The sequence below is a fragment of the Lactuca sativa genome, chromosome 1 (assembly GCF_002870075.4).
Source record: "Lactuca sativa cultivar Salinas chromosome 1, Lsat_Salinas_v11, whole genome shotgun sequence".
NCBI classification, from domain to species: Eukaryota; Viridiplantae; Streptophyta; class Magnoliopsida; order Asterales; family Asteraceae; genus Lactuca; species Lactuca sativa.
Genome location: NC_056623.2, coordinates 38,698,885 through 38,770,973, shown reverse-complemented (window position 1 = coordinate 38,770,973; position 72,089 = coordinate 38,698,885). Strand labels below are relative to the sequence as shown.

Here is a 72,089-nt window from a genome sequence, read left to right as displayed (position 1 = left end):
AATCTATTTTGGCCGATGAATATGATTTTTGTAATGTGGCGTGGGTAGTGTACCGTGAAAGGAGTAGTGGACTAGAGGAGCATACATATAAAATTCTTGGGTTAAATGGGGCCCTTTAGAAGTGGGGCCCTAAGCCCTAGCTTAATTAAAAGCATAGTAAGGCCGACCCTGCCATATTTAGTACCCTAATGGTTCATAAAAATCCAACATTTATGGACATGCACAACCCATTCATTTCCTCCACTCAAACTATGTCAAAAGGGGAGAAAATGACCTACATCTCATACATGGCATTCTAAACACCAACTCTTGGATCCAGAAGACATAACGCACAAGGGACCTTGATGAACCATAAAGTTGCTAACTTTATCCCACCCAATCATCCAAACTTCAAACATGGACCAAAATATGCCAAAAATATTAGATCTATAAGAAATGAACAATATATATTAAGTCTTGAGGGCTTATAAAGGTCTAGAAAATGATCACAAATGTGGAGAGGAGTTGCTTGCTAGATCCTTGCACCAGAGACTTCTTCTTCTTCCTTTAATGAACACCAAAATCACCTAAATGAGTTCAAAAGCTTGAAAAGAGGTTAGAGTTGGGTCTTGTGCTCAAAAGGAGTGATGAAGGCTGAGGGTGGAAGAACCCCTAGCAATCACATCCTTTAAATAGTGCCTTAAGCCCGAAAATTTAGGGTTTTACACCTTGGGGTCACCACGTTGTGGCCAATACACGACTATGTCGTAGTGACTTAACTGATACGCGTTATCAAATATGGTTGTCATGTCGCGATGATCCTCACCACCACATCATGGCCGCCCATAATTCACAAAAATTAGAGCATAAAACTAATACATGACAAATCAGGTGTTATAATTTATATATCCAAAATCTTTGATTTTGCCTCAACTTAGTTATCTTAAAAATATTCAGACCAACCATAATTCATCGAGAAATTCTCATTTTCTTATATCTTCATTGTTAAACCCATATAACTATTTCTAAGACTTAACAATTTAAGCATTATATATTCAAAGATATTAAAATTATTTTGTTTATTACATTATTTTTTTTCCCTAAACAATACACTACATATAAATTGTTAAATCTTAGAAATGGTTATATGGGTTTAACATTGAAGTTAGAAGAAAATAAAAAATTATTGTTGAAAAATATCTTAATTGTCTTATGGGCGGTCTGGAACTCTGAATATTCTTAAAACAATTAAGTTGAGGCAAAATGAAAGATTTTAGATATATAAATGGTGTTTAAAAGTTTTTTAATATTTTCTATGAAATTGTCATAAAAATGACGGTCAATAACATTTTATTTGCTTTTTAAGTCACCAAAACTTATATAATTATATCCAACTGACCAATTTTTTCCGGTTATAATATACCATCGATTACATGGACAACCGGTGATGTGGATTCTATTTGGGTTTGTGACCGGCTATCACCGGTATCAATGGTATAATAGAACAAAAAAAAGTTTATCGGTCAATTAGACGCAATTAAATCTTCAGTGACCTAATGGGTAAATTTTGTTTGGTGTCCGAAATGAAAGTAAGTTTGAAATAAAATCCAAAATGGATTCGAAATATTATTTATAGAGGGTCATATTACCGGATCGGATAGTATACCCATTTATCCATTACAAAAATACAGATCTAAAATGGATCATTCCGAACCAAATGGTCAATTTTAAAATTATCTTGTTACTTTGTTCTTTTTAAAAAACATTATTACTCGATTTCCTTTTTTTACCGTCATAATTTTTACTCAACATAAATCAAAAGAATAAAGAATTGTTTGGTTATCAACGGTTAATCCCCTCCAACTGTTCCTGGAAGCGTTATCTCTCCTCCACCTCAATTTCTGCTCTGTCTTCGTTCCTCTAAAATGGCTATGGCTTCCTCATTTTCGCCTTCCTCTTCGCGCCTTTACTCCCGTAGTCACAATCATCATCTCACTCTCTCTGCTCCTTTCTCTGTACCCCCCTCTCGAATCCTCTTCAATTTGTCTCAAACTCTCTCTTCCCCCAATAAGCTTGCAGTGAATTCAATCAAGTGCAGCAGCAACGAAGCTTCTTCTACACCAACAACTGCTCGAAAGCTTGGGGTATCAGTTTACAAGCCTAAATCATACGAAGTTCTTGTTACCGACGCCGCTAATTCCCTCGCTTGTGCTCTCGACGATGGCAAAACCCGCCTTGAAATCGATTTTCCGTAATTCTCTTAACTTTAGCATCCAATGAATATTTTGTTCCTGTTTGTACCTTTTGGTTCATCAATCGAACTCATTGTTGCTTCAGATTGTAATTTTAGCGAGAACTTAGTGAAAGGGTAAATGTTCCTCATTGCACGATTCTGTTTGTTTAGTGCACGGTTTTTTTAGTCACAAATAAGCCATTCGTACGCTTGACATGTTAGAACAACGTAATTGGGGATAAATTGAGGAAATGTAATTGCAATTTGCCATTTCATCAAGGGTAGAGTTGAATCACTCTCAGTTCATCAGTTGCAACGTCTTCTAAACGATCATATTAATCGAAGTTTTGGATCATTTGTGGAAAGTAGTTGTACATAAACGTTATACATTGTTTGATTGCTCCCTGTTCAATTTTCTTAATTTTGATAAAACTGCTGCTTACATTTGTTATTTGATGGCATTAACAGGCCATTGCCAACCAGCATTTCTTCATATAAGGTATCTTCATAGCCTCTTCATGCTTTCTTGCTGGTTCTGTAAAGCTTTTCCTTTCTTAGTAAAAAGCCTCCCCTAATCCTATATGACATTATGAAGGGATCTTCAGATGAGTTTAGTGATGCCAATGTTCAACTTGCCTTGGCTGTTGTTAGGAAGCTTAAAGAGAGAAGGGAAACACGAGCTTGCGTTGTAAGTCTACACTTACTTTTTAGGGCTAAATGTAAGAAATAACAACGTAGTTTCATTTATTTGCTTATTATATCACCTTACTTTCATTTCCATCTATTACAATACTTTAAACTTTTTCTTAGCAAGACCATTCTACTTTAAAGAATCTACCTAATAATACCATTTTGCTTTCATTCTTTTTATCGAGACATGGTACTTTGAAAAAATAAAAAATAAATAATTGCTTTGTATTTGAATGACATTGCTATAATTGGGGTGATTTCTCGAAGTACAATGCTATAATAGGAAGAAACGAAATTAGAATGCTATAATAAACAGATAAATGAACATACGATATTATTTCTTGCATTTAACCTTATTTCATATCCGGTGAATTTTCTTGATTAAGATATATTTATGTTAAACTTATTGTTTGATGTAGGTGTTTCCTGATAATCCAGAAAAACGAAGAGCCTCCGAGCTGTTCAAATCAGCTATTGACTTGGTAACTCAGCTAGCTAATTTAGAACTAATTTCTGTAATATGTAAATTGTTTCATATTAATATAAAAATTTATGTATGGATCACTTGTTGCATCTATTTGATGAGAAAAACAATTTCTTGTAATCCAATATTTGTGGTTTTCTTACAGATTGATGAGATCACTATTGGTTCCTTGGATGATATTCCCACTGGTCCTGTTGGTTCTTTCTTCAGATCTATAAGGAACACTCTTGATTTTGATTTTGATGATGACAATCAAGGTTACCCTTTTTTTTATAGCTGTAATCATTTTAAGTAACAAGTATATAAACAGAATCACAAGTTTTGACTGGATTCTTGTTTTCATAATTGTCTCCTTTTATGAAGCACAGAAAGGTGGCTGTCTGACAAACCACCAACACTTTTTGTATTCATCAGTTGCAGCACCCGTGAACTTGCTACCATTGAGAAATATCTGGTAGGGTGTACTTTCTCTTATATTCATCATTTATCTCTGTAGTGCTGTTTCTTGTTACCTTACTCTGTATTGTATTTATACTCCAATATTATATAGGAAAAGTTTGGTGGATCAACACCCGCCCTCCTATTTAATCTGGAGCTTGAAACTTTGCGGTAATTCCGTTTATACCCTTTGAATTCAGATGGAATTCATGTTTGTTGTGAAAAACCTTACTTCTTGCTTGACAAATGAAACTATTGAAATCACAGAGCTGACCTTGGCCTTGTTGGTTTTCCACCCAAGGATTTACACTACCGATTTCTTTCTCAGTTTGTTCCAGTCTTTTATATTCGAATAAGAGAGTATTCCAAGGTACCTCTCTCTCTCTCTCTCATGCTTTTGTATTTATTAAATTTTACTTTATTTTTATTATCTTTTTACTTTAAAATGCAAGACAGTGGCAGTACCACCATACATTGTTAATTACGATGGTGCCCTCTTCCGCCAATACCCAGGTAACAATTGTGATATAAGTTAACTTGAATTTCTGTTTTCCTCCCTTTGGGAAAATCTGTAAAAATTTAGGGCTTAACCTTTCCCTCACTTTATCTGTTAAGTCAAGTCGTTCTTTTTTCTTTAAGTCAAAAAGAAGCATCCATATATCGTTAAAGGTCCTTTATGGGTAAAGTGACTGAATGGGTAATAATGTTTTTCACAATATTCACCGGTTTTAGCATGAGAGGAGTTGGGAGGAAAAAATAATGGCAAGTAGTTAAAGGGTTAGTGTCTTAATACATTAAGCCACATTATTTTTAGGCTTAACCCGCTAAGTCATTCAGTCTGGATTGAGTAAAAAGAAATAAACATATATAGCTGTGGAGATTAAGTGCTTAATCTATTAAGCTCATTAAATAAAAAAGTAACAGCCCCATGTCCCCATTAAGTCAATTAATAAAAAAAGAAACAGTGCTTAACCTGTTGATATTAACCTTATGATAATGCAGGACCCTGGCAGGTGATGCTTAAGCAAGCAGATAATTCGTATGCCTGTGTTGCAGAAAGCGAAACGCGCTTCACGCTTAATGAAGTAAATTTCCGTTATTACCCTTTTTCTGTTTTCAGTATAAATAAAATAAAATATGTTTCTGAGTTTTGAGAGATTTGTTTGGCATGTTTACTTTAGACCAAGGAAGAATTACTGAGGGTACTTGGACTCAAGGAGGAACAAGGAAGCCAACTTGAATTCCTTCGTCGTGGTTACAGGGTTTGCTTCTTTTCATACTAATTTCTTTCATTTAATTTCTTTCTTTGCATGAAATTTTAAAAAAAATCTTCAATGTTTTCGGCCAAACTATATAAAAAACACTATATCTATATGGTTTGTTATTTTTTCAGTTTAACCATAAAAAATTTGCATTTTTCAAAAAACTAACTGCCCCTACCCGGTATATAAAAAAAACACTATATCTATACTGTTACATATAATTTGTGGTAATGGACAAGATACATTTGTTTTTGTTTGAGGGTATAGTAATTATTATTAGACATTTTACAAATAGTTCTTGGGTTACAACTTACAAATGCATGATGTGGTTACAGAAAGCAACATGGTGGGAGGAAGACGTGGATTTGGAGTTATCTTCCGCATGGCGTACCTGAGACTCTGAGAGTGAGTTAACCCCCCATACAAACATCAAGAGATGTGGTGGGGATGGGGTACCATAATTTATTCACATATGTATATCATAAGTACACAATTTTCCTGTTTATATTATTTTCTGCTTTCATTTTTGTCACCGTGTCCCAGTATTGGCCACAGTTAAGGAGAAAATAATCTCTTTCACAATCCGTGTAACGTTTAACAACGTTTTTCCCCTGGGGTCGGCTATAATCTATATCACATCAAAAATTCAAAACAGCTACAACATCCGTTCATAATTCACAACTTAATAAATGTAAATTTCCATCTACAAATCACCAAAATCCGGCTCGGAAGGCTTTTGAAGACTAATAAATCCGGTCGACACTCCCCGCTTCCTCTGAACCCGTTTCATAGCATTAGCCGCAAACTTGGACGCATACATCGTCGCACCAAACGACGACGACGAAACCCGCCCTCTAATCAACGCAGTTTCTTCATTAACATCCTCTTCAACCTCCTCCTCATCTTCCTCCTCATAATCATCCATATAATCCTCATCCGATTCTTCCTCCTCCAACCGATGCAATTCCAAAATCTTCCTCCTGGAATACCTCCTCCATGCCGCCTGAATAAAACTCGCCGCCCATGTCCGCCACTGCTGTGAATAAAACCGGAAAGTATGCTGAACTTGCCGACTATGAAGCCGCCTAAACTGACTCGTTATAAACTTCACCTCGTCTGCGATCAACGCAAACGCTTCCACCTCCGTTAACGCCATAACCGTTCGTGTTGACGGCGGTAGGTTACCCGCCGATTTGGGATCCAACGCCCACGTCAACAGCTCTTCTCCGCAAAAATCGCCTTCTTTCAAAAACCCCCGGTTGAAAAAACCGCTTCTCCCGCCGTCTGTCGTGACGCTTTCTAAACGCCCCCGGATTATGAACAACATTTCGTCGACAGGGTCGCCTTCCCTTAAAACAAACGTGCTTTCTGTGTAAAGACTTGGTTTAAGTCTCTCGCATATGGCGTCTAGTAATCTTTCGTCAAAATTTGCAAACAATGGAACCTGCAACAGTTAGGATTTTAAGTTTTCAGTGCATGGAAGTTTGTTTAATTACAGTAACATACCCTTTTGACTAGATTTAAACAGAGGTGTCTTTTGATGTCCCTTCTGAGATCTTTTGGTAGACTTTGGACTAAGCTTTCTTCATCTACTCCTCTTGTTTCCACCCATTTGTACTGATCATATCTTCGCACTCGTTCTTTAAGCTCTTGAGGAAGCAACCTATGATGCATCCATTGTTCAGAGTCACGCCTTTTGATTCTCATCTCCTCTAAACGAACCGAAAGCGATTGAAGATACGTCTGTTCAAAAACCAAAAACCAAAACATAAAAAACCCATTCCACGTGGCACGAGATTATTATTGGGCTAAATATTACCTGCATGTTGCCGATGAGAAGAGCAAAGAGTATGAGCCCAGAAATGGCGATTATGATTGAGAAAATAATTTCTTTAGCATATGTACTGGTTTCAAGCCCCTGACCGAGTGTACTGTTGTATGGAATTGAGCAAATGTTGAGAGATGTTTTGATTAGAATTTTTAGGTGGGTTATAATTTATAAAAGAAATGGACTTGCCTTAAGTTTCGTAATCCCCACCACAAACAGTAGCAGTATTTAGATGGAAAATGTTCAGAGGAATCAACTTGAGATTGCACAGCTTGTAAGTAAATCCCATAATCAAATTCTCCATAGGATTCACTTTCAACGCAATGTTCATCAAGAGTGGCTTTAGCAACTTGCAGCCAAGCTTTGTATCCTTCTGTCTCGTCATGTCCACAGTAAAGATATTCTATCTCACATTTACTCTCATCACGACATGCTTGCGCCCAACATGCACTCTTACGTTCCACAGCTAACAGATACCAGAAAGCTCCAAATATCTGTTCACATCACTTCAAATCAGATAAACATTTTTTCATGCATAATTTATAAATGAAACCGATGGATATATATGAAATTAAGTGAAAAAGAAAGAAAGAGCATTTACATGACCAGCAAGAACAAACCAAACCAAGTAGTAAGCTGCACCAGCCCAAGCTGTTTCAGTAATGACACCCACAGTTTTTTTGAGCTCTGAAAACAACGGTAGAATACGAAGAGATCTAGGAATATATTGCACAATCACAATCCACAGTAAAATCTTTTTTGTACCCAAAACACCCGAACCATGATCATTCTGAAGAAACCTCCACACCACAATCTGAAATAAATAAATAAGATCACTAAAAAAAAAAAGACCACTGATTTTTTTGTATACAAAATGAATACTTCAACCTGTGGTAAAGGTAGCACAGAGAGAATGTCAACAAAGAAATAACGTTGCATATATCTTCTTGCAATCTGTGCAGGATCTATGACAAGTTCACCACGTCCAAACACTCTTGATGATGGAGCTATATAAGCTGTACGAAACTGGAGACCAATGCGTACAAGGTAGAAAATATCAACTATGGTTCTCACAGTTGTAATGGAGTGTGCTAAACTTCTATGTATTTTTAAGCAACTTTCCGTATTATGATAAACGGGAATATAGAAAAATAAAGGATCCACATATACTGCAAGAATGCAAGATAACACCAGAAACTTGTTCCATAACAAAAGTGTTTTGTCTTGAGGATCGATTATTTTGTTCTCAGAGACTTTTAGATCTTCTGAAAACACTGCACGTGAGACTCCGGTTTTTAAAGTTTGGCCAAAATTTATAAGTCCTTCAGACCTTCTTCTCACATACTTAATTGATTTAGATGCAGTGGTACGTGGATGACCAGAAGGGGGTGCTCCTTCTATATTGAATCCACACCTCTTCATTATATTAGATGGATATGACAAACTCGAATCCAGAACATTCAACCTAAATTAAAACATTGAAGAATCAAATTGTTACTTGACAGATTATCTGATTATGTTTCAGTAATTAATTTGTACCTTACGAATCTTTCTTCTTGACCACCTATGTATATTGTGGTGTGACAATTGTCAAACATTTTGGGAAGTGAATGGGGGAGGAAGAAAGGGGAATCATGACAGTGATTGTAACAACAATTCTTTTAAGATCTTTTAACTGCCAATGGTACCACTGTGATATCTCTGGTAGTTTGGTTAAGTGGAGTTGAATTGGATCTGGTACCATGAATGCTAAGGCCACACGATGAACACCAGAATTACAAACACGATTAGCCCCAGATGTGTTACTCTGTTCAGCAACTGATCACCAATCCAGACATGTAGGGGATCATGTATGCATATTACTCACTCTGTATTGTCATCAAATCATCAAATGAAATTTTATGTCATCAGTTACAGAAATAGGATCATCTTGCATCACCCAATCAAAGCAAACATAAACACAAATTATGTAGCTGAGAAGATCATATTAGGAAACAAGGTTTTGGATGCATGTGATCAAACAATATATTGTTGTATGATGCGAATCTGGAGACTCAGCTACAAAATCATCACATTTGTATGATTGAAATTATAAAATGAGATCTCGAGCAACTGATGTTTTTTAGTATGATTTTTGAAAATGAAGGTAGCAATCTAAACATCTGAAATACGCAAAATAAACATCTCCAGATTCATTTCACAGCTCAACGAAGAAAAATCAAACACGAAAAAACAATATCTCACATGCGCACAGACTGAAATAACATTTCGAATATGAGGGTAGCAATTTGGACATTCAGATAAAGCACAACAAAAATCTCCATATTCATAAAATTAAACACGAATGAGCAGTATCTAACACAATGAAAGAAGATTTCAGATCAAATTGAAGAAACCTACTTACCTTAAAATTCTTCAATTTTTTCAATCTATCAGATCCTGTTCCAAGAAGATCAAAATCGAAGAAACAAAACGGAAAACTAGCCTAGTTTCGCACGAGCGAGATACTGATGAGAACCTAATTTGGGAGTGATTTTGGCGCGAAAAAAAAGGGAAATGACCGATAAAATCAGGAGGTGTTTCTGGTACACATTGATCGTTGAAAACGGTTAGCCATTGCTCATATTCCTTGTCGCGGGAAGCACCTTGAAGTTTACATCACTTTACAGAAAGCCACCAAAACCTAGTAATTGTTGCAATTCACCTCAATTTTTTTTATTGATTATTATTGGAAATAAGTGTTCCCTTAATAAGAAGCCTTGAGACCATTCTTTTCAACCTACATCTCCGATGGAGATTTGAATTTAAGAATCTCATATTATATTAAACTAGGTGTAAAATATATATATTACATGGGTTAATTAAAAAAATAAATATAAATGTTTAAATATTTAAGAACTTTGGATTTATAAGAAAATAAGAAAAATAATGAATTATTAAAATTGATTTTTTTTATCTTTTAAATTGAAATAAATAAGCAAAATAAACTAATGAGCTTTAATTTGGTTATTTTGAAATAAGAAGATAAGTCCATTAATGAAATTGATATTCATTTATTACTACTTTATTGTAATTATTACATTGAAATATTATGTGAAATTTATTAAAATAGAAAAAAACCCATAAAATGATATGCGGAAAAAAATTAATTCAAAATAATTATAAAATAACATTTGACAAATTGAATGAGAGTCTGACATATGACAAAAAAACATTCATTTATTAGAGTAGATAAGTTTCGGATTATTCACAAAGTTAACTAAACAAATTGTTACAGATATTGTACTAAACACACATTCATACCAGTGGCGGTTCGGTCCTGAGGGTGTGTAAGTGATGCGGTCGCATAGTGCCTCCGATTTTAAGGGGCCTCTAAATTTAAAGAAAATATATAGTAATGATGTTGGTATTTTCATAAAATACAATTTTATGTGTTTTTATTAAAGAAACTTAGCAGCTAACTATATACACAATGTAACATTTGGTTGCAATCTTAAAGTAATTTTAATTGTGAAAAAAAATCAACGAAAATCAAAAAATCAAATTCTTATCATAAATTCTATATTTATAAAAAATTTAAGAAAAATATCTATATAAAAAATAAACATACGTTTCTATTATAAGTTCAAGAAAATGTTATAGGTTTTATAAAATTCACCAAAAGATCAAACCCTAACAAACTTAATAACGGTACAACTAGATTGTCGGTATTGTTCGTCTCTCTTTAAATTTTCCAAATCCCACCGGCGTTTAGCTTCTTTCTCTCTTAGGCTAAATGCTCATTTTTTGAATGATTTATTTATAAATTCATAATAAAGTTAAAGAATAATAAAGTAGAGAAAGTTTAAAAAAAAAAAAAAAAAAAAAAACAATGTTCTTGTTTTTCCTTTCATATAGTATATTGTCTTGTGCATTATGTTTATCACTCTATCACTTATATTTATAGCTTTAGCTTTTCAATGTTTGGTATAGAGGGATTAGAATAGAGCATTAGTAAATTTTAGATATCTTATGAATGTTAGAAAACAAAAATTTTGTTTGCTGCTCTAATTATTTTAAACATTAACTTTTGATAAATATTTCAAATATATATATATATATATATATATATATATATATATATATATATATTGTTAAGTTATTAATATTGATTTTTTTTTTTTGTTAAAAAAAATTGTTTCTAACTAGAAAATTTGAGTCGGGTTGTTCTAAACGTAAAAAGAAAACAAAAAAAAAAACAATTTATTCATAGTTAAAAAGGATCTATCAATCAATTCATCGTTAAACAAATGTCGAAACACCATCGTAATGAGCAATCATTTACGTAAGAACGTAGAGAAGAAAAAGTTGAATTACATGTGCTAGAAAACATGGATGAAGTTCATAAAGTTATGAAAAAACCTAGAGAAGAAGTTAATAATATTGTGGAAGAACCTAGAAAAATTTTAACTGCAAGTACCAAAAGATATGTCTTGTATAGATGAAGACATAACCGCCTTGAATGGTAATGATGATCACAAAGTAGATACTTCAATGAACATGTATGATCCTAGAAACTAGAACATCTAATGAGTGGATACATGATTTTATAGCCATGAATTTACAAGATGTTTGATAGTAATTTTGAGTTTTGAATTTAGTGATATCAAATTTAATTAATCATATTTTGCAAAAAAAATATTATGGGGCCTCATTTTGATTTTCGCACAAGGTGTCCGGCATGTTAAGGTCGGACCTGTTTTGATATTAAAATGATTTTTTTAAAGGTTTTTATGTCATTTCATATTTAAGGATATTAACAAAAAAAATGACACTTATAGGAATAAGATATATAGTTAAAGTCATAAAAGTTATTACTTATACAAAATTATTATGTCTATGTTGAACCATAACTTTTATTTTTGTTTCCTTTTTGCTATTATATTCTACATATTCTACAAAACTTTTTTTTTATCTATTGACCAACTACCAATAGATTGATACCGTGTCGGTTTAGGACGAAGCATGTTAGGGTTAATGTCATAAACGTCCAACAAACAAAATATTATGAATGTCAAACAAGTTATTGTGAGAGTTATTTTTTTTTAAATCTTTTTTGTACATATTTTGTAACAATATGAATTACAAACTTTTTATATTAATTTATTTTATAATTATAATTATACTTTATTTCTTTTATCTTAAGCTTTGCAGGACTTATAAATAAGGTTTGTGAAAAAACTTTATTATAATTGTAATATTATAAGTTTTTTGATTTGTTGAGCTAACATTAATATGTCATTAAAAGACTTTAGTGAAAAAGATTTTGATATATTCATCTTGAACTAAGATGACCATAAAAAATGGGTGTGTGATTAGGGTCTAATTATCCAGTAGTAACCAGTAACCAGTATCTAGTGTTTCTCGAGAGGATATTAGGCCATCTTATATACCTAGCGACCACATTTTTAGTGACGTCATGGGAGGACGAAAGACGGTGGACACGGGAGACGAGTGGACTGAGATACGTCGTCGGAACAAGCAAGGAAACGATCGGAGTTACATGGCGGACACAACTACATTTTATGTGGTAGGATTTCAAGATGGAATCAGCAAAGTAGATCTGCATAGTGTGTTTGACAGATTTGGCCACGTATCGGATATTTACATTGGTGGGAAGAAGAACCAACGTAAGCAGAACTTTGCGTTCATCTGATACACTGGTGTGAAGGACATAAGAACCATGGAAGCTGATATGCAGGGTGTCAAACTCTATGGCATTACTCTTACGTCTAACTTGGCCAAATATCAAAAGGAGAAGACCCCCTATAGAGTACCTCTAAGGGGTAGACAAGTCGAATCACATTCTGCCTTCCGGGACTCTGGCGGTCCAAAATCCTTTGCACAAGTGGTGTCAGGTAGCGGTTCTCGTAATAGTAACTCTGCCCTCACCCCCTTCCCCCCATCCTGCTTAATCCCAATACAGCCTTCAGTGAATGGATACAAAAGAAACTTCTGATTGGTGAGGCTCATAGCCTTGACCATATTGCCAACCTGCCATCTCCTACTTTTACGTCGGAGGATACTAAATACCTTGGTGGGCTAAGGATGGCCATCAAATTTAGCTCGTCCAAGGATGCACGTGAGTTCTTGGAGGACAAAGCTAGATGGCAAGAATGGTTCAAGTGGATGATATTAGAAGATCAAAAGAATATGGGTTACGAAAGGTTGGCTTGGTTGAAGATTATCGGTGTTCCCTTAAAATACTGGGATGCAGATAATTTTTCTCGGATTGCTGGCAGATTCGGGAAGGTCTTAATTCCATTTGATAATATTTTTGACAGTAGAGATCTATCTATGGGTAAGGTGGGCGTGTTAACATCGCGTATGAAGTGGATTAATGAAGAGATTCAAATCACTGTTGATGGTGTAGTGCATGTGATTGGAGTAGTCGAGTACACTGACGATTGGTCGCCATTCAAATCGTGTCACTTTGATAAGGTAGCAGATGAGTTTGACCATGAAGATAATGAAGAAGAAGACGTAGAAGAGGGTATCTCTGAAACATGGTTGCAGGAAAATGATAAAGATTTAGAGGAGGGTGAATTCCGACTTGGTGGCTCACCTGAATTCCAACTGGAGAAGGTGAGTAGTCACGATGGTGCTGGAAAGTCTCCGGGGAACCTTGTAAATGAAATGGATGTGACCGTTGAATCGCGGGAGAAGATTTCCCTGGGCGAGAATTGTGTGAATGCGGTTAATGAATGTGTGACGATCGGAGTTCCCCATGACCTAAAAAACGGCGGGATAATTGAAGATTCGGAACACAAAGGAGTAGAAGATCCGATGGTTATGGGTGTGGACACCAATTTACACGTTAATGGGCCTATTAATTATTCTGGGTTGTGTGATAGTATCGGCCCACTTCCTATTTCTTCTCCTCCAGTCCAGAGCGGTGATTCTTCATCTCGTTCTTGTCGATGCAGTAGTGGACCAAAAATTAAAAGAAGGAAAAGATCTAGAGGTTGTCGCTCCCCCCCCCCCCCGTGTGGTTCCTTCTTCGGTCAACAACCTGTTATCCCCGAATGGCAATGATTCTCGTTCCCTCAGCAATTCTGCTTCACTGGATCTTAACAGGGACCCTGTCCCCTCTGAAGCGATTAATCATGCTCCTGACGGTCTAGATGAGTCTATTTCTAGCGAAATACGGCAAACGGTGGCCATAGGGACTGAAATTGGCTTTCAAATGGAGGCTGACAACCACATTCTAGCTGAGGTGGTGGGTGGTTTGGGTGTAATTTCTCCAAATCAATGAATTTCCTGTCACTTAATGTAAGAGGGGTGGGCGAGGTTGCGAAAGTGGGTTGGGTAAGAAGATTGAAGATCTCTCACAAAGCCAATTTTGTAGGACTACAGGAAACTCAATTAACTGTCTCCTCTAATATTGATGTCAAAGGGTGTTGGGATTCAAACGATTTTGACTTTGCTTGTGTGGATTCAAGTGGTCGTTCGGGTGGACTGATCTCTATATGGGATACCACATGCTTCCTCGAATTTGAAGTAATCAAGAATCGATACTTTCTAATTGTCATTGGTAAGTGTAAGAATACGAAAGCAAACCTGAATATAATTAATGTTTACGGCCCCCAGTCTCGTTCAGATAAGAAAAAGGTCTGGAATGAACTACTTGGAATTATGAATGAAAGAACAGGCATGTGGGTTGTGTTTGGTGATTTTAATGTTGTGAGAAATCCCAGCGAAAGGTGTAACTCCCAATTCTGCCCTTCTAGTGCTTTTGCTTTTAATAGATTCATACAAGGAGCTAATCTAAAGGACCTCAATATGGGTGGGGAAAAATTTACATTTATGAGTCGAATTGACGCCAAACTAAGCAAGTTGGATAGATTTCTGGTCTGCCCAGTCTATCTATCCTCCTTTCCTCTTAGTGCTGTAACGACTCATCCACGTGAGCTATCCGACCACAGTCCCATTACCTTAATTTCTGTTATGGCAGATTTTGGTCCAATTCCGTTCAAACTTTTTAACTCATGGCTTCTCAGAGAAGGATTTGATCAAGTTGTTATTGATTCATGGAACAATTTTATGGGGTATGGTACCCCTGACGCGTACCTGGCGGCCAAACTCAAGTTCTTGAAGGAGTCAATTAAGAAATGGAGAAGAGACGTTGAACAGGAAGAAAAGAAGGTGTATAGTGATAATATGGTCTTGATTAAAGACTTTGAGAAACTTGCAATGTCCAGGCCCCTCTCTCCTGCTAAAGTGGAAGGCTGGAACACTGGGATCAAAAAGATATCAGAGTGGGAACGCTTTAAGGTCCTTGATTTGAAACAGAAAGCTAGAATAAAATGGACCGTTGATGGTGATGAAAATAGTAAATTTTTTCATGGATACATTAACTGCAAAAATCGAAGGAATCTTCTTCATGGTCTCAAGATTAATGGTCGCTGGACAACAGAGGTTAATGAGATTAAAGGGGAAGTTTTTAGATTTTTCCATGACAAATTTACTGAGGTTCATGTTTCAAGACCCAAACTAATCAATTCGCATTTTAAGTCGATTTCCATGATGGGTGCCATTACAATTGAATCCCCTTTCTGTATTGAGGAGGTTAAGGCTGCGATTTCGGATTGTGGAGGTGAAAAAGCCCCGGGTCCGGATGGTTATACCTTCAAGTTTCTTAAAATTTTTTGGGACATCATTAAATGTGACGTGATGAAGTTTGTTAAACATTTTGAGGAGTTCGGATCGCTTGCTAGGGGATGTAACTCGTCATTCATCACTCTAGCTCCTAAAATCAAAGACCCATTATCATTGAACGAATACAGACCTATAAGCTTAATGGGATGTATGAGTAAGATCATAAGTAAAATTCTTTCCAATAGGATGAAATCTGTTATTGGGAAGGTAATCGGAAATGAACAATCGGCATATGTGGAGGGGTGTTGTATACTTGAAGGTCCGCTTATGATTAATGAGGTTTGCTCATGGGCGAAGAGGGATCAAAAAAAGAAATCCTGCTCTTCAAGGTTGACTTTGATAAAGTCTTCGATTCGGTGAATTGGCAATATTTGGATTCGGTCCTTGAACAGATGGGTTTTGGTAATAAATGGCGGATGTGGATTCGGGGTTGTTTGTCTTCGTCTGGAGCCTCAGTGATCATTAATGGATCCCCGACGAAAGAATTCCCCATATCTAGAGGCGTTCGTCAAGGTGATCCTCTATCCCCGTATCTTTTCATTATAGCTATGGAAGGTTTAAGTGTTGCTCTCAAAACTGATTGCAACAAAGGCCTATTCAGTGGTGTCCAAATTCCCAGAAATGGTCCGAATATCTCCCACCTATTCTACGCTGATGATGCGTTGTTCATAGGCGAATGGTCTCGGACTAACCTAAAGAACCTTGCTCGTATTCTGAGATGTTTTCACATCTCATCGGGTCTTAAAGTTAATTTTCAGAAATCGAAGGTATTCGGTATCGGAACCTCTGTGACAGAAGCTGTGAATTGGGCTAACTTATTGGGTTGTGCTGCGGGTGCTCTTCCGTTCGTTTATCTTGGTGTCCCAGTTGGCGCAAATATGAATTTAATTAAAAATTGGAAGCCAGTTATCAATAAATTCCACTCCAAACTATCCTTATGGAAGGCTAAAACCTTATCGTTCGGTGGTAGATTGACTCTAATTAAGTCAGTTCTTGGGAACTTGCCTACCTATTACCTATCGCTATTCAAAGCTCCAACAGGTGTGTTAGATGAACTAGAGAAGATTCGAAGATCTTTCTTATGGGGTGGGTGTGATGAAAAGAAAAAATTCACTGGGTTAGTTGGGATAAGGTGCTAACAGCTAAACGTAATGGGGGTTTGGGAGTGGGTTCCATAAAAGCCTTAAATATTGGGTTACTTGTTAAATGGTGGTGGCGACTAAAGAATGACAGACATTCCCTGTGGGCCCGGGTGATTTATGGGATCCACAACTTAGCGGATAAGCCTTTTGATTATCTTTCTAGAAACACATCTTGTGGCGTTTGGAATAATATCTGTAGAATTAAAAAGACACTGCTTGAGCTAGGTATTGACGTCCAAGATATATTCAGATTGGTGATTAAATCTGGGAATGAATCCCTATTTTGGTATGATTCGTGGCTCGGGTCAGGTAGTTTAAAGGTAAAATATCCGTCCTTATTTGAATTGGAATCCAGGAAACGATGCACTGTAGCTGACAGAATTGGTGGTTCGAATTATGGATGGAATTAGAAGTCTAGTCCTGCTGACCTGGGATTAGACTCTGTTGTTAGCACCCTTTCTATTGATGTTTCTAGCATTCATTTAAGGACGGGCTCAGACTATTGGAGTTGCAGGCTAAATGCTGATGGCAGGTACTCAGTCTGCTCTCTCAGGAAGATTGTTGATTCTATGTATGGGAACGTTCCTGATACTTTGGATATGGTATGGAGTAACGTGGTTCCGATCAAGGTGTCATGCTTCATATGAAGGGCTGTCCAAGACAGAATTCCTACAGCTCTAGCTTTGGAGAAAAGGGGTATTATGGTAAACTCACTGCTATGCAGTGCCTGTATTGGGTCGCCTGAATCTACCAATCATGTTTTGATGGAGTGTCCGTTTGCTACTGCGATAAGAAATAACATCTTAAGCTGGTGTGGTGTACCAAGTGACCTGTCCTCATTCAATAATGTAGGTGTTTTTCTTCATCTGGCAACCACCTGGTGTAACAACCAATGGAAAAAGGAAAGGTTTGTTGTCATATGCTATTGCTTGCTTTGGAATCTATGGATGTTTAGGAATAAACGATTATTCCATACTGAAGGTACTTCGCCTCTTCACGGTTCCGAAAGTATTAAGCTAATGACCTTTTATTGGCTGAAGCACAGGGGTAAAAACAGAATATGTAGTTGGGATGAATGGTTAGTTTCTCCTTTTAGTGCTTTGTAATCCTTTTATGTATTTGTACTGTTCCTTCTGGTTCCATTTTCTAGCTTCTTGCTAGATTTGGATACCTTTTTTATAATATATTTTCCGTTTCCAAAAAAAGATTAGGTACTAATTTTTTTCCAAAATTTAAGAAAATGACTATGATATTCGTGAAGAGCAAATCGCAAATTCACGATAATACCTTTTTGGCATAAAGCTAACGTAAACTCTCGCGATAATCCAACTATTGACATGAACACTAAATTTTTTAATAATAGGCAAAGTTTTTATAGATATTTTCATAAACAAAAGAAATATTACAATACGCAATGTGAAAATAACTAAACAACCATGAGTAAGATAACATTTGTAACTTTATTTTCTTTTTTCTTCAAACTACCTTTTTTGTTATTCTCTTTAACTCTAACTATATTTCCTTCAATTTTCACTGTTTATATTTCATATATGAGTGTATTTCAAGAAGAAAATCTTTATATTTTTATCATGTTAGTTTTTTTTTTTTTTTTTTTTTTAAATTAAAATATCACATTAACCATAGCTGAAAATTATGAAATTTAATTACAATATACTTTTTAGCTAGAAATTGTAGGCACAAACCTTGAAATAAACCTTCCAAAAACTTCTACCATGGTTCCACACAGTCAATGACAAAAATAATGGAGCTTACATCACAATGATTGTTGGAATCCTAAGTCGAGTAGGATTTGGAGACCAAGCAAAAACAACTTAGTTTTTAGGAAGCTATGTTCAAGTCAGTTTCTAGTATCCTAATTGTGATCTAATTACAAGTCGGTAGATTAGAATATATATATATATATATATATATATATATATATATATATATATATATATATATATATATATATATATATATATATATATACACATACATCTTGTTTAGCCGTGTAAGGTAAGAGATTGTATTCACAAATTGAGTTTTGAGTTATTTTCTCATTTAATCAAAGACATAGTTTGATTAATTGTTTGTGTTATACATTCAATTGGTATCAGAGCTTAGGTTAAGAAGCTGTGAGATCGAGTTGTTTACCTATTGACGAGCTAGGTCAATATGTCAGACGTAGAAGATGGTGCAGGGCCCTCCTCCATTGAGAGTGAAGGAGGTTGGGACAACCACAATCGCATGTCCGATGCTTACTTCCACCAACTATACCGTCTAGGCACTAATGATGAAAATAGTGCTCAGAATTCACAAAGCTTGGACAACGATTGATCCAGGAACAGACGATAATGATGAAAAAATTACCTGGCAATCGGATTGTTGTACCAAGAAATACCAGAATCGTTGATTATGCAACTGGGAGATGTCGAATAAGCTAAAGTCCTCTGGAAATCGATCAAAGCGAGGCACGTTGGTGCCAATCGAGTGAAAGAAGCCCGACTTCAAACCCTAAATTCCGAGCTCGACAGATTGATGATGTCAGAGAAAGAATCAATTGATTCCTTCGCCGGGAAATTATCAGGAATCGCCTTCCAATTGGCGTCACTGGGAGAAACCATCGAAGAATCGAAGATGGTGAAGAAGCTGTTAAAATCCGTACCAAGAAAGTTTCTGCATATCGTGGCGTCACTTGAGCAGGTTCTCGATTTGAAGACAGTAGGGTTCGAGGACATCTTCGGACGGTTGAAAGCTTACGAAGAGAGGGTAAAGGAGGCGGATGATAGTGGTGAAGGATCAAGGATGTTATTTGTAAAATCAACGTCTCGAGGAGGTGGCTCGTCGTTTGGTGCGGGTAGCTCGTCAAGAACGAAGGGAAAGGGAAAGTGGAAAGGATCAAATGGTGGATCAAATGGGTCATATGGGTTAAATCAAGTAAATGGGTCACACAGGTCCAATAAAGCCAAATCAGCCCAAGAACAAAAACCCAATAACAATCGATCCAACCAACCCAATTCTAATTATGATGCTAATCAGAAAAATAAAAATAAAAAAGACCGGTCCAAAATTATTTGTTACCGGTGCGATAAGTCGGGCCACTTCGCGTCTCAATGTCCGGACTGAATTAAAAAATTACCAGAAAGTAATTTTGCCGAATATGACGATACCGATGAGACCGTAGTTGTAACAACGCAAATTTTCAAACCAATTTTTCATTTTTAAAATAAATTATTTCCATACAAAACAAGGCATAAATAATTCAAGTGTTATGTCAAATACAAATTGTCTAAATCCCAAGATCATAAAAACATCCTTCAGTGTGTACCGATCACGCCGGCGCCTTCCCACGGTCCTCGCTAGTACCTGAAACACATACATAACAACTGTAAGCATAAATGCTTAGTGAGTTCCCCAATATACAACTTACGCACATACGTCTTTCCAGGCCCTGACCTTCCGGTCCATGTGTCTCAGGGGACTTCGGTCCCTGCTGGGTAAACCTTCCGGTCCTACCCACGCCGACCTTCCGGTCCATCACACAACATATTGCCTTCCGGCCCATAACATATCGCCTTCCGGCCCATAACATATTGCCTTCCGGCCCATAATATAATCGCCTTCCGGCCCATGACATACATAGCACATATAACAAATAACTTACCACATATAACATACATATCACATATCATATCTGACCTTCCGGTCACACAGTCAAACCCTTCCGGGTACAGTATAGTGAGAAGACTCACCTCGTGAATGCTGAAAGCTAGCAAATCCTGAAATCACTCGTGCACAATCCGTCGAGCTACAACCTCCCTATAGCATCACATATATCTCATTAACACTTATATCTTCTAAGTGTGACTATCCCTAAGAAGTCAGACTTAGGTCAACTCTGGTCAACGGTCAACGGTCAACTCGACCGGACTCGGCGAGTGCCATGGCGACTCGGCGAGTCTAGACGTCCTCCAACTCTCTGAGATTCCCTTTCTACTCGTCGAGTATCCTCCTTGACCCGACGAGTTACTCCTGGAAGAATCGCGGGGCCACCCCGACTCAACTCGCCGAGTCTGAAGAACAACTCGACGAGTCCCAGTTATTCTTCAAGCTACTCGCCGAGTCTGTTCATCGGACTCGGCGAGTCCATGCCATGCAACCGCTCAAACTGCATCCTAAGGTCAGAACTGCTCCGACCATTCATAGGTCTGGCCTTCCTAGACTAATCCATCACGTAAGGTCCTCATTTCGGTGCTCATGATACACCCCAAGACTTATAATTTACATATTGACCTAAGGCATAAGGATTCCAATCCAAAACCTTCACCAATTCCCGAAATGCACAGACATGGGACATTCTGGACCTCCAAAGGTCCCAATACAGGGTTACAATCGATTAGGGGACTAGGGTAACATTCAATCTATTCACAAAAGGGTTCCATAAACCCTAATTCCATAATCACATCAACATAGCAGAGTATACTCGAGTTCTTACCTGGATGATGTATTCTCTGTGTCCCCAATCCTCATAATGTGACTCCCTTGCTGTTCCTTTAGCCAATCCCTTCTCTTCCTTGCACAACAACTCTTCTATAATCAACAATGGCCTATAATCCTTGCTCCAGATGCACACAACCGATTTAGGGTTCTTCTCAGAAGGCTAAAATGAACAATGACGGCCAATAAGTCCCTTTTATACGTCCCAAACCTGAATGGTTAGGGTTTTCGCTAAACAGCGTAGACTCGCCGAGTCCAGTCGCGAACCCGCGACCAAGTCTGCGATCCTACTCGGCGAGTCTAGGCTCCAACTCGCCGAGTCCCCTCTTAAAACACCCCAAAAACATAATTTTAACAATACCTGAGATTCCGGGCTGTTACAATTCTCCCCCACTAGGATTAGACTTCGCCCTCGAAGTCTCACTCTGAAAATAGTTCCGGATGCTGCTCCCGCATCTCACGTTCCGACTCCCAAGTCATTTCCGATCCCTTCCGGTGTTGCCACTGAACCAACACCAGAGGTACCTCCTTGTTCCTCAGAACCTTGATCTTCCGATCCCTGATGGCCACTGGTCTCTCAGCATAATTCAGGCTCGCATCCACCTGAATATCCTCTAATGGAACCACTGCCGACGCATCGGCTATGCACTTCCTCAATTGCGACACATGAAAGGTGTCGTGGATCTGTCCCAACTCCGCTGGCAACTCCAACTGATAGGCTACCCGGCCTATCCTTGCAATCACCCGAAATGGCCCAATATACCGGGGCCCCAACTTGCCTCTCTTCCTGAATCGAATCACTCCTTTCCAAGGAGAGACCTTCAGGAGAACGAAGTCGCCGACTTGAAACTCAAGCTCGGATCGGCGCCTGTCTGCATAACTCTTCTGTCGGCTCTGGGCGGTCAATAATCTCTGTCTAACTTGCTGAATCTGCTCTGTCGTCTGAAGTACGATCTCTATGTTGCCCATCACTCTTTGTCCCACCTCTCCCCAGCAAATGGGGGTCCGACACCTCCTACCATACAACAGCTCAAAAGGTGGCATACCAATGCTCGAATGATGGTTGTTGTTGTTGGAAAACTCTGCCAAGGGTAAATACGCATCCCAGCTACCCCCGAAGTCTAACACACACGCTCGAAGCATGTCCTCCAGCGTCTGAATCGTCCGCTCGCTCTGACCGTCTGTCTGGGGATGGTATGCGGTACTAAAATGCAATTTAGTACCCAGCTCCTCATGGAATTTCTTCCAGAACCTGGAAGTGAAGCGTACATCACGGTCTGAAACAATCGAGATCGGCACCCCATGCCGAGACACCACTTCTCTCACATATATCTCCGCCAACTTCTCCGCTGAAGAACTCTCGCTGATGGCAAGGAAGTGTGCACTCTTCGTCAATCTATCCACAATCACCCAAATTGCATCAACTCCCCTGGCAGTCCTCGGCAATTTGGTGATGAAATCCATAGTGATCTGTTCCCACTTCCACTCAGGAATCTCCAATGGCTGTAACTTGCCATACGGCCTCTGGTGCTCGGCCTTAACCCTGCGGCAGGTCAAGCACCTCTCAACGAACCATGCGACGTCCCTCTTCATACAGGGCCACCAATACTCTTTTCTCAAATCCAAATACATCTTCGTAGCACCGGGATGGATCGAGAATTTCGATCTATGAGCCTCTTCCATCAAAGTAATACGCGTACCGCCCACGAACGGTACCCAGATCCGACCCTGAAACGTCAGAAGCCCTCGTCCGTCCTTAACGAACTCTGAAACTAACCCAACGACCCGCTCTTTCTTCTGCATCTCTGGTCGCACCGCCTCGGCCTGTGCCCCACGAATATCATCCAATACTGGAGCCATCACAGTCAGTCTCAAACATACATCTCGCAATGGAGTACTCTCCGCCCTGCGACTCAATGCATCGGCTACCACATTAGCCTTGCCTGGGTGGTACAGGATCTCATAATCATAATCCTTGACCACATCCAACCACCTCCTCTGACGCATGTTTAGGTTGGGCTGATCCATCAAATACTTCAAGCTCTTATGGTCCGTGTATATCGTACATCGAACCCCATACAGGTAGTGACGCCAAATCTTGAGAGCGAACACTACTGCCCCCAACTCTAAATCATGCGTGGGATATCTCGCCTCGTGAGGCTTCAGCTGCCTCGACGCATAAGCTATCACATGACCCCTCTGCATCAACACTGCACCCAGTCCCGAAATCGATGCGTCGCAATATACTACAAAATCTTCCATCCCGTCCGGGAGAGCTAATACCGGGGCTTCGCACAACCTCTGGCGAAGTGTCTCAAAGGAAGTCTGCTGCTCGGGTCCCCATGAGAATGCAACACCCTTGCGGGTCAATCTGGTGAGCGACACTGCGATCTTGGAGAAATCCTTAATAAATCTCCGATAGTACCCTGCCAACCCGAGGAAACTCCTGATCTCAGAGGGTGACTTCGGCACCTCCCAACTCATCACCGCCTCAACCTTGGCCGGATCGACCAATATCCCCTCCTGATTAACAACATGTCCTAGAAATTGGACCTCCCGCAACCAGAAGTCACATTTGGAGAACTTTGCATAAAGCTTCTCCGACCTCAATACCTCAAGGACCTCCCTCAAATGCTCCTCGTGCTGCTCTCTAGATCTCGAATACACTAGAATGTCGTCGATAAATACAATCACTGACCGATCCAACATCGGCCTGCAAACCCTGTTCATGAGATCCATGAACACAGCCGGGGCATTGGTGAGCCCGAAAGGCATCACCACAAACTCATAATGCCCATATCGCGTCCTAAACGCTATCTTCTGGACGTCCTCATCCCGCACTCTCACCTGATGGTACCCTGACCTCAGATCGATCTTGGAAAACCAAGATGCTCCCTACAACTGATCGAATAAGTCATCGATCCTCGGTAACGGATAACGGTTCTTGACCGTCAACTTGTTCAACTCCCGGTAATCAATGCACATCCGGTGTGAACCATCCTTCTTCTTGACGAACAGAATAGGTGCTCCCCACGGCGAACTGCTCGGCCGAATGAATCCCTTCCCCAGCAACTCCTGGAGCTGCGAGGACAACTTTTGCATCTCTGGAGGTGCAAGACGATAAGGCACCTTAGCAATAGGCGTGGCCCCCGGAACCAGGTCGATACCAAACTCTACTTGTCTCACAGGAGGTACTCCCGGCAGCTCCTCGGGGAAAACATCTGGAAACTTACGCACCACTGGGACCTCCTCCACTGACCTCGGTCTCTCGGAAACCTCCCGTGTATCCATCACATACGCCACAAAACCCTTACAGCCCTGCTGTAGACACTGCCTCGCCCTAGCGGCCGAACAAAAAGCTGATCCCGAACGGGTACCCTCGCCGTACACCGAAAGGACTCCCCCACTATGGTCTCGCATAGTCACCAGCTGACGCTCACAGTCGATGACAGCGCCGAATCGGCTCAACCAGTCCATGCCCACGATGACACAGACGTCACCCATCGCAATAGGAATCAGGTCAATCGGGAACTCAACCCCGAAAATCTCTAGCACGCATCCCCGAAGAACCTCCGTGGCATAAATCACTTTCTCGTCAGCTATAGAAACTCTCAAAGGTCGACTCAACGACTCACGACTAACGCTGATATGCTGACTAAAGGCTAAAGATACAAAGGACCTACTCGCACCCGAGTCAAATAACACTAAGGCAGGCACGGAGTTCACAAGGAAAGTACCTACGCATATAATAACATAAGCATAACATCTCGACATTAAAAATAAATACATGAATTACAGCATACCTGCCACAACATCGGGCGCAGCGCGGACCTCCTCCGCAGTCAGCTGAAAGGCTCTCCCCCGAGCCCTCGGGGCCTCGCCCTTCACCGGTCGAGTCGCAGTAGCTCTGGTAGTAGGTGCAGATCCCTGAAGAAGCTGAGGGCACTCGGCCTTCCTATGGCCTGTCTGGTTGCAATGAAAGCAAACCGTAAACCCCTTGGGGCACTCCCTAGCAATGTGCCCCTCCTTGCCACACTTGTAGCAAGCACCAGATCGACATACCCCATCATGACTCTTGTCGCACTTCCCGCAAGTGCGGCCCTTCGAACCTCCTGTCCTCGAATCGGCGGACTTTATCCGCTTGGCTGCCGGCTGGGACTAAGCCGGTCGCCGGTCCACCCGCTGAGACTCGGCCTCCTCCCTGGCCTGGGTCTCCAACTCGATCTCGCGCTTCCTGGCATTCGCCTGAAGCTCAGCAAAAGTATGGTAGGTGGAGTTTGACACAAACTCCCGGATATCCCTCCTCAACACACCCAAGTACCGGCTCATTCGAGCCTGATCAGTGGACACCAGCTCGGGGCAGAACATCGCCCTCTCATGAAACTTCCGCGTGATCACCGCAACAGAATCAGTACCCTGCTTGAGGGTTAAGAACTCCTGAACCAATCGTTCCCTCTCCACCGGGGGAACGTACTCGTCCCTGAACATAGCAGTAAACCCCTCCCATGTCACTGCTGTAATCTCTGCCAAAGTGAAGTTCGCCGTCACGAACTTCCACCAGTCCTTCGCTCCCAGATGGAGCTGGTTCAAAGCGAACCGTACCCTCAGGTGCTCCGGGCATGAACAAGTGTAGAAGCACCCCTTTATATCCGCGATCCACCTCATCGCAACAATCGGATCCTGCGTCCCATCGAACTCAGGTGGCTTCGTGTTGCTGAACTCCCGGAACAGCAACGAGTCACCCCCCTGTGGCCTGGCAGCGGCCACAGCTGCGGTAGCTGCAGCGGCTGCAGCTTCAGTCAATGCGGCGTACCGCTCCTCGAACGTCTCCATCAGGGTGGTCTTAATAGACCCAAACATCTCCGGGATCTTGGCACGGATCGCCGCAGCTACCTCCTCGTGAATCATCTGACGAATCTCCTCGTCACTCACACCGCTCGAACTCGCTCCATGGCGTGGTCTAACCATGATGTCTCTGAAATACAACATAAAACTATCAGAGACTCCATCGAGTATAATCGCACTCGATAACGCAACCCTACTCAGTCTCCGATATCCAGGGATTCTTACTTGGGTCTTCCACTGACCCGGTGTCTTCGGTAGTACGGGCCCAATACTACCGACCACACCGCATCAACATTCATCCCAAATCTTCCTCCCCAAACCCCGGATAGTGAGTACTCTACTTCTGTTATGCACTATCTACCCGCACACTAGCAAAGCATCTCATATCGGCAAACTCCCCTAGACTAAGGCATCACAAATCAGGCCACTCTAGTCCTATCATGAATACCTAGTCTTCTAGCATGCATAACAATTCATATCATATAATATTGTAAGGTATTTTGGGGATCTTTACCGTTCGGGCGCTGACTGATCGTACACACTGCTTCTTTCTTGCTTACCACAAAACCATTTACAAAAGTTTATGCCTTTATTTAAAAAAAGTTTTCCTCAAATCCTCGGTTTGAGTTCAGTTACTCCCGAAGGTGCACCCGAATCCCTCAAACCAAGGCTCTGATACCAATTGTAACAACGCAAATTTTCAAACCAATTTTTCATTTTTAAAATAAAGTATTTCCATACAAAACAAGGCATAAATAATTCAAGTGTTATGTCAAATACAAATTGTCTAAATCCCAAGATCATAAAAACATCCTTCAGTGTGTACCGATCACGCCGGCGCCTTCCCACGGTCCTCGCTAGTACCTGAAACACATACATAACAACTGTAAGCATAAATGCTTAGTGAGTTCCCCAATATACAACTTACGCACATACGCCTTTCCAGGCCCTGACCTTCCGGTCCATGTGTCTCAGGGGACTTCGGTCCCTGCTGGGTAAACCTTCCGGTCCTACCCACGCCGACCTTCCGGTCCATCACACAACATATTGCCTTCCGGCCCATAACATATCGCCTTCCGGCCCATAACATATTGCCTTCCGGCCCATAATATAATCGCCTTCCGGCCCATGACATACATAGCACATATAACAAATAACTTACCACATATAACATACATATCACATATCATATCTGACCTTCCGGTCACACAGTCAAACCCTTCCGGGTACAGTATAGTGAGAAGACTCACCTCGTGAATGCTGAAAGCTAGCAAATCCTGAAATCACTCGTGCACAATCCGTCGAGCTACAACCTCCCTATAGCATCACATATATCTCATTAACACTTATATCTTCTAAGTGTGACTATCCCTAAGAAGTCAGACTTAGGTCAACTCTGGTCAACGGTCAACGGTCAACTCGACCGGACTCGGCGAGTGCCATGGCGACTCGGCGAGTCTAGACGTCCTCCAACTCTCTGAGATTCCCTTTCTACTCGTCGAGTATCCTCCTTGACCCGACGAGTTACTCCTGGAAGAATCGCGGGGCCACCCCGACTCAACTCGCCAAGTCTGAAGAACAACTCGACGAGTCCCAGTTATTCTTCAAGCTACTCGCCGAGTCTGTTCATCGGACTCGGCGAGTCCATGCCATGCAACCGCTCAAACTGCATCCTAAGGTCAGAACTGCTCCGACCATTCATAGGTCTGGCCTTCCTAGACTAATCCATCACGTAAGGTCCTCATTTCGGTGCTCATGATACACCCCAAGACTTATAATTTACATATTGACCTAAGGCATAAGGATTCCAATCCAAAACCTTCACCAATTCCCGAAATGCACAGACATGGGACATTCTGGACCTCCAAAGGTCCCAATACAGGGTTACAATCGATTAGGGGACTAGGGTAACATTCAATCTATTCACAAAAGGGTTCCATAAACCCTAATTCCATAATCACATCAACATAGCAGAGTATACTCGAGTTCTTACCTGGATGATGTATTCTCTGTGTCCCCAATCCTCAGAATGTGACTCCCTTGCTGTTCCTTTAGCCAATCCCTTCTCTTCCTTGCACAACAACTCTTCTATAATCAACAATGGCCTATAATCCTTGCTCCAGATGCACACAACCGATTTAGGGTTCTTCTCAGAAGGCTAAAATGAACAATGACGGCCAATAAGTCCCTTTTATACGTCCCAAACCTGAACGGTTAGGGTTTTCGCTAAACAGCGTAGACTCGCCGAGTCCATATCTGGACTCGTCGAGTCCAGTTGCGAACCCGCGACCAAGTCTGCGATCCTACTCGGCGAGTCTAGGCTCTAACTCGCCGAGTCCCCTCTTAAAACACCCCAAAAACATAATTTTAACAATACCTGAGATTCCGGGCTGTTACAGTAGTTTTACACGAGATGAAGGGAAATCAATCATTTTTCTCCAAACTTGATGAAGGCATAACCGGGAGGGTTAAATTCAGAGATAATTCGTGTGTAAAAATCAAGGGAAAAGGTGCTATACTTTTCCAAGGCAAGAGGGGTCAACAAAGGCTTATGACGGAGATTTACTACATACCGGATCTCAAGAACAATATTATTAGTCTCGGACAAGCAACCGAAGCCGGGTGTGATATTCGAATGAAAGACAACTACTTAACCATGCACGATGCCGATAATTGCTTATTAATAAAAGTACAAAGAACTCCAAACCGCCTTTATAAAATAAAATTACAAATTGGAGTTCCTATTTGCCTTCATTCGAGACTAAGTGAAGATGTGTGGCGATGACATGCAAGACTTGGGCACATCAATTTCGAGTCGATGAAAAGAATGTCCAATAAGGGTTTAGTCAAAGGGTTACCTCAATTTGATCATGAGAATCAATTGTGTGGATCGTGCTTGGTGGACATGCAAACAAGAAAGTCATTTCCGACTATGACGACATACAAAGCAAAACAACCATTGGAACTAGTTCACAATGATTTATGCGGTCCGATCACGCCGGCAACCAAGGGTCAAAATCGGTATTTTTTACACTAATTGATGTTTTTCACGATTTGTCACACCCCAAAACCAGAACGGCGGAAACGTTCGGGGGTGGAGGACGTCATGTCAAGTATCACGAGATATGTATATGGTAAGCAAGTAATGAACAACCATTTCATTTAGAAAGAAAGTGTTTACAATGTATGTGTTCACAAAACATAGAAGTCATAAACAAATAACAAAACAAGACTTGAATCTATAATGCTCCATCTTCCGAAGTCCCAGCACGAGCACCTGTCTAATAGTCTCCTAAGAATACAAGTTATTTGAAAGAGTTGATCAACAATTAAGCTGGTGAGTTCATAAGATTTTAGAGATGTGAGTAAGCTGTAAAGTGTTGTTGAAAATGTATATGTGAAGTGATGTAAGCTGTAAGTTCTGTTTTGAAAAGTTCGCCTATTCTTCTAGAAAATCCTATATTTCCTAATTTAATGGAAGTTAAGTAAAATGACACTACAAGCCTTTCTATGCGTACTAAGTGGGTACAAGTTATATACACTTGGAGTAAATAAACAATCGATTGTGCGCATCTTCCCTCAACTCACAACCCAACGGGGTACAGTAAGTAAGGCGGATAGCACACATTCCATTGGTTGTTAGATCGTTGTCATATATAACCGTGGTGTATTCACTTGTTACTCATGGAGTTATTTGTAATGGTTCCTTTATATCTAATGGAGAGTTCCTTTTAAGAAAACCCATATTTCTTATAGTAAAATATTGACTATGGTGATTACTTTTATAATAGCTTTGTTTATACTGCTATATATAATTTGATATCGGGTAGATAGTAGATTGGGTGACCTCAGTGTAAGCCCACATCCAACGGGAACAAGACGTACAGCGAAGAGCACACATCCTATTAGCTGTCGGATATTAGTTTTATATATAAACATGTTGTATAAACTAAGGTGTTATAGAGTTAACTCACTTAAAGTCTTTAAAACTGTACTGGCTTAATAAAATGGATTAAGCCCTTAACTGGGAAATCGCTAGTTTTGTATACCAAAAGTACTGACTTTGAAACGAAAGTTTTGTACTAGAAAAACTGTGCATTGGCCCTGTGTCCTATGACCTAATCCATACCTGGTACCCTTATGATGACTTAGTGTATACTAAGCATAAATATATATATATATATATATATATATATATATATATATATATATATATATATATATATATATATAGATTCAGGTAGATAATAGATTGGGTGACCTCGGTGTAAGCCCACATCCAACGGGAACAGGACGTACAACGAAGAACACACATCCTATTAGCTGTCGGAATCTACTTAGCATATATGTATCCTATAGTGTATGTAACGCCCGCAAATCCAGGCTAGTCAATTTAGAGGAAATAGGGGTCGAAAACGAATTTTCGACAAAAGATTATTTAGAATAAATAATCTTAACCAAGTTGTGGAATGTGTCTCAAGGTTTCCGTACATATAAAGAACGCCGAAATCCGAGTTATAACGAAGAAGTTATGGCCCGTCGAAGTTTTACGGCAAAACCGACATGGCACCGGGAAGCGTAAATAGTGAATTTACGATAGAGCGAGATTTATCCTTAGCAATCTAAACGAAAGTTGTAGAATATGTTAAACTAAGTGCGTCGATAAAAAGAACGCCCAAATCTGACTTCGTATGAGGAAGTTATGATTTTTCTAAGATTCGGCTTAACAGTGTACAGCCCGAAACTCGAATTTTAGTTCGAGCGGTTTTTGGCTTACGCGACTTAAATGAGAGTTGAATATCTCATTAATAGGAACTCAACGGTAAAAAGACAGACGAAAACGGAGTCCGTATGAAGGATTTACAAATTCTTCGCGGTCATTTAGCAGTCTAATCTCCTTCTACTGTTAAATTTAAGATCGGTCAAGAACTAGCCAACGGAGTCTAAATGAAAGTTGTAGATCTTGTTTTTACCTACGCGTGGAAAAAAAGAACGTCACAAACGGAGCTCGTATGCGAGAGTTATGATTTTTCTAAGTCGGGAGGCTGCTGTGCGAAATTGGGTGACGTGGCGCAATCCTGGCCGTTGCTTCCTCCCCAAGGCTAGCCACCAAATGGTGACACCTGGCCTGGAACTCGACGAGTTTGAGGCTTTTCCAGCCTATAAAAAGGGAGCCGGGGCACCCTCATTTCTCACACCTTTTCCCACTTCTTTCTCTCTCTAAACTCTCTCTCTAACCCCCCAAACCCCCTAAAAGCCTAGGTAAACCCCCTAGCACCCGAAGGAAGCACGAGGCTCCTGGAGTCCCAAGAAAATGATGGGTTTTAGGTAAAATAAATAGACTAGAAAACAATTCCTAAGTTCACATGCAACCTACTTTGGATCTATGTTTTATCGATTGAACATACAACTTTGAATTGCAAAACAAGAACCCTAGAGGAGAGAGGCTATAATCGAAATTTACAAACTAGGGTTTAGTAATTACATACCTTTCAATTGTTATAGTAAACAATTGATAATTCCCTTGATCTTGATCTTGATCTTCTTGGAAGCTTAGCACCACAAGTGTAATGCCTCTAATGGAATCACACCCAAACTAGCAAGAAGGAAAGTAGAGGAGAGAGGGGAGAGGGAGAATGCAAAATTTCGGCCCTTAGGGTTTCTTCAAAAGAAAAGAGTGACCAAAACATGAACCAGGAGGCTCCTTATATAGCTGAGGGATCTAGGGTTTAGGGGAAACCTTAGTTATCCTTTGCTTAGGGCCTAAGCAAACCCAAGGGCCTTATCCAAGCCCCTATGGACGAAATTATTAGGGTTTCCCCTAAAGATTTCGTCCACCCTTATCCAAGGGGGTTCTAGAGCCTTCCACTCAACTATTAGATAATTGCAAACTAGTCCCTGCACCTTATAATCAATTCTTTTAACCCCAAAATTAATTATAATTAATTTCTAGCTAACAATTAATTAAACAAAATGATTTCTTATTAATATATTAATCTTTTAACATATTAATAAATTCATTTATATTAATTTATTAATCTTATAATAAATTAATATCTCTCATTTCATAATTTCCTTGTCTGGTTGCTAGGTTTGAGGGCAACCCAAAAGGACTGTGCTGCTATCAATTCAAGTACATACCAATTATAGTTATGGGCTTAGACACCTAATCCAACAGAAAAGGGGTCTTTCGGTTTGGGAACGCTGCTCCAGCGAAGCCCGGTTTTCGAGAAAACCCGCTGTTAGTGAGCTATGCCTAACCTATCTTTAGTTTAGCTTATGTTTTAATATAGTAATGTTATTAGGACCTTATAATAAGTACTTGGGCTATTATTATGGGTTATATAAGTATTGTTTAACGCTTATATAATAATAATAATAATAATAGCTAGACTATTAATTAGTCGCGATTATCGTCAGACTAAACCCTAGTGGTATTGATACTAGGTTTTATCGAAGGAAAATCGTTTTGAGAGTACCGAAGCGCTGTCCGAGTGCTGAGTCACCACCTTTCAAGTGAGTGCATAGTCCCTTTCATCTTACACATAGATATGAAGTATTTTATATAAACTACGTGCTATGTGTGCATATTATCTGAATACTTGCTGTCTATGCTGGATGAACGTTTTATACATGTTTTCAAGGATTTAAACTGTATACGTATTTTATATATACAAATATGTTGGGTATGAGATGGGTAGATGAATGATGAGAGATAGAAGATGATGTGAGTATACATTGGCAGCTATAGACTTAGTGCCTATGGGACGAACACCGGTAGCTATGGACTTAGTACCTGTTAGACGCTGGTAGCTATGGATTTAGTACCTGTTAGGAATTGGTAGCTATGGACTTAGTACCTATTAGTTGGACGCTGGTAGCTATGGATTTAGTACATGTTAGGAATTGGTAGCTATGGACTTAGTACCTATTAGATGAACACTGGTAGCTATGGATTTAGTACCCGATGAGTAGACTATAGCAGCTATGGAATTAGTGCTTTACGAACGAACATTGGCAGCTATGGATTTAGTGCCAGTCCTATAACCCTGGAAGTAAGGGACTTCGGAATAAACGAATGCAGGATAGATGACTCTTAGGTTAAATCCTTAAGAGTAAAGAAGATAATGGGGATGGGTAATTGGGTGGATTGTTTGATTGTTTAACATAATATTTATATTATTGTGGGTTGAAAACCCTATGTACTCACCATATATTATTGTGGGTTGAAAACCCTATGTACTCACCAGGTTTCCCAACCTGACCCACTCAGTTTATTTATATCACAGGTGTTGATATGAAGTCACTTTACACTGAGAGATTTAAAGAGATGTAGATCACTAGTGTAAACAAATGTAAGTTCTGTTTATGCTTATGTTTATGTATTAACGATGACATCCCAAACGTTTTAAAATGAAATAAATACGTTTCTTCGAAAATGTTTTAATAACGTATTTACCATGTTTTTCTGGGAACAAATTCCGCAACATTTTTATTAAATGAAGTACACTGATTTTTATAAAGCATAAACAAAAATAGTCTTTTGTGGCTGTGATTTTGGGGATGTCACAGTGTATACATTAAGGAATCATAAAGTTAGCATCATGGTCCTAACTTTTAAAAGTAGCCTTCGACCAAGACTTGACTGTTTTCAAAGTAGTCTTCTACCAAGACTCTACTTTTTTGAAAGTAGTCTTCTACCAAGACTCGACTGTTCCTTTGTCATATGTAAAGATTATTCTCCCTAGTTTATAACTATCTCGAATAGAAAATAGATTAACCTTCAAGTGTTACCGACACTTTATGAAAGTAATGGGAGAAGTGAGTACCCTGATGTCATTTATAATGACATGCGAAGGTACTATTAACCTAAAAACATATTTGTTTTATTACGGTCATAATGTGAAAGCTAGAACCCCTACTAAACATTCTCATGTAAGGAGATTGAGGGAACCCAACGAGACCCTAGCAAATCCATGCAAGCCGTGTAATTCACATTAAAGTTATATGATCATGTATACCCAATATAACTATCACTAATGCGTTAGCGATTCATTGGTATAATTAGATCCTGTCTGCGTATTGTCATGCTATAGCAAATTAACTTGTTTGTTATGTTCTGTTCTGGTGTTGTTTGATTCTCTTCACTGTTTGTAATGTTATGGTATTGTTTCTTTGTGTGCTTCTTTGTACTAGAAATAATGAATAGTATTCTCCTAAACTATACCTATAATAGTTTACTAATGTTCTAACTATACTGATGATGAAAAGACTCATTTGTCTACCAAGTTATGCTTATACTTTAAAAACGGAGTTCTGTACAACTATAAAGTAACACAACCTTTAGAAGAGTTTTGAAATGTAAAGACGACTTATAAATGACATAAGTAAAATTTTGAAGGATGTTTATAACAAACATTTACACAATTATCATTGTGTTCAACTTGTATCCCCCCTTAAAACAATTAAAATAGTTTAAAAGATTCATTACGGGGTATGAACTCACTTGATGTGGGTGATTCAAACGGGTATGCGCATACGGATGAGAAGTTCCACGAATGAAGTCCCGAGACACAATAAGTCCTAAATGACATATAAGGACACATATTGACATGAATATAGTGTTTATAAATAACTATATGAAAGATAACACCTTTCGGGACTAGGAAACACCTTGGCTAGGTGTTGGAATCACATGTGATTCAACAAAGGGAAGTGAAATGGCACTAAATGGTGTTTATGGTTTTGGAACCAACTCCATTTGAGTTTACGGTGGTAAACCCATGAGTTTACGGTCGTAAACTCATGGTACTTTGACCATATGGGGGTTTGAAGTCCTAGAAGTCCTTTTGAAGCATCCTAACTTCAAGTTTTAGCCTTAGGAAGTGATTAGGGAAACATATCACCCCTTTTATAGGGTTTACGGTTTTTGGACCATATGACTTTGAGTTTACGGTAGTAAACTCAAATGGTTTATGGTCAAATGAAGTTTTCAAGTCCTAAACACTTCTAGGTAAAGGTCTAGGCCAGTTTCTAAGCTTAAGGAATGAGTTTGGGGCATCAAAACATGTCTAAGAGGTGTTTACGGTTTTGGGAGATCCCCAAACCGTAAACACATATATATGGGACATTTTTGTGGTTTTCATGTGCTAAACACATCCAAGGAATGTTCCATGTTTGCTTCTAGTGTTTGGCAAGAGTTTAAGTCACTGTGGCACACTTTTAGCATCCTTATTAGGGTTTACGGTACAAGGAGATTGTTGGACCGTAAACACCTTATCCTTGTGATATTTGGGTGTTTTCTTGAGGCTCTTATGGTTTAAACATGTTAAGAGTTGTTTATATGCTTGTTTCAAAGGTCTAAAGGGACAAAGGGCACATTTAAGCCCCATTTTTAGTGTTCACGGTCCAAAAAGATTTTTGGGCCGTGAACACCTTGTTCTTGAGGTATTTTGATGATTTCATGGAGTTTAACACTTGATCTTAACATACTAAGGCTAGAAACACTTACTAGTTGAAGATCTTGAAGAAAAACGCGATGCTACTTGAGAGAGAAATGGCTTTAGTCTTTGGAATTGTGAAAAGGTGATTAAAATAACTAAGTCACACTTATATAGTCTTTTGGGTTTATGGTCCTAATACCATTTTGGACCGTAAACTCAAAACTCTTGAAGTTTTGGGCATGTTTTGCTACATAGTACACCCTAGGGTATCCACTCTCCTGATATCTCTTGAAGCACTAACTTTAAACCACTCAAACTTATTCCAAAAAACATTGAAAGTTAGCAGAAATAGTTTTAACTCATATTGAAGTGAATGGTTGAACAGAATGGAAACTTTTGGGTTGTCACACGATTTATGTGGATTTATCTCATGAAAGAAAAAGAGTGAGGCGTTTACACACTTCAAAAAATTCAAAGCTTTGGTGGAGAATGAAATTGGAAAGCCTTTGAATGTGTTTAGAAGTGATCCAGGAGGTGAGTTTACTTCTCTCGAGTTTAATTCTTTTTTGTGAACAAAACGGAGTCAAATGCCACCTTACCGCCCCATACTCTCCACAACAAAACGGTATTGTCGAACAAAGAAACCGAACACTTATGGACATGACATGAAGTATAATGAAGGCAATGCATGTTCCAAACTACTTATGGGGAGAAGCGGTAAATCACTCTACAAATCTAATCAACCGCGTTTAGACAAGAATCCTTGGTGATACAACTCCATACGAAAAGTTATATAAAAGAAAACCGAATTTAGAGAATGTTCGTATATTTGAGTGTTTAGCACATGAAAAAGTCGAACCGGTGAATCTAAAGAAGTTGGATACAAGATCAAGATCACCAGTACATGTTGGTTCCGAACCGGGTACAAAATTTTATCAATTATTTAACCCGGTGACACAAAAAATAATCGTGAGTTGAGATGTTATTTTTGATGAAACCAAAGGGTGGGATTGGACTAAAGAAGTAGGAACCAACAATGAAGAACTGGGCTCATTCATAATACCATGGGACTATTCGAGAGACGAGGCGAACAAAAACCAAGGAAACGATGTAAACAATGACCCAATTGAACCGATTGAATTGGATCATGAGATGGGAGACGGAGCGGAAGTACAAGATAATGAACAACCAAGTCTGGTAAATTATAATGTTCAACAAGGAGCTGCAAATCAAAGACCCTCAAGAACAAGAGTACCTCCAAGACGATTTCAAGATTATGAGCTTGATCTTGATAATCTCGAAGAACTCCTTCTAACAACTAATGATGAGCCAGTATCGGTTGAAGAAGCGAAGAAAGAACCAGAATGGGTCAAGGCCATGGATGCGGAAATCAATTCGATAAACAAAAATAATACTTGGACTCTTGTGAACAAGCCAGCCAATGGGTGAAGCCAATTGGACTCAAGTGGGTGTTCAAATTGAAGAAAAATACAAACGAAACCATTAATAAATACAAGGCAAGGTTGGTTGCTAAAGGTTACGTGCAACAACCTGGTATTGATTTTCAAGAAGCATTTGCCCCGGTAGCTCGAATCGAAACTATCCGGTTTCTTATAGCCTTAGCTGTTACTCATGGGTGGGAGCTTCACCACTTAGATGTTAAAACGGCATTCTTACATGGAGAATTAAAGGAAACTGTTTACGTATCGCAACCGGAAGGCTATATAAAGAAAGTCAACGAGCATAAAGTATATCGCCTTACGAAAGCACTATATGGTCTAAGACAAGCACCTCGAGCATGGAACACGAAGCTTGATGAGATTTTGAAGAGTATGAAATTTCAAAAGTGCATGAAAGAACCATCGATATACCGGAAAAGTGAAGGATCTAACTTGCTAATTTAGAAATTTATGTTGATGATTTATTTGTCACAGGTATAAATTTGAGCATGATCAAGAGGTTCAAATTAGAGATGTCCAAGAACTTTGAGATGTCGGATCTTGGAAGATTGACTTATTACCTTGGCATTTAAGTTAAGCAAAAGGGATCGGGGATTACTATAAACCAAGAAGCATATGCTCAACGCATTCTAAAAGAAGCCAGTTTACATGATTGCAATCCGACTCACATTCCAATGGAATTGGGAAATAAATTGTCAAAGGCCGAAGATGAACCTGAAATCGACCCGACACAATATTGAAAGGTGGTAGGATGCCTTAGATATCTCTTGCAAACAAGACCCGATATGGCATATGCGGTAGGAGTTATTAGCCAATACATGCAAAGTCCAAGAGAATCACATGGTGCTGCAATCAAACACATTTTAAGGTACTTACGAGGAACAACAGGATACATAATTAAGTACGAGAGGATGGGACAAAGGCGACTTATTGGTTATAGTGATAGTAGTCACAATGTTGACCCGGATGACGGAAAAAGCACAACCGGTCACATTTTCTACTACGGGTCATCTCCAATTTCATGGTGTTCGCAAAAGCAAGATACTGTTGTTTTATCATCTTGCGAGGTAGAATTCATGGCAGCCACGGCGACCGCATGTCAAGCAATATGGCTTCAAGATTTGTTTGGAGAAATCATGAACAAAGCGCAAGAGAAAGTGATTCTTAAAGTTGATAACAACTCGGCTATCCAACGAACGAAGAATCCCGTTTTTTATGGAAGAAGTAAACACATTCACACGAGGTTTCACTTCATTCGTAATTGTGTTGAAAACGAACAAGTGAAGGTGGAGTACATTCCCAGTGAAGAACAAAGGGCGGGTATTCTTACGAAACCACTAGTTCGAACCAAGTTCAAGGAAATGCGGAACTTGATCGGAGTTGAAGAATTCTCTAGAAGAACTTAGAGATTCTGAGGTGATTGTTGGAATCTTAAGTCGAGTAGGACTTGAAGACCAAGCAAAAGCAACTTAGTTTTTAGGAAACTATGTTCAAGTCAGTTTCTAGTTGCCTAATTGTGATCTAATTACAAGTCGGTAGATTAGAATATATATACATCTTGTTTAGCTGTGTAAGGTAAGAGATTGTATTCACAAATTGAGTTTTGAGTTATTTTCTCATTTAATCAAAGAGATAGTTTGATTAATTGTTTGTGTTATACATTCTTGACTTGAATGATGTCTTTGGATTTTACCATTTCTTAGGCTTGAGGGAGTGGGGTGCAGTTTCGCCACAATGATGTCTTTGGATTTTACCATTTCTTATGGGCTAGGCATCATCAAATGTTCAATGGCAATAACTTTCGTGATGAATTTAAGCACAAACCTATCGCAACATTTGCTAGGTATATATTTATGAACATGAGTGTTTCCCTGGACACAATTCATATATCCAACTCAATGCAATTTTCTAACTAAATGCATATAGTTTGTTGTATATATTTCTGATAGTGAGTGTCTCCCATGCAATCATTCATATTCCCAAACTTAACGTGAATCGCTAACTAAATGCGAACAGTATTGTCGTGCTATATTTTGTGTATATAGTTCGTTGTAAAAGTTGTTTTGGATAATCCATACATACATGTGAAATGTTGATAAATCATAATGGTGCATTCACTTAAGACGTGTGGAATAACTATTGACGGATGTATATCTTAATAATCTATCTTCCGTCCACCTTCACCTACTACCACCAATTCAACTTCTTCCATAACATCTACTCCTTCCGGCCCAATTTCTAGTTTTCTACCTTCCATACATGTATAAATGTTTTTAAGTAAAAAATTAACTAAATATGGCCAAGAACGCAAGATTATCCCACATTTCTCAGTATCCCTACAAAATGAAAAAACAATGTTGTTTTATTTTGTAAAATGGCAAAACAACATTGTTTGACCATTTCGCAATATTGTTTGGTGTCAATGTGAAATAGCAAAACGATATTGTTTTGATTATTTTGCAATGTTGTGTAACATATTTTGCAGCGGCTTGCAAAATCCATGGTCTCTAAGGTAATCGACTTAATCGTTGACTAATTTTATGAAAAAAGAAACTAGAAAAAAAAAAAAAAAACCTTAGGAGTTAAGACTAGTGGCTGGTTTTGCTTTTTCTTTTTCAAAATGGGCCAAAAAAGTGTTTGGGATTACATGTGTTGGTCTCTTGCTCATTTTGACCTAAATAATCAATAAACTTGTATATGATATAATTAGTGTTTTTCAGATATCAAATATTTTAAACCATTTGGCCAATTAACATAACTAATAAAATTATAACTAAAAGTTAAAGGAGTTTGAAACATATAGCATATTGGGGACATGGGTACAAATATATTTGTCAAACATATTTGGCAGGAGAAGCATGGGTACTCCATGGGGGCAGAATGTATTGTATGTATGAATGAAAATGAAAGTATCCCACAGTGTGGTGGGGCGCACAGTCCATATGATTAATTTACTACACATCTTAGTGGAACCACTTGTTGCATCATATGAATGAACTTGGTGTTTTTATTATTTATGTTACTAAATTGATTTTTTTTTATAAAACATGTATTAAAATTAATGTTCTTTGTACAGATTAATATTAGAAAATAACAACCAATAATAATCTATTTGTTTGTTGGGCACTTATCTTCTAATTGTATTTAATAATACATTTTTTTTTCTTAAAATCTGTTTAACACCATTTTTCGTCAACAAATAAATCTACATTAGACATTACAACTTACAAAGGATTTCGGAATGGTAGTATCACTCCAGAATACGAAGAACATAGTTTGGAATATGAAGATTAATTCCAAAATGATGTTCCGGAATAAAAAATCATTATTTGTTTTTTTGTTTATGATATTGTTAAATAATGTGTATTAGTCTGAAAACCAATTTGCTTGGATGTTGTTAAAAAAAGTAGGGTTTATACATGAAGAAATTGTATTCCATTTACAGAAGCTTTTACAATTGCGCCCGATAAAGGTAAAACCGAATTTAAAAAATTTTATTTTATTTTTATGGTAATATATTAAAATGTTGTTGGAATTTATTTTTGCAGATAAAAAAACAAGATGTTGAGTTAGAAAAAAAGAGTAAACCACCAAAGGCACCTATAAAATTAAGAAAGAAATCAGAAAATGTGTTAAAGTTTAAATTGAAAGCAGATAGAACTCCAGAAGATGGGACTGTAACGTCCCAATTTCAAAATAAATTTTTCGTTTTTAAAAATAGAACAAACACCCATTTTTATAAAGTTACATTCAAGTCAAACTAATTGCTCATAAACCATAATTCAAAATCAGAGTTGTAAGGAAGACAATGCGAAATCTCAAATCATAGAACTGTTGATGTATGTGTAAAAACCTGCTTTCACAATCCGATAAGTATCTCCTAAAAACATTTAATCCACAACTGTAAGAACAAAACTTAATAAGTTCCCCAAAATAATGCATACCGCATACCATAATAATCAGCTATGGGTTATTAGCAACCCTAGGACTATCAACAGTCCTAAATATCACATATAACACAACAATGTAAACAATCATGGGTTATCAACATTCTTGTAGTCTCACAGTAGCCCTATGAATTATCAGCAACCCTGCGGACTATCAGCAATCCTAAAGTTATCAACAACTCAGATACACATAACAATAATCAACAAATAAACACATCTGGTATGGCATGCACACACTATGATATAGGTGATACAATGAGAAGAATCATATGAACGAAGAGATGAAATCTACTACTCAAAGTCCCACAAAATCAGCTACAAGAACCTCCTAAACCAATCACAAGCTAAACCTCAAACTATAGCTCAACATCTCTCATAGTTTGACAAAAAGTCAACGGTCAAAGTTAGCCCCGACTGACCTCCACGTCGTGGAAGCTACACGATAAAATAGTTGTGGTGACACCATGTAACGCCCGTAGATCCGGGCTAGTCAATTTAGAGATAACAGGGGCCGAAAATGAAATTTTGACAAAATATTATTTAGAATAAATAATCTTAACCAAGTTGTAGAATACGTATAAAGGGTTTCGTACATATAAAGAACGTTGAAATCCGAGTTATAACGAAAAAATTATGGTCCGTCGAAGTTTTACGGCAAAACCGGCACGACACCGGGATACGTAAATAGTAAATTTACAATGGAGGACTTTTTAGCCTTAGTGATCTAAACGAAAGTCGTAACATAGGTTAAACCGAGAGAATGCATAAAAAGAACGCCAAAATCTGACTTCGTGTGAGGAAGTTATGATTTTTCTAAGATTTGGCATAGCAGTTCATAACTCGAAATTCGAATTTTAGATCGATCGATTTTTGGCCAACACAACCTAAATGAGCATTGAATATCTTTTTAATAGTAGCACAACGGTAAAAAGACAGACGAACCAGACGTCGGATGAAGAAGTTATGAATTTTTAACGGACTTTTCCTATCCCGGTCTGTTAAAAATATAACTTTAAAAATAAAGTCAAAATTAGCTGACAGAGTTTAAACGAAAGTTGTAGAGTACGTCTCCACCTACGCGTGGATATAAAGAACGTCAAAAACGGAGTTCGTATGACCTAGTTACAAATTATAATAGCATATTTACGTATTAAAATAAAGTATAAATCATATATACATACACACACACACACACACACATATATATATATATATATATATATATATATATATATATATATATATATATATATATATATATATATATCATTAGAAAGGTATCGACAATGCGGTCATTATAAGACTAATGTTGAGTTCTTTCGACATTAGTTTAGTACAAATATCATTAAATCTATTTAAAATAGTATTATAGAGGGGTGTTTAGTTGTTTATATAACTAAAATGTCATTATGTAATTATCGAGAGTAGTTTTTGAAAATTCAATTAGTATAAATAAGAGCCTCGGGCTCTCATGTTTCTTGCACCATTCTCTTGATTCAAGAGTCTTTCTCTCCTTATCCCCGAGCATTTCGGTCCCTCGTGATTCGACTTCTCTTTCTGTAGTTTTTAGTATAGTAAGGTGAGCACTGAAGCGCTGTACGAATATTTCTTAGAAAGATTCAGTGACGAAGTTCTGCCCCTGCAGAGCCCGACTCCTAGCTAAGACCCCTTGTAAGTAAGTTATGTTTACCCTATTTTAATATAGCTTCTATTTAAAATTAGTATTGTTATTATGAACTTATAATAAATATTTGAGTTATTATTATATAAGTGTCGTTAATATATATTTTTAACTACTCGCGGTACGGGGAATCTGGTTTAAAGCGCCGGATATGGTTGTTGGATTTCAGAAGTGCTATATGCCAAAATGGTCATGCCCTCCGGTGTTTTATGTCTGGCCCCTGTCTGTACATAGTGGTTGGAAAGTATTGTTTAAACGCTTATATAATAATAATAAGACTAATAATTAGTCACGGTAAATATTAGACTAAAATCTAAATACTAGGTTTTGTCGAAGGAAATGATTTTAAAGTAAACGAAGCGCTGTCCGAGTACCGAGTCACCACCTTATCAAGTGAGTGCATGGTCCCTTTCATCTTACACATAGATATGAAGTATTTTATATAAATTACATGCTATGTGTGCATATTATCTGAATACTTATTGTTTATGATGGATGAATGATTTTATACATGTTTTAAATGATTTAAATATATATTTATTTTATATCTACAAATATGTTGGGATAAAACATGGGTAGATGAAATAGTTGATGTGTGATGAAATAAAATGATGAGAGATAGGTGATGATAATTAGGTGAGGATAGATAGGTGATGATGAAGCGGTGATGTAGGATGAAAGATACTATAACCTTGTCCGACAATTTAGAGATGTAGTCATCTACCAGAGTATAGATGGTGACCACAGACTATTAGAGACAACCCCGTGGAAACACCAGCAGACTCATAACCTGCAGGTGATGAAATACGAGTTCAGGCGATGTTGTAACTACGTTTTAATGCGATGATACTCTAACCCCTTACTATGAATTACGAGTTCAGGCGATGTTGTACCTACGTATTCATGCAATGATACTCTAACCCCTTACTATGAATTACGAGTTCAGGCGATGTTGTAACTACGTATTCATGCGATGATACCCTAACCCTTTTTGGGCACGTAATGAGGGAGTAATCTCTGAATCAATACTGTCTATGAGATGTAGGCGATGATCCTTAGGGAGAGTCCTTAGGAACAAACATATAAGGAAATGCGATGTAAGGAGATGAGAGGTAAATATGATGTAGGAGACGACCCTTAGGATAAATCCTTAGGGAAGGTACTTAGGAATAAAGAAGATAATTGGGATGGGTAATTGGGTTAATTGTTTAATGATTAAACATAATAATTATATTATTGTGGGTTGAAAACCCTATGTACTCACCAGGTTTCCCAACCTGACCCACTCAGTTTACTTATATCACAGGTATTGATATGAAGTCACGTTACACTGAGAGATTAAGGAGATATAATTCACTAGTGATAACGAATGTAAGTTATGTTTATGCTTATGTTTCTGTATTGACGATGACATCCCAAATGTTTTAAAATGAATAAAAATATTTTTCTTCAGAAATGCTTTGATAACGTATTTATCATGTTTTATTGGGAACAAATTCCGCAACATTTTTATTAAAAAAGATACTCTAATTGTTGTAAAACATAAACAAAATAGGTCTTTTCTAGCCGTGAAAATAGGGATGTCACACACCAGCCTCCACGTCATGGAGAGCAACATGTTACACATTGGAAACTTGTCCCAATAACTTAATGGGTTAAACACTTAACCCATAAACCCAATGTAACATCCCAAAAACTACAATAAATTTCAACTTTTCAAAAACAACCCATAACCATCAATGTTTACAAAATCATTATTTCAAAAGTGTATTTTAGTAATCAAAGTATCCCAAAACCCAAACAACATAACACCAAAGGAGTTGCAGGTTTAACCTACGTCGTTCTCTTAGCCGAATCATTCCTCAAAAGGAAAGCGTTTAAAGCTACATAGTTCACATAATCTTTTCGGTGGTCTCTTGATTGAATCCTGGATCAAAATGCAGGGAATTCAAAGGAAAAATCTCTGAATATACAGTAACATAGTTTTTGGTAATGTGGTCATAGTTGGTTGTTTGTAATTTAAGAAAGTTGGTTATCTAAATTAGAATGTTTGTATGAAAGATGTTTTATTATATGACAACGGTCTTTATCATGTAACAAAGTATGTTGCCTAAATTGGAATGTTTTAGTTTCTTTCTATGGAAGTTGTTTTAATTTACTTCCAATGAATTTATCATGTTAGAAACTTCGTTGCCTAATTTATTGCATGCATGCATACGAATGGGCAATATGGTACATTAACAATATTTGTGCATGATATAGATGCACCAAAACTATATGGTCCCAATTATTTAATAATTACTCACTTTCTGCACATTAAAAGGGAGCATAGTCGTCCACTCCTGCATATTCCATGTACTGATACACACTTTCACAAACAAAATAAGTTTAAATAATACAACATTAGTCATTATAATAAGGTCAAGACAACTTTCCAAGTACACTTTTCAAGTACAATTTCCATTAACTTACATAAAGGAGTATCTTACAAACATATTTCTAGGACTAAAACACTACTCAATTATCCACAAGTTTACATTAAACCCATTACCATAATCTAACAAAAGGCATGCATATTGGTTGAAATTATACATCAACTGTACAAAAGACATGCACATTGGTTGGAATTTTTACATCAACCAAACAAAAGACTTAAAAGTTATGTCATCACTTCCATAAATTTATGAAACACCAAACCAACCCTACCAAGAAGCAGATACAAAGCAACACGGTCCACATCAAGCACATCTTCAACCTTACAATGCTATCTTCATGCTAAGCCACCAACCTTTCCAGTTGAGCAACTCTTTTGTCGTTCTTGGCCCTAACAAGCAAACCCTACAACGAATCCGATTCCTACATTATGACATACAATTTCTCCTTGTAGTATCCTGGTTGTAGCCAATCATCTATCCAATGAAAGAACCTACAACTCCTCTTTTCGATCATATATCCAAGTCAAAAAGTACAATAATAATCAAATGTCTAAAATCGATCATGAAAACTCAAACATCAAAGAAATTTAACAAATTTCAACTCAAAACATCACAAATCAAACACCACAAGTCGCCAAACATCATTGATCAATATTTCAGTTAACCTAAACATCATAAATTAAAATCATACATGACATTTACCAAAATCGAAGCTAGCTTTTATCACATTCTAAAGAAATAAACAAATATTGCTCAGATCAGAGATTACCAGTGAGTTGGGACAGTTCAAAAAGCGGCGTGTAGGTTTTTTTGTTGTCCACAATGTCCTTTGTAGTGCTTCCAAGTCATAGTGACATTTCTGCACTTCGTCCTCACTACCAAAATGAGGAACGACTGAGTTGTGGAAAGAAGACGGCGACATTGTGCAAGAATGGTTTTGAGAGTTGTTAGGGTTTTTACGGTTTCGAATACGTGAACAAATGTGAAGGAAGTGTGTCGATTAAAGGTTTCAATTAATAACCCCTGATGTTGTGTCTTACACGAGGGATGAAGCTTCCAGGTCAGCCTTGTCAACAAATCATCGGAACCGGCCGAACCTTTAAAATTGAGGATAAAGGTGTAATTAACAGGTAATTTAAAAGTTAAAGGAGTAATTGTGCAAAAAAATAACTTGAGTGACTAATCTGAGACAAAGCCAAAAGTTTGTTGTGCTACAATGTCAATTTCCCGTTTTTTAAAATATGAATCTTTTTTATTACTCATTTCCTTATTCAATAGTTCAATGTGTATTAAATTTCAAATCCATTATTACCACTTGACATGAACATTGAACTCAACATTCACTGTATGTCAACTATAAGTACCCGAATTTTCTCATATAATATTCTAGGGATTATCAGAGTTTTCTATAAAAAATTATGGAATTCTATAACTCAAAAACAATTTACATCCCAAGTTAATGTCGAGTTTACAATAAAATCATACTCATCATTTAAAGCAACAAGAAAAAACTAAGAATAAAAACTACTTCAAGTCCAAGCCTTCGTGCTCCTGTCTCCCATCGTACAACGGCTAATACCTAAACCTATAATACATGAAAAGTCTACAATATCATATCACAGGTCTGGTGAGTTATATGGTGCTCTGTTTTCATGCAATCATACTCTACTTCTATCGTTCTTTACTTTCATACTCTACCATTCTGTCATCTTCTTCTCATATTCTTACTATATCTCACCTTATGCCTTATCATCGCTTCATTACTTCACATGCTCTTCTCACCTCATGCTTTCTCTCGAATCTATCTTTACCTCTTCTCGGGCTCTTACTGAGTCTTCATCTCATCTCCTAACCATCTCTTATTCTATCTACACATATTCTCACCTCATCCATTGCCTTTCTCATACTCTATCTTCACCATTTCTCGTACTCTTCCCTCTCACCTCATACGCTTTTCTTATCACTACTCCTGCTCTTGCTCTATCTCGTCACATGCCTTCTCCTTCTGTATTTACATAGACCCAAATGGTCTAATCACTTATGACAACTTCACATGTCATATGTAACGACCCGAAAATCCTTTTGTTAACGACGTTAGTTTTCAGTTACTCGAAAATTAATTGTTGTAAAGTTATTTCGATTCTAAGGGTATACAATGAAATAAATTAAATATATGCTTAAAGTAATAGATCCATGAAAGAATTGTTCAAATATGCTTAAGATTTAAGAATAAAACTCATACTCTTCTCTATAATCCGTATAGCCTCACCTAACCTACTATTGTATTGATTGATTTGTGATCAGTCAATGGTTTTTTATATGAACATAACAATTGATTTTCTTTTAGCTTACTTTTAGGTAGATTTTACTAAGGTTCAACACATAATTTGAATATCTTATAATACTTGTAACATAAATTTGTAAGGGAAATGGATTATATGGATGATAATGAGTTTAATATGATACTAATGTCATTGTTTTGTGGCAAATAATTGGTTATAGAGATCTTTAATCCTTAGTTTTGTAGAGCTTAATGACGCTTATTCTTATTTATAATTTCAACCAAGAAATTTCCAGATTTTTAGTGAAATGATAAAAAAGTTGAAATAAAAAAAATCATAATATTTGGAGGCACCATCATCAACTTTTTAGTTATCATCATATAATGAATGAGACTTTTGTAAGGCCAAATAATAATTAAAAAAAGGACTTTTGTTAAGCCAAATAATGAAACTTTTCTGGAAGCAACCAGATAAAAAATAGTTACCGGTAAAAAAAGGCTGATTTGATTTTTTATCCGGTAATTAGAATTTTTTTGTTAACAAAATAAAATTTGAGACTTTTACATAAATTTTGCCAAAGTATTAGGATTTTTCTCAAAATTTTTCCTACATAAAAAACAAATCCAAATAAGATATATTATTCGTTGGTTTTGTCATAATCGCTTTGGTTTTTTGGCTACATTATCTTTTACTTTGGTTTCAGATTCATCCGATCTGAGTCGATGCGTAGTCCTCCTACATCGAACCAAACGTTTAGAGATGTATCTTCTTTATGAACCTGATTATTTTTAATAAACAACATGTATTACCAATTAGTCAATTTATAATAAAGCTTGATTTTGTTCATTATAATTTAAAAGTAATAGCTTTTGATTCTATATGCATTAATAGCTTTTCTTACAAAATTAAAGAAGCTTTATAATAAAGTATATGGAGCCACGCTTTTGGCTTTAATATTGGAATTCCTTTTCTCTGTCAATTTAACCTATGAAGCTAATATGCCAAAACAGTGGTTTTTTTAAAATTTGAAAACAACATGATTAGACAACAATCAACAACGCACAAAAGCCGAATCAAACGGAGTAACTTTACAAAAGTAAGCCATGAATCTATGTTTAGATCACATTTTAATTTAATTATTTGTCTTTGAAAAATGACTGATTATAAAAAAATGGCAATCATTTTTTTTCATGTCTTGAATTTGATTACGAGTTAAAAGATCATGAAAAAAATGTTTGTATTTTGTAAAACAATTCATTTTAGGTTATATTTATAAAGTTGGTTGTCATTAATATATAAAATGTTAGTTTTGGTATTTCAGATTTGACAAACAAACAATCTGATGATTAGTATTATGAACTAATATTAAGGCTATGTTTGACAGACTAGCTGAAAGCTAGCTGATAGCCGAAAAATTAACTGATAAAAAATAACGTTTGATAAAACTAGCTGAAATATATAAAATTACATAAAGTGACATGTAACAGTATGTCTTTCTATAATTAATTAAGGGGTGTAGTTGACAATTTAAAAAAAAACTCCAAAAAAACGAGTTTAAGTAACTTTTTAAAAAGCTAGCTTATAAGCTACTTTTTGACTCACGAAATACAACAACGTTAAAAAGATCGAAAAATAAGCTAACTGTGGCGCGCCAAACACAGTCTAAATCATTAGTAAGTCAAACCCACACAAGCTGGCAAATAATATTTGGGAATAATATATCCAATCATCCCAAATAATAAATCATATTATTATTATTTAATTGTCAAGTTTCATTCAGAAATCAGATTAATAGTTCACTATCATATATGATTATAATAAAGGTAGAAGGAGAACAAATCATTTTGAAGACAAATTAAAATATGAGACATCTTACGTAAAACCAACATAAAGATTGTTGATTATTGATTGTTGAAAGTTGCACGCAATGACTTATGTCCTTAAAAGATTTTATGCCGCTCAATATATGTAGTTAACAATTTAAAGCTCAAGATTATATCGTTCTTTCCATCAGCTATGGAAGAGCCAATAAACATAAAACAAATAATATGACATGTATCACTTTGAGAAAATCTATATTTACTCTGCCTTTGGTAATTAGTCTTTATTAACCATTATTTTTGTCCTTATCCTTGTGCTTTTGCGTAATCTTTTTTCAATCCCTAATCACATAAGAAACCATTTCTAAACACAAGGATTCAACTAAACCCATATTCAAATTTAGCTTTCATTTATGTCATATATTTTCCCATTTCATGAACTTGAATACTAATTGTTACTTTTAATATGTTAATAGTTATGGGTAACATGTTTATGAGCCTTAATTCATCAATATTGATACTCTATTTCAAGTCTCTAAGTCAATTATCCAAACTACGAATTAGGTCCAAATTATCAATTTATCATGTTATATATAATATGTCTCATCCTTGGTGTTTTATGCTTAAAAACACGTTCTCAAAACTTAATCATCATCATCCATAAAAGATACAAAATCTAGAGTCACGAGGTTTCTTCCATTATAGTAAATAAATGCTTTAAGAAAGAGAGCTTACATTAAATCAAAGTCTATGAATATCAAATTCCATTTCTTTCTCTTGAAATCACTCGGTTTACTTCACTTTTGAGCTCAAGATCTCCACAATTGTACATCTCATGCTCTGAGAGTACTTTAAATTTTAATATTTAGTTGGTCAAGTTACTCGAATCATGTTTTTTTTGTGCCCAAAATTACACGGGACGTGTAATGCTAACAACAAATACTTAGCCTATTTTCTATTTACACGGGCTATGTTCCCAAGGCCTTAATTACATGGATCATGTTTTCTATAAAGTTTCCCATTTAACCAACATCCATTTGGTTAGTCTAATTTTGGGTTTTATATAGTCATGCTTCACAGGGTCTTATGTACACGACTCGTATAATGCTACAAATGTCCTAATTAACCAATGTACTTTGTCAACCCAAATATCATGTTTACACAGTCCATGTTTCCCAAGGCTTCTTTTACACAGGTCGTGTAATATTGTTTCGTTTCCATATTAAGAAATATAATTTGGTAATTTTCATTTCTTGAAAGTTTTGAATTTTATATTAGCACAGCAAAACTATAATATTTATAAGATCATTTTCAATTTCACAAATAGTTTTCTTTTATTATCTTAGCATTAGATGGAATAACAACCTACTTGTTTATACAACTACAGCAATCTACTTTTCTATTCTTTTTACAATTAAATATTATAACATTTTAACTAAACTTTCAAAAAAATTACATTCCCCAATTTATGATTAATGTTGTAATGCTTCCATACGTCAAGAGAAATATATGAGCATTAAGTCATCACTATCAAGACTTAGTCATTATCGACGAGTATATCACAATATGTATCCTTGGGTCAGCCACAAGTATCACCATAGGATCGACCGATACTACCAATTTTTGATCAATCACGATATACACAATATTTGATGTTGACTTTAAGAGGGAGTTCTTCGTCGATTAGATGATGGATCGTCATATACAACTCTAGTTTGATATATTGGATTGCCATTATGGTTAGTCCCTATTTTAAGGAAGATGTACACATTATATATACTTGAAAATGACAAATATTATTGACAAAATATGATTTTATATTTAGGAACATTTTAGGACAAAAGACAAACTCCTCTGCGAATGTATGCCATTTTGGATGGTATTGGTCTTAAAGGTATAAATTTTGATGCTATATGGTATACTATCTTCGTGGATTCATTATATATATATATATATATATATATATATATATATATATATATATATATATATATATATATATATATATATATATATATATATATATATATGTTAGGTTCAAATGTTTCTACTGTTTATTGTGTGCTTATAAGATTGATTTTAAATCAATCATTTCAGTTATTTTAAGAAAGTAATTAATACATATTAAATACTGAAGGTTTAATTAATGCTCGTTATATCTTTAACATGTAATATGCATTAATTACTTTCTTAAAATAACTAAAATAAGTGGTCTACAATCAATCATACATACACACAATAGATACTTATAATACAATAACCTAACTCATACACACACACACACACACACACACACACATATATATATATATATATATATATATATATATATATATATATATATATATATATATATTCAACAAATAGTCTAACATATTATCTTAGGTGTTGTTTGTTTTTTTAAAAAAACCACTTCCGACCACTTATTGCTGTGCCACACAGCACATGCGCAACACTTGGTCCTTTGCAACTACTTGTTTTTCAGAAGACTTCTGACTTAAAAAATGTTGCGCGTGTGTTGCGTGGCGCAACAGTAAATCAACTGCTTCAAACATCTTCACGCCTTAGTTTAACTTACTGCAGACGTTAAAAAACAAACATATTTTTTATTAAATGTTGCAGCCGTTTGTTCCACCTCTTCTGCTATCAAGGATTGCAGAGATGGTCCGCAGACTTTAGACATTTTCTCTTCGAAAAAAACAAACAACATCTTACTCACCAAAGGGAAATTATAAAAGTTCCGAAAAATGATAAAGGATACATTGATTTTTCGTCATCAATAAAACAATGTTTGTAACTATTACTAGTTTCAAAACCGTCCATGTTTTCAATAAGTTTAGAAAAATACAAATCAACATCAAAACAATATTCTTGTAATACTTTCTTAACATCAATAACCTATTTCATAATTTTTTTTCTCTTTAATGAGAGCCTATTTATGTGCATTAATTTCCCGAGAGCACTTTGATTCCTTGTGTTGTTCTTCGATGACCTTCATAGCTTCAAATATATTATTAGGCATTTTGGATGGAAATAATTCATGAGAAGACGTGTGTATGATCAGGTAATTGGTTAGGATGAGATCCTTTGTCTTCATAATGATACTCACTATATTTGTAGGTATCAAAAGATGTTACAACTAATTTTTCTTTCTAGAACTTCTCGAATTGCTTACTAGTCATTTTCTTATAAAAAGAGAAATAAAAAAGTAATTGAATTAGTATGAATTATGTTTTTGTTAGTTGAATAATATGTCTTTGAGATATTTAATATCAGTGTAAGATTGGAAATAAATAACAATATTTATAGAAATATTTATATTTTATTAAATATTATATTTTACAGGGTTGGGCCTATTTTTTAGGGCATGCCAACCATTTCGCACGTGTATTTCACATCAACAAGAGGCAGAGACCACTGCAAAATAGAGGACCCCGATACGACCCCACAAAAACCCACCCCATATGGATTTTACATCATTAAAAAAAGACACGGTTAATTTAGAGATAGAGACCACTCCAAAATAGAAGACCCGAATACGACCCCACAAAAACCCACCCATGTGGATTTTACATCAATAAAAAGGACATGGTTAGTGTTTTTTTTTTCAATCTTTGTGTATAAAGTGTAAATTGAAGCAAATTAACTCATTCTTTAACTTCATGTATGATGTATAAGATACAACATAGAACAAGACCCCACAATCCTATCTCTATCTCTTTGTTCATGGCATGGTCCCTATAACCTTCCTCAGCCATGTTGTTTTGCTTGCTACCACCAAAACATTTACAAAGCACGCCTTATGATCGTTCTTTGTAATTATTTATCGGTCCTCTTTGCTGCAAGGGTCTTGGTGACTAATTAATGGTAATTCACACATCTCTTATTAATCAACCTTGGATCTACTGCAGTGTATTTACACACGTTACGTTTTGGATATTAAAAAGTAGGTCATAATGTACTTTGTTTAAATTTTTTGAAAAGAACCATTTTAATATATATGAATTTTTACTATTTTCTAACTTTAACAAATATAGAATACTATGAGCAATAATGAGACGTGATTCATAATGGAAAAAAGGTTTACTACCACTTTCTAAAGGATCCCATGATGCACCTTTTGACATCATTTGAAGAAGACAAAATTGTCATCATAGTACATTTATTAACACCTATTGAATTAAAAGTGTATGTGCTACTAAGTTGTGAAGTATGTAATTTAATTCTCAATAATTAATTTTGCAAAATGAAGACATGGACCACAATATTATATTAAATTTTGAACAATTGAAGACAAAAAGGTTGGCTTAAATACAGGCCTATCACTATGTTTGGAACCGAATGCTTGATATTTTTATAAGTTTTAAATTTTAAATTTTAAAAATAAAATTCAAATTAAAATGAAAAAAAAACTTTGTTACTTTTATTTTAAATAAAAAAACTATTCATTATACGCTTAACAGGTATCGAGTAAATTTGTAATGATAAACTCTTTGCCTCTTTGGTTAACAAAATAATGAAAAAGTTTCATCGATATGTTTATTTTCATTTTAGAAGATCAAACTTTTATATGATTATGAACTTACGAAGTAAAATATAAACTTTGATTTGTAGATAAAAAGTCCATTGATACCTAAAATTAAAATTAATAGAATATAAATATATCACATTTATGTATAATTGGTCTTGTAGTAATTTACGAATATGGATATTATATTTTAGAAAGATTAAATATGTAATGTGAGGCTTAGATAGATGCTGAGCATTCAGACGACAGTCAATCACTAAAACCAAACAACTTTGAGGTTTGTGAGGACCCACTCATCTCCCATCACATTCACATGCATATTCTCCACAAATACTTCTGTCTTTCACTTGTACCCTACAGTGCAAGTCCCTCATGCATCCTACCTTAAATATTTTAATATTAATATTTTTAGTAAAAACAAATAAATTTGTATTTGTAACGAAAAGCGTACGTTTTGCTTTCAGTTGTCACGGGAAAAATATAACCATAAAAACATCAAAATGATAGGGTTTTTTTTTTTAACAAAGTTGTTTTTTTATCTTTATAATAAAACTATAACCAATTTAATAACATTAATTAATGGTTGCTATTTTTTTTTGCAACCGGGCAATGAGATATATTAATAATAAGAAGAAAAAAAAACAGCCACAATTAGTGGCATACAAAAGTCCAACTCAAACACAAAAACAAAAGAAAACAGATAAACTAAGGCATAACAAAGAATTTTTAGAAAAACAAAGGGCATTAAGACCATGATGCAAATTCAACCTGTCAATTTTTCTCTTATTTTTCACCCATAGATAAGCCATTGATTTAATGATATCAATGATTTTATCCGGTGGTAGCCGGTTTTTCTCGAAAACCTTTTCGTTCCTTGATTTCCAAATACTCCATATTATTCCATAGTAGATTGTCAAGATTATCTTTCTCCTATTTTTACACGTCCCCCACCGAGAGATAGAATCCACTACATCCTTTACCGAGTGGAGTGGTTCCATATTTGTATTGCACCATCTTGATACCCCTTCCAAGACACTTCTAGCATACGTGCAATCCATCGGGAGATGGTTGCTAAATGCGAAATTTACAAATACCATTTTCTCTAATGGAACATTTAGCAACGTATGAATCATTTAACAGTCCTAACACTAAGATGTTGTTTGTTTTGGAATTGGTTAATGTCTTTTGTCTTTTTCTATGTTAGCGGAAGAAGACGTGCACTTGAGAAACGTCTACCCGTCAGAAGGAAAAAATGCTCAAAAAGTACTTTTGTAGAAAAACAAACGAGACCTAAGGTTATTATAGTAATTCCTTATATCACGCCAAGAAGCAAAGATAAATATAGAACATTTTCCCTAAATCGATTTCACCGCTTCCCACCCACCACCCCTGTAGATCGATTTCACCATTTCTCTATGTCTTCTCTATTTGTTCCATATTCGAGCCCTAAATCTATTGACCATTTTCATCCGTCATCATCATCATCATCATCCTGTATAGAAAGAAAATAGAGAAAATAATTTCTTGTTTGATTGAGTAAGACGTATCAAGACTTTGAGGCGCCAAGAGAGAAATTCATCATCTGCGAAGTAATCGAACCCGAAGCTGCCAAGCGTGGTTGTTTTCATTCGAGTAAAGCCTGAGACGGGATCAAAGAAAAGCTGTAAAAATGAAGAAGAACAAAAATTTACGAAAACGAAGTATAGCATACGAATAAGATGAACAAACAGGAGTTACAGAAGACAGCATTGATATGCGATGCGTGGTGTTCTTCACTCTTTCTTTTTAGGAGCTGGGTTTCTTCTCCAATTTCATTTTTTACTTTTGGGTTTTATTGATTCAGATGTTCTGCTAGGGTTTCTATATTTTCTTGGTATAAATTGAAGCTAAATATTTAAATCAACAAAGCTTACGAGTTCGATGCTCTAATTCATGGCTAACATGTGGTCTAACAACGATTGATAAACACATATTAGCTTTAGAAGAGATCAAATTTCTTCAGAAACTGAAGGAGAGGAAGTCAAGAGTCCCAGCGATTGTTAAAACGGGGCAGGCTACTGCAGCTAGTGGCGTTAACAATACTGGTGGGTTGGTTCCCAAAGGTGGTGATAAGGGTGAAGCAGATAGAGAAAAAGACGATTTGGTTTTACAGGATACGTTTGCTCAGGAAACTGCTGTAATGGATGAAGATCCACATATGTATGTACCCTTATCATCTCTCTTTATCAGCATTTTAACAGATTATTTATGTTGGTTTTCAACCTTTTTCAATTTGCGTACAATTGGAATTACTTCACTTTTGCCTGAAAATGATCAATTAGTAATTTGATATTCCTAGAATTGCAGTTCCTTAGTTTATGTATCCCATTCATATATAATTTGATATTCCTAGAATTGCAGTTCCTTCGTTTACAAGAAAAGGAATGCATTTTTTGTTCCTACATGATTTAATATTGTTTGATTGAGTTTTGACAAAAATAGATTTTTCTTGCAAATTGCAATGGATTTTGCATATGTGTGTTGTTTACTATTTTACTGGAATAAGAAAATAGTGGTATGTATTCTGTTAGAATGAAAATGGTTAAGCTGTGGATTCTTTTTCATATCAAAATGTAAACACATGTGCATTCTATAAGAATATAAATATTACATAAAACATGTGTTGCTAGTAATTTTGACAGAATACATTTATACATGCTTTAGTATGTTTTATGCATATCCTATAAGTTGCTATTAAGTTCAAATTCTTTAAGAATATTCAAAATCATTATGAAAGAATAGTTTACTCTGTAAGAGTATTATTGTTGTATTATGATAAAATTGTAGTTAATTAATTATATGTTTAATGTGCAGTTGTTACAAGTGTATCACTACAAAATATTTGGCAACGAATTTGTGATAGAAATGGCTTGAAGACCTGATGGGAAAGGCTACTTGAAGAAAATCATTTTCATGCAATACAATTCTGACAGAATGTCAATCTCATAGAATGCTAGCATGTTTTGAAATGACTTAGAGGTTAAAAATACACAAGTCATCTAGAAACGAAACAAGAAAGTGAATGAGAATTCTTTCAAGGATGCCGATATTTTTTTTTTTGCAAGAGATTTCAAGAATGAATATAGTTTATGTTCATAGTTCTATTTATTAAGAATGAATGTAATTACTTATTCTAAACTATTAAACTTCATCTTATATAAAAGGTGTATTCATTAAAAATTATTGGTCTTAATAATATGTGTTTATAATATTATGTTCATAGTTGTATACCATTCTGACATAATTACAGAATATTATTATAACAAAATAACATTATGATAGAATAAAGTCGGTTTATGTTTACAAGTTATGTTTGAAATTGAACTAATTTGAAAAAAAAAATCAAAATTTTTAAATTAGAATCATTAATTATCCCATAAATCTCGATTTTTCCTTTTTTAAATTTGTCTCAATTGACTAAAATGCCCTTATGCTGAAATTTATGTGATTATATGGTACATGTTAGTTACCCTATTGTACTATCATAGACCCTCAGATCATGACATTTGATTCTATTCCATCCGATGGTCCAAATCTGTGCATTCTGACACACAATAGTTACTAAAAACAAAATAACCTAACCCTATATATATATATATATATATATATATATATATATATATATATATATATATATATATATAGAGAGAGAGAGAGAGAAAGAGAGAGAGAAAGAGAGATAGAGAGAGAGAGATAGGTTCAAATGTTTTTTATATCTATTGTATGTTAGAATACACCAATAATAATTTAGTAAAAATTAAATTATTATTTAATCAAATAAAGATAGATATTAAATGATTTCCATAATTATATATATATATATATATTAAATGATATCCATAATTATAATTTATTTTTTAAGAAAACTAATTAAATCTGTCATTAATTGTTTTTAATATTAATATAATATAATTTAATACTTAGAAATGTTAGGAAATAAGAATTTTGTTTGCTGTTGTAACTATTTTAAACATTAACTTTTGATAAATATTACAAATATATATTGTTAGGTTATTAACATTGTTTTTTTTTGTTAAAAAAAAGTTGTCTCTAACTAGAAAATTTGAGCCGAATTGTTCTAAATGTAAGAAGAAAACAAAAATATAACAATTTATTCATAGTTAAAAAGGATTTATCAATCGATTCATCGTTAAACAAATGTCAAAACGCCATCATAATGAGGAATCAGTTACGTAATAACATAGAGAAGAAGAAGTTGAATTACATGTACTAAAAACATGGTTGAACTTAATGAAGCTGTGAAAAAAACCTAGATGTTGTGGAAAAACTTAGGTGCTGTTTGCTTTTCTATAAAAACCTCTTCAAACCACTTATTGCTGCGCGGCGCAGCACACGCGCAACACTTTCCCTCTTGCAACAGTTTGTTTTTTGGAAGACTTCAGACTACAAAACCTCTGCGCGTGTGCTGCGTAACGCAGCACTTGACTTGCCTCTTCTAACCTCTTCAGCTTTCATTTTTTCTAAGTGTTTTTTTAAGAATTTTTGTATAACTTTTTTTTTAATTTTTTTTAAAACTTTGATTTTCTTAAATTTTTATTTACGGATGTGAAACAATTTATTTTTATAATATCCATGATTTTATTTAACATGATTTTTTTACCGTTTTATTTATAATATTTTCAATTTCAGTTGCATCTTTTTTAACGTATGTAATTTTTTACGAACTTTGTAGACAATGTTTGCAATACTTTCTTAATCTTTTTATTATTTTCTTTTTTAATGTTTTTTAAAATTAGTTTTTTTTTCTAGAATAAAACTATTAGCTTCTTTTACGTTTTTTTAAGTTTTTTTTTTTAAAAAAAGTTTTATATTTTTGTTTTTTTACATGTTCTTTTTACTATTATTTCAATGTTTTAAAACTAGAATTATTAAATTTCGGTGTCGAGAACTATTTTCAGTTTATAAAATTATTTTATTTAAATTTCAGTTTACTGCAGCAGTCTGCAGATGTTAAAAAACAAACATGCTTCTTATTATAGGTTGCAGCCGTTTGTTCCACCTCTTCTGCTATAGAGGATTGCAGAGGTGGTCCGCAGACTTCATGAATTTTCGCTTCGAAAAAACAAACAGCACCTTAGAGAAGAAGAATTTGAACTGCAAATGCCAGAAGATATGCCTTGTGTAGATGAAGACATAACCGCCTTGAATGGTAATGATGATGACAAAGAAGATACTTCAATGAACATGGATGATCCTAGAAAACACAACATCTAATAAGTGGATACATGATATTATGGTCATGAATTTACGAGATGTTTGATTGTAACTTTGACTTTTGAATTTAATGATAACAAATATATATATATATATATATATATATATATATATATATATATATATATATATATATATATATATATATATATATATATATATATACTAGGCGAATGCCCGCGCGTTGCGCAGAAACACCTATATAGTTGAAGTCTTTCCAAATATATGTTTTTTTATATATAGCAATAACGTTGTTGTTAAATTTGATATAATAATTCATATACTAAATTGATATAATATGTTGATTATTTTGAATTATCTGATAATATATACATCTATTATAACTGCATTATCTCAATCGTTTGAATGACTTCTATCCGCGAGTTATACATGAATAAAATTAAATATAATATATGGTTTAATGTTATTTATAGTTGTTGTTATTGTTAATTAATTTTTTAAAATTTATTTGTTTAATGTTTTAATATCTGTCATTATAATTATTTAAAACATCAAACATAGTTTTTTGATTTTAAATGTAACAATATAATCATTTATATAGAATTATTTTTAACTATTGTTATTGTAAGTTATTTTAAGCTACTTATTTAAAAACTTTAACGATTATAAAAATATCTTTACGAAATGATTTAGTTAAATTGAGATTACAATTTAGTTTTTTGCATTTATCACTACAATTTATCACGTTTTAACTATTTACAAAATATTCTTTGGTTTTTTAAGTGGAACTAAAATTTATATTTAAGTTGACATTGTAATGTTATATTTAAATTAACATTTGAAGTATTTTGTCCAACTTGTTCAAATGTTGTAGCTTTAAACTGATAATGGTTTACATACAACAACATATTAAATCTAATAAATTAAATATAATATGTTAAAAGCTAAAGACATAACTTTATAAGTAGAAGTAAATATATTATTTTAAAACTGAAATTCAGTATATTTATGATTACACTTTAGGTTTGATATTTATTTAACCTGATTAACCAACTTATAATCATTATTAGAAAGTCACTACAATTAATCACTTTTAACTATTTACAAAATATTTTTTGGGTTGTTTAAGTTCAACTAAAATTTATATTTAAGTTACCCTGTAATGTTATATTCAAATTAATAATTTGAATATTTTATACAAATTGTTCCAAAATTATATCTTTAAAATGATAATGGTTTACATCCAACAATATATTAAAATTAATAAATGAAGTGTAATATGTTAAAAGTTAAAAAAACATAACTTTATAAGTAGAAGTAAATACAATATTTTAATATTGAGATTTAGTTTATATATGATTAAACTTTAAGTTTGATATTTATTTAACCTTATTAAACAACATATAATTATTATTATAAAGAAATTGAAAAGTCATGGGAGTTTCAAATAAATGTGGTGAAAGGGAAAATACATAGGAGTTTCAAATGAATACGGTGAAAGGAAAAATGTTTCATTTATAATATAATATGTGATGTGATATGATATGATATGATATGATGATATGATAAGAAATCGCAATATATGGTTTAGTTTTTCTGATTTAGCAATATGCTGTAATTTGTAAAAAAAATCAATTTGAATTTGAGATGAATAACAATGTCATGGAGAGGGTGTGTTGTGAATATGTTTATTAGTCGAACGGAAAACATTTACTATTCAAGAATTGCATTCTATTGTAATATATTCATCTTCATCGAAGGTTATATTGATATATTTATTAAATGGTTAAAATCAAATTTTAGAAAAGCCACTGCTTTAGTATTTATCAAATATTCGATTCATATGGTGGGACATTACACCACTATTATTCCTCCTTTTCCATTAATCGAAGTAAATGATTTTGTAGCTTATTGAATTCTAGTAGTATTTATCAAATATTCGATTCATATGGTGAGACATTACACCACTATTTTCCCCCTTTTTCCATTAATAGAAGTAAATGATTTTGTAGCTTATTGATTTCTAGGGCATAGTAAAGCTAATAAAACAGGCAATGTTTTTCTATTTACTATATAAGTATTTAAAACTTTTGTATTTTCAATCGAAAATTTGTGTTGGTAGGATAAATGGATGATCAATGTTCATACGTAAAAGTAGTGGCATTTTGGTTGGCTTTATTTTCTTGCAAACATCTAATATATCCCATCTTATTTTTGTTTTAAAAAACCGTTCATTGTGATTTATCAAATTTGTTGATTATTGTGATTAACGAGTTATTATAATTATGTTAGAATTTTTATGGAATTGAAGTTTAAAAAAAAAAACTGAAATATTCTTTTAGAATTGTTGCTAATATGTGTAGTTAAGTTAAAACTTGTAGGTTAAATCATAGTTTGAATGGAGATGATATTTTACAACTTTTTATTAGACTAAAAATTAATGCACATGATGTAAAACCTAGGTATGCAATTATATATATATATATATATATATATATATATATATATATATATATATATATATATATATATATATATATATATATATATTAGAATTATATTTGTTTAACAAAATGAATTAATAATTCATACTTAATAGGAGAAATGGTAATACTAACAAATAATGCATTGGTTGTTCTTTCATAATGGCTTGAAGAAGGAATCAAATATTGGAATCAGGTCAATTATTTGGACCACTGAAGAATATTAAATGTATCCGTTCTATAATTGTATATTTAAGAATGTTATTTTCTAAGAATTTTATTCATTTTTATGACATTTTGTTAGAATATGTATAATTATATTAAAATGTATATAGTTGTTATTCTGTAAGAATATGTACTAATCTGTATTTAAGTTCGGATGTCTTTGGATAGATATAAGAATGTTGTTAATATTCAACTGATGTTCAAAAACAAATATTCTTTAATAATATTGTAATAGAATAACATTCAGATAGAATTACGAAACATCATTCTAACAAAATAACATTCTAACAGATTAAAATCGATTATTACTAAAAGTTATATTAAAATTAAATTTGAATTAATTTACAAAAAATCAGATTTTAGAAAATAAAGGAATTAATTATCCCATAAAATATAAAAGTTTCCTTTTTTAATATAGTTTAATTGACTAAAAAAACTCTTATACTGAAATTTAATTTAGAATTAGAACAAATAGTACTTGTATTTACAAAATCTTATGAATGTTTTACTCATCAAAACTTTGTCACCGACGAACTCAATTTCAATCAATCGTCAAAATTAAATCACGAGAACGGTTTGTTTGAGTATTAGGTAAAGTCAATTGACATGTTCAATACGCTTTAAGGATCTTTTTGTATGAAAGAAGGTATCTATGTCAATATATATATATATATATATATATATATATATATATATATATATATATATATATATATATATATATATATATATATATATATAGGGTTCAGTTCATAGAGACCATGAGATTCTGTGAGACAATGGGACGCTTTCTTAATACTCAATCATATCATTCTCGTGATTTAGTTGTGAAGATTACTTGAAATTGAGTTTGTCGGTCGTTTTGATGAATAAAACATTTATAAGATGTTTTAATTTCAAGTAAGACTATTTGTCTCACAAACTCTCATGTTTTCATACGAACTTAACCATATATATATATATATATATATATATATATATATATATATATATATATATATATATATATATATATATATATATATATATATATATATATATATATACACACACACTAGCAATTGGCCCGCGCAAAGCGGCGGCAAAAGATTAGTTTGTTATTAGAGAACATATTCCAAAAAACAGTTACCAAATTGGTCAATCGATCACTGTACCAAATAAGAAACTAAATAAAAATAATTTTTATACAAGTCGGTCAGTGTACCAAATAATAAAAATAATTGTTATTATCACTTATATTATTTTTTTGTTAATATAATTTTTATACAAGACGCTTTTAAATAAGAAACTAAATAAAAATAAAGTATAAAACAACCAATATATTCTTGATTTTAATCTTAAATAATAATAATAATAATAATAATAATAATAAATTGTTAAAAGAAAATTGAAAAAAAAAGAAAGATTAAGTTAGTTTTTTTATCCCAAAAGACCAAAACTGCTATATATATAAACCACAAGGATACAACCTATTAATTTTTTAACTTAGGGACCAAAACTTATTAACTTTTTAACTTTGGGACCAAAACTTTAATCAGACCAAAGCTTAAGGGTCATTTCTATAATTTACTCTAAAATAAACGGGAAAATAGTTTTGAAAAGTATATTTGAATGGGTGGTTTTGACTTTTTTATTGGTGCCTTTAAAATTTCCCTGGATAAGATTTCAAAATATAGTTAGTTTAACTTTTAATTATTATTTTAATAAGAGATAATTGTACTTTAAGCTTGTATATTTGTACAACTTAAAAATATTATTATTTTATTAATGGTTACTTGTACTATTAGCTTAATGACTTGAACGTCTTAAAAAATATATTATTATTATATTGAATATATTTTTAGAAATAGTAAGATTTACTTTATAGTGTAGTATATATATATATATATATATATATATATATATATATATATATATATATATCATTTTGATTTTCGTACAAAATGTCCGATATATGTCCGATATGTCAAGTCCGAACCAGGATATATGATAGTTAAAATAAGAGCATTTTATTATAGTCTATCATAAAAACTATTTTATTAGTCTCATAGAATATTATATTGTAATAATTTAAAAAATTACAACAAATATACACACTAAATACAACCCTAATATTCTATTATTTTATTTTTTGGTTTTTGATTGCGTTTCAAACCAGATGCAGTGATGTTTCTACACCATCTAACCTGTCTATAAAATAAATTTAAGTATTATATGATATTATATTGTTTTGCTATTTTTTCCAAGAATATTTATATTTAAATATATTGTATAAATTTTTATTTGAGCATAAATTAACTACAAAACCTGCAATCCACCTGTAAGTGTGTTCCCGACTTCCCTCCATTTTCCTTCATCTCTCCCCAAAAAGTCGTTCTCCTTACCTGCAAATTCTTTCTCTTTAGTCAAAAGCTACACTGCCCTCATGGGTCCCCTCTTAATCTCCCCACCAAACAAACAAATTCTCAATCCAAAATCTCCATCATTAACAACAGATTTGAAAATTCTTTCAAAGACCAATCAATGCGAAAATTGGTAATTTTCCATGATTCATGATTATGATTATTCCAACTGTAAAGCTTAACCTCCCTCGGATACTGAGTCAAGCAGCAGCTCCCAATTCCCATGGCGGATTCATAACACTATAGAACCCTAGATCCTCTATTTGTCCTTGTATATCAGTTTTTAACTTCTTTCTGGAGTGGATAATTGGGGAGATCAACAAACACAATGCCTTCAAGACAACCTTCTTCTTTCCCACATCAACAGCCCACAAAACACAGAGCTACCTTCATCTTCCTCGTAATCACTGTTTTTTCATCAATTCTTATACTTATTGGAGTTCTTTACTTGCTTTACTACCTGTGGTATACGTTGATTCATCGGACTCGTACTAGTCCTCTTGACTCGTGTCCAGAATTTTTGAAACTACATCGTTACAGCTACAAAGAGCTCAACTCCGCCACCAATGGCTTCTCCGATGATAATTATATCGGAAAAGGCGGTTCAGGTACCGTGTACCGTGGTATACTCAGAAATGGAAAACTCGTTGCTGTGAAGATGCTTGATTCGGAGTCGTTAGACGCCGAACGTGAGTTCCAAACCGAGCTTCGAATCCTCGGTGGATTAGAGTCGCAGTTTATCGTTTCATTGTTAGGGTATTGCTTTGATAAGAAGAAGCGATTGGTGGTTTATGAGTACATGCCGAATCGGAGCTTACAGGAATCTCTTTTCTCCGATCGTAGCTTGAATTGGGAGACAAGATTCGATATCATCCTAGATGTTGCTAGAGCACTTGAGTTCTTACACCGGGAATGTGATCCGCCGGTGATTCACGGAGACGTGAAGCCTAGCAACGTTTTACTCGACACTGAGTTCCGTGCAAAACTCGCCGATTTCGGATTGTCGAAATTGAAGATCGAGCCGGAATTCGGTGTGGATTTGTTCAGTCAAGATCTATCAGGAACTTTAGCTGGCGGCGGCGTCGGAGAGTCTCCGGCGATTGGAACTCCAGTCGATAGTAGTAACGCCAATGAGGTAGATTTCGCTCTTGCTCTACAAGCTTCCTCCTCTTCGACGCCGACCAACAATAAGGTTGTGTGTAATAATCCAAAATTTGGGTTCACAAACGAAAAAGGAAAGGACATTGAAAACGGTGGTGGTGATGATTGGATTAACAATAAATTCACGAATTATGACGATGATTTAGGTCTTAATTTCGATAATAATCACATTGGAGAATCCAATATGAATCCCTCCGACGATCGCAAAACTGGCAAGAAACAATGGGGGAAAGATTGGTGGTGGAAACAAGAGGGCAGCGGTGAGCTTTGCAGCAAGGATTACGTCCGAGAATGGATCGGAAGTCAAACCTGTTCATCGGCCAATCCAGATTGGGATGATGATAAGAACTTTGAATTAAAGGATTCCAACGACAACGAAAACAAACCAGAAAACGAAGAACAGAGTGGCTGGAAACGACACCGGAAAATGCAAGAATGGTGGAAAGAAGAACACCTCGACGAACTCAGCAATAAGAAAGTCGAGAAGAAGAAGAAGATTAAACGAAAATTGAAGCTCTCGATCTTCCGAAAAAAACGAAAAACAAACCGTCATAATCACGAAAACGAGATCGATCCAAACACAGAGTTCAGTTTCAGGAAGAACTCAAAGAAGAACAGCGAAGATCTCTTCAGCCGCGAACTCAGCAGCACAACAAGCATGCGAGGGACGCTTTGTTACGTAGCACCAGAATACGGTGGTTGCGGTTATTTAATGGAGAAAACCGATATTTACAGTTTTGGAGTACTGATTCTGGTGATTGTTTCTGGTCGAAGACCATTACATGTTCTGTCATCACCGATGAAGCTTGAGAAGGCGAATTTGATAAGTTGGTGTCGACAATTGGCTCAAGGTGGTGATTTGTTGGAATTAGTGGATGAGAGATTGAAAGAGGGTGAATGTTATAATAAGGTGCAGGCGATTTTGTGTGTGAATTTGGCTCTAGCTTGTTTACAGAAGATGCCGGAGTTGAGGCCGGATATTGGGGATATTGTGAAGATTTTGAATGGGGAAATGGATCTCCCGGTGGTTCCGTTTGAGTTTTCACCATCACCGCCTTCCAAATTGGTCGGGAAATCTAAATCAAGGAGGAAGAACAACAATGGCGATTGAAGGTGTAGTGTTCTTGTTGCATTTGTATATTAGTTAAATTGGTCGACTCCTAGATAATTTAGTCTAAAAGTTAAAAGCTGATCAACCGATTATTTTTATTTTTATTTTTATTGAAGAGGCTCACCTTCTTTATGTGAAGTTGTAAAGGTATGGTTCTTCAATTGAAGTAACTACAACAAAGATCAAGAGGTTGTTCAATGAAACCCTAATATGGTGAAGAGGATTCTTGACCATATAAGGAAATTTTTGAAATAAACCATAATTCCAAACCTATAGCTTGATATATTTGGTTTCTGTCATTGATCATCTGCCATAACCCTCCATCACAAAGAACTACTAAAAAAGATCATTATATGAGTTTATTTTTGGGTGATTAAAATTTCTTTGAAATTTGCTTTTGTGTTGCCTGAAAACTTAACCCTACATAAAGAAAATTAAGGACACGTTGGAGTATATTTTGGCAATATGCCCATCCATTTTGTAATGGGTATTTTCATAGTGGCCCTACCTATTTTGAAACTTATTTTCATGCATAAAGGAAAAACCACACACTATCTTTTCTCAATGAAGAGGCATTGTAATAACAATGATTAAATACAAGATTACATGGGCCCCATGAGCTAGGTAACAGCTGGGCTAAATACAAATACACGGTATCTAAAAGTACAATACAATACTACATTAACACACCCCTACAATTTGAGCGGGAGATCTAGAGCAAACACTCAAACTGGTCCAGAAATCTGTAAACAAAGAAGATGGAAGTCCTTTCGTGAAGATATCTGCATACTGAAGGCTGGAAGGAACATGTAGAACTCTGACTTGACTAGTTGCAACCTTGTCAAGCACAAAATGAATATCAATCTCTATGTGTTTGTTGCGTTGATGCTGAACGGGATTTGTAGACAAATAAACAGCACTGACATTATCACAGTAAACAACGGTTGCCTTAGAAAGAGGAATGTGTAGCTCATGAAGAAGATTTCGTAACCAGCAGGTTTCAACTACTACATTGGCCACGCCATGGTATTTGGCTTCTGCACTTGAACGTGAACGGTGGTTCGAAGTTGAAGCACGTAGTCTAACGTCCCGCAAACATATTGTAAGATACGTTTAAGAGCAGGGATGAGCAACGGGCCGAACCCAGACCGGACCGACCCGAAGACCGAAAACCCGAAGACCGAAAATCGTGAATTACCTTACCCAAAAACCGGACCGTTTTTGGGTGTAGCGGGTCCGGGTTTGGTCCGGTCCGGTTCCGAGTACTAACCCGGGTTTCGGGTTTTGGACCGAATTAGACTTTAGTAGTGTTGTTTACGGTTTCGGTCCAATCCTGTACCAAACTAGGTTTCGTATGTTTGTTGTTTACGGTTTCATGTTTTGTTTGTCATGTCACTCTAGCATAGTATTTCAAATTATAATTTTATTACGTAACATCCATCATTCATATCTTTGTTGTTTGCACAATTCAACTAAAACAATACATAAAAGATGATGAATACAATTGTACGATGCGAGACTCTAATTAGAATACGTGCAAATGAAGTGTATGCAAACAAATAAAAACGTTAGTAAAAGTCACACTATTTTATTAAAAAAAACCTACACTATTTATATATAAAAAATTTGCACTTAACATCACTATTTTTATATAAAAAAAAATGCACTATTTTTATAAAAAAAAAAAATTACAATTAACAACATTATTTTTATTAAAAAAATACTGCATTATTTAAAAAAAAGTTGCACTACTTTTATTAATAAAAATTGTAGTAGGAAACAACTTTTGGTTTTTTAAGAAAAAAAAATCGACACTATAATACGATCAAGAGAAGAGCCCGAAACCAAAAAAACTTGACACTATAATGTGATCCACAGGAGAGGCCGAATCAATTCAATCGGACAACATTTTTTTTTATTTTGGTAATTCTCGCTTACTGTTTGTCAATCAAAAAAAGAAAATAATTTTTGGTTTTCCGGTCCGGTCCGGGTTAAATCATTTAATTCGGGTACGGTCCGGTCCAAACCCGAAACCCGATTATTGATAAAAACCAAACCCGAAAACCGGCCATTAATATGATAATCCGGTTCGGTCCGGGTCCGGTCCCGGTTTTTTTCCGGTCCGGTCCCACGGGTCGTATGCTCATGCCTATTTAAGAGCATGAAAGTGAGGTTCACAGGGATCGTGCATGAATAGACAAATTTGATGCACGACATATGATAAGTATGGGCGAATAAATGTGAGATAATGAAGATCACCTGCGAGACTTCGGTATAGGGTCGAATTAGTAACGGGATCGCCTGAAGAATCTAGTTTGGACTGAGTATCAGTAGGTGTGCGACACAGGTTATAGGTTAACATGTTGGCACGCTCCAAGATTTCCAACGCATAGTTGCTTTGGGAAAGGAATATACCATTAGAGTCTCGTGTAACAGCAATGCCCAGAAAGTGAGATAGATCACCAAGATCCTTCATAGCAAATTTCGATGCTAAAAATGAGATGGTACGCTGTAAGAGATCCATAAAGGAGGTTGTCAAAATGATGTCATCAACATATAACAATAAATAAGTCATCCCCGTATCCCTGCAAAATATAAACAGCGAAGAATCACAACGACTATGTGTAAAACCGATCCTAGTGATATACTCCCTCCGTCCCAATATTATTGTCCACAGACAAAAAACACGCAGATTAAGAAAAACATTAATTACCATTAATTTTATATAATAAAATGACACTTTTGTCCTTACTTTAATCTTCCATTAAATGCTTAGTTGGTTAAGTAATAATTATGAAATATTTTGGTAAAAATGTTATTTATTTTTAGAGTGGACTATTATTTTGGGACAAACTAAAAAGAAAAGATAGACTATAATTTTGGGACGGAGGGAGTATGATGCAAATCGCTGAAACCAAGCTCGTGGAGTTTGTTTTAGACCATATAAAGACTTTTGCAATAGGCAGACATGGTCAGGATGTGTGATGTCTCTAAACCCGGGCGGTTGGTGTATGTAAACCGTTTCATTCAGTTGACCATGTAAGAATGCATTTTTTACGTCTAAGTGATGAATCGGCCATTTTCAAGAGGTGGCAAGATTGAGAACTGTACGAATTGTAGATTGTGTGTGTTATTATTTGTAATACTATGTATAAACTTTGTAAATACGATGAATACATATTGTTAACCATATATTTGTAATTTTAAAAAGCATTTCATTAGATGATAGATTATGTGTGTTATTATTTGTAATACTATGTATAAACTTTGCGGGTACACGAGACTTGTGTTGTAAAGTGTTTTAAGTATGGAGAAATATAATCAATCATCAACATGTGTATTCGTATTAGGAAAAGGTTGAGACTCGTATGATGTCCCATATTGACAATGGAAATATTTTTTTCTTTTTATAATCTAGACATGAGCTAATTTGATGAGAACATGTTTCCTTTTTGCAAGCTAGATGTGGGTTTATTTTAGTTTTTTGGAACCTAATTCTACAATAAAGTTTTAAAAAGTTCAGATATTTTCAAAGAAAAATACTAATAAATTTTGGATCATGTGAGGGGTGCTTCATATACACATCTTTAATCTTTCACCTATTATTTATTTTATTTAATACAAATAATAGTTACTAATTTAAGAATAGCTAACTTACTAAATAAAAATAAAGTACATACAACATTAATTATATGAAAGATTCATTAATTTAATACAGATAATAGTTACTAATTTAAGAATAAATAGTTACTAATTTAAGAATAGCTAACTTACTAAATAAAAATAAAGTAAATACAACATTGATAATATGAAAAATTCATTAATTTAAACTAAAAAGTTTAGAAATTACATAATAAAAGAAATATATAAATTACATCCTTCTTAAATCTTAATTAAGAAAACTTAAACCACTTCTACATCTCCCGCTAAACTAAAAAAAATGGAATTTTTTCTCCAAATTATGAACTAAATGTAGGAATGGTTATCTGTTTATGCGGAACTGCCGTCTAAACATGTTAGCATAATATATGACATTCTCGACAAAGTAGTCTTATACGAAACAATTTTGTTTGGCTTCACGGTCTTTGTTTAAAGCAACTTTTCTTGTTCTTGAACGTAAACTTTCAGCTTTATCAATCAAAACAATGGTTGTTGCTTCTACGATTTTTGTGAGTTGTGACAAAATGTCTGATTAAGATGACGACGAAGATGATTCCATCTTTCAATTCTAAAACTTATATAAACAATTTTTTTTTTAAAATAGAGTAACATTACGTTTGATGTAAAGATTCTAAAGATATATTAGGTATTTATAGTAGTTGATAACGAAAAAAAATCAAAAAACATTTTTATACAATCAAAAAAAGAAAAAGAAGAGGCAAGGCCGCAAGAGAGGTATTCTCGTGTATGGCCGGAGTCATGCCGGGATCGCAAATTTGATGAGACTCATTAGACGGCATGGTGTTCCTATGCAGGGCCACACTTGTAAAATAGGACTCTGTACCGAAGGGAGGATATAACAGGTGAAATAATATGAAAATAAAACATTGTAGTGCCCCCTATAAACATATATTGCTAAATTTAGAGAAATCTCAATTTCTGGCTTTTTTATGAAAATAATTACGAGAAATAGTTATCTTAATCATTTTATCTACAAAAAAATTAATTCGACCGTTTATACAAATAAATAAATCAAATTACCACGTTTCATTAGGAAAGAATTGTCGTAGTCACCAACTTTTGTTTGTTTTTGGTTGGTTTTTTCTCATTGCATCTCCATCATAGAAAAGAATTCCTGCCACTTATTCATGCTTTAATTCAGGGGTTTTAACGAATACACTTATTTATTTATACTACTTAAAACCCCATAATCGTTTTCTTTCTACACAATTATTAATACTTCACCTTTTTTTTTTCTTTAAAAGTTTTAGCGTTTAATAAAAACCGAAGGACATATGAAATTTTATTTTAAACTAAAAACTTTTAATCCACAATCAACTCCAAGTATGAAAATTTTTAACTGTTGATTTTATATAATTTTATATTTTAAAGTTAATATTTACTTTTATAAATATTTTTATAAAAATAAAAATTACAACTTACCATTTTTAACTATATCCTTCGGTTGATAGCTAAACATGCTCATATGCTTACAAACACAAATGTTTTTTATGTTACCCAACTCGACAACTTGTATGATGCATCCTTTTTGCTATCTTTAATTAAAGAAAAGAAAATGATAACAATAGAGACCAGAGTTATCCAATGTTAGCATAAAACATTGATTTAATTTTTAAAAATCATAAAATTCGTTGATGATATAATGAAATATTAATCACATAAAAGACTTTATGGGCGTGTTTGACCTTGACCAAACTAAAGAGGATGTTGGTAGCTGAAAGTTAAAAATTGTATTTTTTTTTTTGTGCATAAATGTTTGAAAAAAAGTAGTTTTTAGTTTTTAAAAGTATAAAATTACATAAAAACTAAAAAAGATAAAAACTCATAAAAGTTTCAAGCTAAAACTACTTATATGATTTGATCTATAATAATTCTCATGTTCGACTCTTGTTGCCAAAATATATATCAAAATTTAATTACATGATGCCTAAAAATTGTTGCAGATTGGAGATCTAAGATGGTTTGATATTTTAGCATGTTTAAAGAATTAAACAATTATCTTAGACCAATGTTCTTGGTAACCCTACAATCTCAAAGTATATTGTAAATAGACTTTGATATTCATTTTACCAATATAAATTGGACATGATATTATTTCTC

The 72,089-nt window shown here is 35.1% G+C and overlaps 4 protein-coding genes across 4 annotated transcripts; 3 read left to right on the top strand and 1 right to left on the bottom strand.

The window, feature by feature from the left end:
* The first annotated feature begins 1,815 nt into the window (after window positions 1–1,815).
* LOC111910295 (protein LPA3) lies at window positions 1,816–5,613 on the top strand. The gene is made up of 12 exons (XM_023906111.3): window positions 1,816–2,230; window positions 2,681–2,711; window positions 2,808–2,900; window positions 3,322–3,384; window positions 3,532–3,643; window positions 3,755–3,840; window positions 3,937–3,995; window positions 4,092–4,194; window positions 4,277–4,337; window positions 4,827–4,909; window positions 5,006–5,086; window positions 5,422–5,613. The coding sequence occupies exons 1-12, from the start codon at window positions 1,905–1,907 to the stop codon at window positions 5,479–5,481; spliced, it is 1,158 nt and encodes a 385-aa protein (XP_023761879.1). The 5' UTR covers window positions 1,816–1,904; the 3' UTR covers window positions 5,482–5,613.
* Window positions 5,614–5,783: 170 nt separating this feature from the next.
* LOC111910285 (probable cyclic nucleotide-gated ion channel 5) lies at window positions 5,784–9,551 on the bottom strand. Its single transcript, XM_023906100.3, has 8 exons — window positions 9,319–9,551; window positions 8,454–8,782; window positions 7,803–8,379; window positions 7,516–7,728; window positions 7,104–7,408; window positions 6,906–7,017; window positions 6,593–6,829; window positions 5,784–6,530 (listed from the first exon to the last, which is right to left on the bottom strand). Exons 2-8 carry the CDS (start codon window positions 8,510–8,512, stop codon window positions 5,790–5,792), a joined length of 2,244 nt encoding a protein of 747 aa, XP_023761868.1. The 5' UTR covers window positions 8,513–8,782; window positions 9,319–9,551; the 3' UTR covers window positions 5,784–5,789.
* Window positions 9,552–37,783: 28,232 nt separating this feature from the next.
* Window positions 37,784–38,404, top strand: LOC122194937 (secreted RxLR effector protein 161-like). The gene has a single exon (XM_042896325.1). The coding sequence runs from the start codon at window positions 37,784–37,786 to the stop codon at window positions 38,402–38,404; it is 621 nt and encodes a 206-aa protein (XP_042752259.1).
* A 25,531-nt stretch (window positions 38,405–63,935) lies between these two features.
* Window positions 63,936–66,579, top strand: LOC111910304 (putative receptor-like protein kinase At1g80870). The gene has a single exon (XM_023906125.3). The coding sequence runs from the start codon at window positions 64,365–64,367 to the stop codon at window positions 66,306–66,308; it is 1,944 nt and encodes a 647-aa protein (XP_023761893.1). The 5' UTR covers window positions 63,936–64,364; the 3' UTR covers window positions 66,309–66,579.
* Window positions 66,580–72,089: the final 5,510 nt, after the last annotated feature.

Excerpts from the sequence above, each read along its gene's own strand:
- LOC111910295 (XM_023906111.3), top strand. The coding sequence starts at position 1,905 with ATGGCTATGGCTTCCTCATTTTCGCCTTCCTCTTCGCGCCTTTACTCC. Across the intron at positions 3,841-3,936 it reads CTACCATTGAGAAATATCTG|GAAAAGTTTGGTGGATCAAC; the intron begins GTAGGGTGTACT and ends AATATTATATAG. Across the intron at positions 4,338-4,826 it reads CCTCTTCCGCCAATACCCAG|GACCCTGGCAGGTGATGCTT; the intron begins GTAACAATTGTG and ends ATGATAATGCAG.
- LOC111910285 (XM_023906100.3), bottom strand. The coding sequence starts at position 8,512 with ATGTTTGACAATTGTCACACCACAATATACATAGGTGGTCAAGAAGAA. Across the intron at positions 8,380-8,453 it reads CAAGAAGAAAGATTCGTAAG|GTTGAATGTTCTGGATTCGA; the intron begins GTACAAATTAAT and ends GTTTTAATTTAG. Across the intron at positions 6,830-6,905 it reads TTCTCATCGGCAACATGCAG|ACGTATCTTCAATCGCTTTC; the intron begins GTAATATTTAGC and ends GTTTTTGAACAG.
- LOC122194937 (XM_042896325.1), top strand. The coding sequence starts at position 37,784 with ATGGCATATGCGGTAGGAGTTATTAGCCAATACATGCAAAGTCCAAGA.
- LOC111910304 (XM_023906125.3), top strand. The coding sequence starts at position 64,365 with ATGCCTTCAAGACAACCTTCTTCTTTCCCACATCAACAGCCCACAAAA.